Source organism: Narcine bancroftii, chromosome 4, assembly GCF_036971445.1.
Source record: "Narcine bancroftii isolate sNarBan1 chromosome 4, sNarBan1.hap1, whole genome shotgun sequence".
In the NCBI taxonomy this organism is placed as follows: Eukaryota; Metazoa; Chordata; class Chondrichthyes; order Torpediniformes; family Narcinidae; genus Narcine; species Narcine bancroftii.
The window spans coordinates 145,718,151-145,788,723 of record NC_091472.1 but is presented as its reverse complement, the minus strand read 5'-3'; positions in this window follow the sequence as shown (position 1 = coordinate 145,788,723).

Genomic DNA, 70,573 nt, shown 5'->3' with positions numbered 1-70,573 from the left:
AGGCGTGGAATCAGAGACACAGAAAGAGAGGCGTGGAATCAGAGGTGCGGAATCAGAGCCGGTGAATCTGAGCCGGGAAAACAGAAGCAGAGCAACAGAGGCGGTGAAACATTGGTGCGGAATCGGACGCGGGGAATCAGAGGTGGGGACTCAGAGGCAGGGAATCAGAGGCAGGGAATCAGAGGCAGGTTATCAGAGGCAGGGAATCAGAGGCGGGGAATCAGAGGCGGGGAATCAGAGGCGGGGAATCAGAGGCGGGGAATCAGAGGCGGGGAATCAGAGGCGGAGAATTAGAGGCAGGCAATCAGATGCAGGAAATCAGAGGCAGGGAATCAGAGGCAGGGAATCAGAGGCAGGGAATCTGAGGCAGGGAATCAGAGGTGGGGAATCAGAGGCGGGGAATCAGAGGCAGGGAATCAGATGAAGGGAATCTGATGCAGGGAATCTGAGGCAGGGAATCTGAGGCAGGGAATCTGTGGCAGGGAATCTTATGCGGGTTATCAGAAGGGGGAAATGAGATGTGGGAAACGAGATGCAGAGAAAGAGGCACGGAAATAGAGGCAGGAAAAGAGAGGCAGGGAATCAGAGGCGGGGAATCAGAGGTGGGGAATCAGAGGCGGGGAATCAGAGGCGGGGAATCAGAGAGGGGAATCAGAGGTGGGGAATCAGAGGCGGGGAATCAGAGGCAGGGAATCAGAGGCAGGATATCAGAGGCGGCGAATCTGAGGCGTGGAATCAGAGGTGGGGAAAGAGATGTGGGGAAACGTAGGCCAGGAAAGTTGCTCGGAAATGGAGGCGGTGAATCAGAGGCGGGGAATCAGAGGCGGGGAATCAGAGGCGGGGAATCAGAGGCGTGGAATCAGAGTTGGGGAAAGAGACGTGGGGAAACAGGCGGGTAAACAGAAGCGGGTAAACATAGCTGCATCAATAGATGCAGCGAAAGAGATGGGCGAAACATAGTGGTTGGAACTTGTGTGTTGAAAATTAGGTACACAGAACAGATCAAACAGAGTTGTTGAAATTGAGGGAGGGAAAGAGAGGCACGGAAAGAGTGGAGGGGAAAGAGTGCAGGCAAAATAGAGGCATAGAGACAGAGGTGGGATATCAGATGCGGGGAATCAGAGGCGGGGAATCAGAGGCAGGGAATCAGATGAGGGGAATCTAATGCAGGGAATCTGAGGCAGGGAATCTGTTGCAGGGAATCTGATGCGGGTTATCAGAAGGGGGAAATGAGATGTGGGAAACGAGATGCAGAGAAAGAGGCACGGAAATAGAGGAAGGGAAAGAGAGGCATGGAATCAGACGCGGGAAATCAGAGGCGGGGAATCAGAGGCGGGGAATCAGAGGCGGGGAATCAGAGGGGGGAATCAGAGGTGGGGAATCAGAGGCGGGGAATCAGAGGCGGGGAATCAGAGGCGGGCAATCAGATGCAGGGAATCTGAGGCAGGGAATCAGAGGCAGGGAATCAGAGGCAGGGAACCTGGGGCGGCGAATATGAGGTCTTGAATCAGAGGCGGGGAAACAGGCGGGTAAACAGAGGTGGGGAATCAGAGGCAGGGAATCAGCCGTGGGGAATCAGAGGCAGGGAATCAGATGAAGGGAATCTGATGCAGGGAATCTGAGGCAGGGTATCTGAGGCAGGGAATCTATGGCAGGGAATCTGATGCGGGTTATCAGAAGTGGGAAATGAGATGTGGGAAACGAGATGCAGAGAAAGAGGCACGGAAATAGAGGCAGGGAAAGAGAGGCAGGGTATCTGATGCGGGTAATCAGAGGCGTGGAATCGGAGGCGGGGAATCAGAGACACAGAAAGAGAGGCGTGGAATCAGAGGTGCGGAATCAGAGCCGGTGAATCTGAGCCGGGAAAACAGAAGCAGAGCAACAGAGGCGGTGAAACATTGGTGCGGAATCGGACGCGGGGAATCAGAGGTGGGGACTCAGAGGCAGGGAATCAGAGGCAGGGATTCAGAGGCAGGTTATCAGAGGCAGGGAATCAGAGGCGGGGAATCAGAGGCGGGGAATCAGAGGCGGGGAATCAGAGGCGGGGAATCAGAGGCGGGGAATCAGAGGCGGAGAATTAGAGGCAGGCAATCAGATGCAGGAAATCAGAGGCAGGGAATCAGAGGCAGGGAATCAGAGGCAGGGAATCTGAGGCAGGGAATCAGAGGTGGGGAATCAGAGGCGGGGAATCAGAGGCAGGGAATCAGATGAAGGGAATCTGATGCAGGGAATCTGAGGCAGGGAATCTGAGGCAGGGAATCTGTGGCAGGGAATCTTATGCGGGTTATCAGAAGGGGGAAATGAGATGTGGGAAACGAGATGCAGAGAAAGAGGCACGGAAATAGAGGCAGGAAAAGAGAGGCAGGGAATCAGAGGCGGGGAATCAGAGGTGGGGAATCAGAGGCGGGGAATCAGAGGCGGGGAATCAGAGAGGGGAATCAGAGGTGGGGAATCAGAGGCGGGGAATCAGAGGCAGGGAATCAGAGGCAGGATATCAGAGGCGGCGAATCTGAGGCGTGGAATCAGAGGTGGGGAAAGAGATGTGGGGAAACGTAGTCCAGGAAAGTTGCTCGGAAATGGAGGCGGTGAATCAGAGGCGGGGAATCAGAGGCGGGGAATCAGAGGCGGGGAATCAGAGGCGTGGAATCAGAGTTGGGGAAAGAGACGTGGGGAAACAGGCGGGTAAACAGAAGCGGGTAAACATAGCTGCATCAATAGATGCAGCGAAAGAGATGGGCGAAAAATAGTGGTTGGAACTTGTGTGTTGAAAATTAGGTACACAGAGCAGATCAAACAGAGTTGTTGAAATTGAGGGAGGGAAAGAGAGGCACGGAAAGAGTGGAGGGGAAAGAGTGCAGGCAAAATAGAGGCATAGAGACAGAGGTGGGGAATCAGATGCTGGGAATCAGAGGCGGGGAATCAGAGGCAGGGAATCAGATGAGGGGAATCTAATGCAGGGAAACTGAGGCAGGGAATCTGAGGCAGGGAATCGGAGGCAGGGAATCTGAGGCAGGGAATTAGTAAAAAGTAATCAGAGGTAGGGTATCAGAGGCGGAGAATCAGAGGTGGGGAATCAGAAGTGGGGAATAAGAGGTGGGGAATCTGAGGCGTGGAATCAGAGGCGGGGAATCAGAGGTGGGGAATCAGAAGTGGGGAATCAGAGGTGGGGAATCAGAGGCGGGGAATCAGAGGCGTGGAATCAGAGGCGGGCAATCAGAAGTGGGGAATCAGAGGCGGGGAATCAGAGGCAGGGAATCAGAGGCGGTGAATCAGATGCGGGGAATCAGAGGCGGGGAATCAGAGGCGGGGAATCGGAAGTGGGGTATCAGAGGTGGGGAATCAGAGGCGGGGAATCAGAGGCGGGGAATCAGAGGCGGGCAATCAGATGCAGGGAATCAGAGGCAGGGAATCAGAGGCAGGGAACCAGATGCAGGGAATCAAATGAAGGGAATCTGATGCGGGGAATCTGAGGCGGGGAATCTGAGGCAGGGAATCTGTGGTGGGGAATCAGAGGCGGGAAAACAGGCTGTTAAACAGAGGCGGGTAAACATAGGCGGGGAATCAGAGGCGTGGAATCAGAGGCGGGAAATCAGAGGCGGGGAAAGATATGTGGGGAAAAGTAGGCCAGGAAAGTTGAGCGGAAAGGGAGGCATTGAATCAGAGGTGGGGAATCAGAGGCGGGGAATCAGAGGCGGGGAATCAGAGGCGGGGAATCAGAGGCAGGGAATCAGAAGCGGGGAATCAGAGGTGGGGAATCAGAGGCGGGGATTCAGAGGCGGAGAATCAGAGGCGTGCAATCAGATGCAGGGAATCAGAGGCAGAGAATCAGAGGCAGGGAATCAGAGGCAGGGAATCTGAGGCAGGGAATCTGAGGTGGGGAATCAGAGGCGGGGAAACAGGTGGGTAAACAGAGGCGGGTAAACATAGGCGGGGAATCAGAGGCGCGGAATCAGAGGCGGGGAATCAGAGGCAGGGAATCAGAGTCGGGGAATCAGAGGCGGGGAATCAGATGAGGGGAATCAGAGGTGGGGAATCAGAGGCGGGGTATCAGAGGAGGGGAATCAGAGGCGGGGAATCAGAGGCGGGGAATTAGAGGCGGGGAATCAGAGGCATGCAATCAGAGGCGGGGAATCTGAGGCGGGGAATCAGAAGTGGGGAATCAGAGCTGGGGAATCAGAGGCTGGGAATCAGAATCAGCGAATCAGAGGCGGGGCAATCAGAGGTGGGGAATCAGAGGTGGGGAATCAGAGGCGGGGAATCAGAGGCGGTGAATCACAGGCGGGGAATCAGACGCGGGGAATCAGAGTCGGGGAATCAGAAGTGGGGAATCAGAGGTGGGAAATCAGAGGCGGGGAATCAGAGGCAGGTAATCAGAGGCGGGCAATCAGATGCAGGGAATCAGAGGCAGGGAATCAGAGGCAGGGAATCTGAGGCAGGGAATCTGAGCCAGGGAATCTGAGGTGGGCAATCAGAGGCGGGAAAACAGGCGGGTAAACAGAGGCGGGTAAACATAGACGGGGAATCAGAGGCGGGGAATCAGAGGCGGGGAATCAGAGGCGGGGAATCAGAGTCGGGGAATCAGAGGCGGGGAATCTGAGGCGGGGAATCAGATGCAGGGAATCAGAGGCGGGGAATCAGAGGCGGGGTATCAGAGGCGGGGAATCAGAGGCGCGGAATCAGAGGCGGGGAATCAGAGGCGTGGAATCAGAGACGGGGAATCAGAGGCGGGGAATCAGAAGTGGGGAATCAGAGGTGGGAAATCAGAGGCTGGGAATCAGAGGCGGTGAATCAGAGGCGGGGAATCAGAGGCAGGGTATCAGAGGCGGGCAATCAGATGCAGGGAATCAGAGGCAGGGAATCAGAGGCAGGGAATCAGAGGCAGGGAACCTGAGATGGCGAATATGAGGTGGTGAATCAGAGGCGGGGAAACAGTCGGGTAAACAGAGGCGGGGAATCAGAGGCAGGGAATCAGCCGCGGGGAATCAGAGGCAGGGAATCAGATGAAGGGAATCTGATGCAGGGAATCTGAGGCAGGGTATCTGAGGCAGGAAATCTGTGGCAGGGAATCTGATGCGGGTTATCAGAAGGTGGAAATGAGATGTGGGAAACGAGATGCAGAGAAAGAGGCACGGAAATAGAGGCAGGGAAAGAGAGGCAGGGTATCAGAGGCGGGTAATCAGAGGCGTGGAATCAGAGGCGGGGAATCAGAGACACAGAAAGAGAGGCGTGGGATCAGAGGTGCGGAATCAGAGCCGGTGAATCTGAGCCGGGAAATCAGAAGCAGAGCAACAGTGGTGGTGAATCATGGGTGCGGAATCGGACACGGGGAATCAGAGGTGGGGACTCAGAGGCCGGGAATCAGAGGCAGGGAATCAGAGGCAGGTTATCAGAGGCAGGGAATCAGATGTGTGGAATCAGAGGCGGGGAATCAGAGGCGGCGAATCAGAGGCGGGGAATCAGAGGCGGGGAATCAGAGGCGGAGAATCAGAGGCGGGCAATCAGATGCAGGAAATCAGAGGCAGGGAATCAGAGGCAGGGAATCAGAGGCAGGGAATCTGAGGCAGGGAATCAGAGGTGGGGAATCAGAGGCGGGGAATCAGAGACAGGGAATCAGATGAAGGGAATCTGATGCAGGGAATCTGAGGCAGGGAATCTGAGGCAGGGAATCTGTGGCAGGGAATGTGATGCGGGTTATCAGAAGGGGGAAATGAGATGTGGGAAACGAGATGCAGAGAAAGAGGCACGGAAATAGAGGCAGGGAAAGAGTAGCAGGGAATCAGAGGCGGGGAATCAGAGGGGGGAATCAGAGGTGGGGAATCAGAGGCAGGGAATCAGAGACAGGGAATCAGAGGCGGGAAATCAGAGGCGGCGAATCTGAGGCGTGGAATCAGAGGTGGGGAAAGATATGTGGGGAAACGTAGGCCAGGAAAGTTGCGCGGAAAGGGAGACGGTGAATCAGAGGCGGGGAATCAGAGGCGGGGAATCAGAGGCGTGGAATCAGAGGTGGGGAAAGAGATGTGGGGAAACAGGCGGGTAAACAGAAGCGCGTAAACATAGCTGCATAAATAGAGGCAGCGAAAGAGATGGGCGAAACATAGTGGTTGGAACTTGTGTGTTGAAAATTAGGTACACGGAACAGATCAAACAGAGTTGTTGAAATTGAGGGAGGGAAAGAGAGGCACAGAAAGAGTGGAGGGGAAAGAGTGCAGGCAAAATAGAGGCGTAGAGACAGAGGTGGGGAATCAGAGGTGGGGAATCAGAGGCGGGGAATCAGAGGCAGGGAATCAGATGAAGGGAATCTGATGCAGGGAATCTGAGGCAGGGAATCTGAGGCAGGGAATCGGAGGCAGGGAATCTGAGGCAGGGAATCAGTAAAAAGTTATCAGAGGCAGGGTATCAGAGGCGGAGAATCAGAGGTGGGGAATCAGAAGTGGGGAATCAGAGGTGGGGAATCAGAGGCGTGGAATCAGAGGCGGGGAATCAGAGGTGGGGAATCAGAAGTGGGGAATCAGAGGTGGGGAATCAGAGGCGGGGAATCAGAGGCATGGAATCAGAGGCGGGCAATCAGAAGTGGGGAATCAGAGGCGGGGAATCAGAGGCGGGGAATCAGAGGCGGTGAATCAGAGGCGGGGAATCAGAGGCGGGGAATCAGAGGCGGGGAATCAGAAGTGGGGAATCAGAGGTGGGGAATCAGAGGCGGGGAATCAGAGGCGGGGAATCAGAGGCGGGCAATCAGATGCAGGGAATCAGAGGCAGGGAATCAGACGCTGAGAATCAAATGAAGGGAATCTGATGCAGGGAATCTGAGGCAGGGAATCTGAGGCAGGGAATCTGTGGTGGGGAATCAGAGGCGGGAAAACAGGCGGGTAAACAGAGGCGCGTAAACATAGGCGGGGAATCAGAGGCGTGGAATCAGAGGCGGGAAATCAGAGGCGGGGAAAGATATGTGGGGAAAAGTAGGCCAGGAAAGTTGAGCGGGAAGGGAGGCAGTGAATCAGAGGTGGGGAATCATAGGCGGGGAATCAGGGGCGGGGAATCAGAGGCGGGGAATCAGAGGCGGGGAATCAGAAGTGGGTAATCAGAGGTGGGGAATCAGAGGCGGGAAATCAGAGGCGGAGAAACAGAGGCGGGGAATCTGAGGTGCGGAATCAGAGCCGGTGAATCTGAGCCGGGAAATCAGAAGCAGAGCAACAGAGGTGGTGAAACATGGGTGCGGAATCGGACACGGGGAATCAGAGGTGGGGACTCAGAGGCCGGGAATCAGAGGCAGGGAATCAGAGGCAGGTTATCAGAGGCAGGGAATCAGAGGTGGGGAATCAGAGGCGGGGAATCAGAGGCGGGGAATCAGAGGCGGGGAATCAGAGGCGGAGAATCAGAGGCGGGCAATCAGATGCAGGAAATCAGAGGCAGGGAATCAGAGGCAGGGAATCAGAGGCAGGGAATCTGAGGCAGGGAATCAGAGGTGGGGAATCAGAGGCGGGGAATCAGAGGCAGGGAATCAGATGAAGGGAATCTGATGCAGGGAATCTGAGGCAGGGAATCTGAGGCAGGGAATCTGTGGCAGGGAATCTGATGCGGGTTATCAGAAGGGGGAAATGAGATGTGGGAAACGAGATGCAGAGTAAGAGGCACGGAAATAGAGGCAGGGAAAGAGAGGCAGGGATTCAGAGGCGGGGAATCAGAGGTGGGGAATCAGAGGCGGGGAATCAGAGGCGGGGAATCAATGGGGGGAATCAGAGGTGGGGAATCAGAGGCGGGGAATCAGAGGCAGGGAATCAGAGGCAGGAAATCAGAGGCGGCGAATCTGAGGCGTGGAATCAGAGGTGGGGAAAGAGATGTGGGGAAACGTAGGCCAGGAAAGTTGCGCGGAAAGGGAGGCGGTGAATCAGAGGCGGGGAATCAGAGGCGGGGAATCAGAGGCGTGGAATCAGAGGTGGGGAAAGAGATGTGGGGAAACAGGCGGGTAAACAGAAGCGGGTAAACATAGCTGCATATATAGAGGCAGCGAAAGAGATGGGCGAAACATAGTGGTTGGAACTTGTGTGTTGAAAATTAGGTACACGGAACAGATCAAACAGAGTTGTTGAAATTGAGGGAGGGAAAGAGAGGCACAGAAAGAGTGGAGGGGAAAGAGTGCAGGCAAAATAGAGGCGTAGAGACAGAGGTGGGGAATCAGAGGTGGGGAATCAGAGGCGGGGAATCAGAGGCAGGGAATCAGATGAAGGGAATCTGATGCAGGGAATCTGAGGCAGGGAATCTGAGGCAGGGAATCGGAGGCAGGGAATCTGAGGCAGGGAATCAGTAAAAAGTTATCAGAGGCAGGGTATCAGAGGCGGAGAATCAGAGGTGGGGAATCAGAAGTGGGGAATCAGAGGTGGGGAATCAGAGGTGTGGAATCAGAGGCGGGGAATCAGAGGTGGGGAATCAGAAGTGGGGAATCAGAGGTGGGGAATCAGAGGCGGGGAATCAGAGGCATGGAATCAGAGGCGGGCAATCAGAAGTGGGGAATCAGAGGCGGGGAATCAGAGGCGGGGAATCAGAGGCGGTCAATCAGAGGCGGGGAATCAGAGGCGGGGAATCAGAGGCGGGGAATCAGAAGTGGGGAATCAGAGGTGGGGAATCAGAGGCGGGGAATCAGAGGCGGGGAATCAGAGGCGGGCAATCAGATGCAGGGAATCAGAGGCAGGGAATCAGACGCTGAGAATCAAATGAAGGGAATCTGATGCAGGGAATCTGAGGCAGGGAATCTGAGGCAGGGAATCTGTGGTGGGGAATCAGAGGCGGGAAAACAGGCGGGTAAACAGAGGCGGGTAAACATAGGCGGGGAATCAGAGGCGTGGAATCAGAGGCGGGAAATCAGAGGCGGGGAAAGAAATGTGGGGAAAAGTAGGCCAGGAAAGTTGAGCGGGAATGGAGGCAGTGAATCAGAGGTGGGGAATCATAGGCGGGGAATCAGGGGCGGGGAATCAGAGGCGGGGAATCAGAGGTGGGGAATCAGAAGTGGGTAATCAGAGGTGGGGAATCAGAGGCGGGAAATCAGAGGCGGAGAATCAGGGGCGGGGAATCTGAAGCAGGGAATCTGAGGTGGGGAATCAGAGGCGGGGAAACAGGTGGGTAAACAGAGGTGGGTAAACATAGGCGGGGAATCAGAGGCGCGGAATCAGAGGCGGGGAATCAGAGGCAGGGAATCAGAGGCGGGGAATCAGAGGCGGGGAATCAGATGCAGGGAATCAGAGGTGGGGAATCAGAGGCGGGCTATCAGAGGAGGGGAATCAGAGGCGGGGAATCAGAGGCGGGGAATCAGAGGCGGGGAATCAGAGGCGTGGAATCAGAGGCGGGGAATCAGTGGCGGGGAATCAGAAGTGGGGAATCAGAGGTGGGGAATCAGAGGCGGGGAATCAGAATCAGCGAATCAGAGGCGGGGCAATCAGAGTTGGGGAATCAGAGGCGGGGAATCAGAGGCGGGGATACAGAGGCGGTGAATCAGAGGCGGGGAATCAGACGCGGGGAATCAGAGGCGGGGAATCAGAAGTGGGGAATCAGAGGTGGGGAATCAGAGGCGGGGAATCAGAGGCAGGTAATCAGAGGCGGGCAATCAGATGCAGGGAATCAGAGGCAGGGAATCAGAGGCAGGGAATCTGAGGCAGGGAATCTGAGGCAGTGAATCTGAGGTGGGCAATCAGAGGCGGGAAAACAGGCGGGTAAACAGAGGCAGGTAAACATAGGCGGGGAATCAGAGGCGGGGAATCAGAGGCGGGGAATCAGAGGCAGGGAATCAGAGGCGGGGAATCAGAGTCGGGGAATCAGAGGCGGGGAATCTGAGGCGGGGAATCAGATGCAGGGAATCAGAGGCGGGGAATCAGAGGCGGGGTATCAGAGGCGGGGAATCAGAGGCGCGGAATCAGAGGCGGGGAATCAGAGGCGTGGAATCAGAGACGGGGAATCAGAGGCGGGGAATCAGAAGTGGGGAATCAGAGGTGGGAAATCAGAGGCGGGGAATCAGAGGAGGGGAATCAGAGGCGGGGAATCAGAGGCAGGGTATCAGAGGCGGGCAATCAAATGCAGGGAATCAGAGGCAGGGAATCAGAGGCAGGGAATCAGAGGCAGGGAACCTGAGGTGGCGAATATGAGGTGGTGAATCAGAGGCGTGGAAACAGGCGGGTAAACAGAGGCGGGGAATCTGATGCAGGGAATCAGCCGCAGGGAATCAGAGGCAGGGAATCAGATGAAGGGAATCTGATGCAGGGAATCTGAGGCAGGGTATCTGAGGCAGGGAATCTGTGGCAGGGAATCTGATGCGGGTTATCAGAAGGGGGAAATGAGATGTGGGAAACGAGATGCAGAGAAAGAGGCACGGATATAGAGGCAGGGAAAGAGAGGCAGGGTATCAGAGGCGGGTAATCAGAGGCGTGGAATCAGAGGCGGGGAATCAGAGACACAGAAATAGAGGCGTGGAATCAGAGGTGCGGAATCAGAGCCGGTGAATCTGAGCCGGGAAATCAGAAGCAGAGCAACAGAGGTGGTGAAACATGGGTGCGGAATCGGACACAGGGAATCAGAGGTGGGGACTCAGAGGCCGGGAATCAGAGGCAGGGAATCAGAGGCAGGTTATCAGAGGCAGGGAATCAGAGGTGGGGAATCAGAGGCGGGGAATCAGAGGCGGGGAATCAGAGGCGGGGAATCAGATGCGGAGAATCAGAGGTGGGCAATCAGATGCAGGAAATCAGAGGCAGGGAATCAGAGGCAGGGAATCAGAGGCAGGGAATCTGAGACAGGGAATCAGAGGTGGGGAATCAGAGGCGGGGAATCAGAGGCAGGGAATCAGATGAAGGGAATCTGATGCAGGGAATCTGAGGCAGGGAATCTGAGGCAGGGAATCTGTGGCAGGGAATCTGATGCGGGTTATCAGAAGGGGGAAATGAGATGTGGGAAACGAGATGCAGAGTAAGAGGCACGGAAATAGAGGCAGGGAAAGGGAGGCAGGGAATCAGAGGCGGGGAATCAGAGGTGGGGAATCAGAGGCGGGGAATCAGAGGCGGGGAATCAGTGGGGGGAATCAGAGGTGGGGAATCAGAGGCGGGGAATCATAGGCAGGGAATCAGAGGCAGGAAATCAGAGGCGGCGAATCTGAGGCGTGGAATCAGAGGTGGGGAAAGAGATGTGGGGAAACGTAGGCCAGGAAAGTTGCGCGGAAAGGGAGGCGGTGAATCAGAGGCGGGGAATCATAGGCGGGGAATCAGAGGCGGGGAATCAGAGGCGTGGAATCAGAGGTGGGGAAAGAGATGTGGGGAAACAGGCGGGTAAACAGAAGCGGGTAAACATAGCTGCATAAATAGTGGCAGCGAAAAAGATGGGCGAAACATAGTGGTTGGAACTTGTGTGTTGAAAATTAGGTACACAGAACAGATCAAACAGAGTTGTTGAAATTGAGGGAGGGAAAGAGAGGCACAGAAAGAGTGGAGGGGAAAGAGTGCAGGCAAAATAGAGGCGTAGAGACAGAGGTGGCGAATCAGTGGCGGGGAATCAGAGGCGGGGAATCAGAGGCAGGGAATCAGATGAAGGGAATCTGATGCAGGGAATCTGAGGCAGGGAATCTGAGGCAGGGAATCGGAGGCAGGGAATCTGATGCGGGTTATCAGAAGGGGGAAATGAGATGTTGGAAACGAGATGCAGAGAAAGAGGCACGGAAATAGAGGCAGGGAAAGAGAGGCAGGGTATCAGAGGCAGGTAATCAGAGGCGTGGAATCAGAGGCGGGGAATCAGAGACACAGAAAGAGAGGCGTGGAATCAGAGGTGCAGAATCAGAGCCGGTGAATCTGAGCCGCGAAATCTGAAGCAGAGCAACAGAGGCGGTGAAACATGGGTGCGGAATCGGACGCGGGGAATCAGAAGTGGGGACTCAGAGGCAGGGAATCAGAGGCTGGTTATCGGAGGCAGTGAATCAGAGGCGGGGAATCAGAGGCGAGGAATCAGAGGCGGTGAAACATGGGTGCGGAATCGGACGCGGGGAATCAGAAGTGGGGACTCAGAGGCAGGGAATCAGAGGCTGGTTATCAGAGGCAGAGAATCAGAGGCAGGGAATCTGAGGCAGGGACTCAGAGGTGGAGAATCAGAGGCGGGTAATCAGAGGCAGGGAATCAGATGAATGGAATCTGATGCAGGGAATCTGAGGCAGGGAATCAGACGTGGGAAATCAGAGGCGGGGAATCAGAAGTGGGGACTCAGAGGCAGGGAATCAGAGGCTGGTTATCAGAGGCAGAGAATCAGAGGCAGGGAATCTGAGGCAGGGACTCAGAGGTGGAGAATCAGAGGCGGTGAATCAGAGGCGGGGAATCAGACGTGGGAAATCAGAGGCGGGGAATCAGAAGTGGGGAATCAGAGGTGGGGAATCAGAGGCGGGGAATCAGAGGCAGGTAATCAGTGGCGGGCAATCAGATGCAGGGAATCAGAGGCAGGGAATCAGAGGCAGGGAATCTGAGGCAGGGAATCTGAGGTGGGCAATCAGAGGCGGGAAAACAGGCGGGTAAACAGAGGCGGGTAAACATAGGCGGGGTATCAGAGGTGGGGAATCAGATGCGCGGAATCAGAGGCGGGGAATCAGAGGCGTGGAATCAGAGACGGGGAATCAGAGGCGGGGAATCGGAAGTGGGGAATCAGAGGTGGGAAATCAGAGGCGGGGAATCAGAGGCGGGGAATCAGAGGCGGGGAATAAGAGGCAGGGTATCAGAGGCGGGCAATCAGATGCAGGGAATCAGAGGCAGGGAATCAGAGGCAGGGAATCAGAGGCTGGTTATCAGAGGCAGAGAATCAGAGGCAGGGAATCTGAGGCAGGGACTCAGAGGTGGAGAATCAGAGGCGGGTAATCAGAGGCAGGGAATCAGATGAATGGAATCTGATGCAGGGAATCTGAGGCAGGGAATCTGAGGCAGGGAATCTGTGGCAGGGAATCTGATGCGGGTTATCAGAAGGGGGAAATGAGATGTGGGAAACGAGATGCAGAGAAAGAGGCACGGAAATAGAGGCAGTGAAAAAGAGGCAGGGAATCAGAGGCGGGGAATCAGAGGCGGGGAATCAGAGGCGGGGAATCAGAGGCGGGGAATCAGAGGCGGGGAATCAGAGGCGGGGAATCAGAGGCAGGGAATCAGAGGGGGGCAATCAGAGGCGGCGAATCAGAGGCGTGAAATCAGAGGTGGGGAAAGAGATGTGGGGAAACAGGCGGGTAAACAGAAGCGGGTAAACATAGGAGCATAAATAGAGGCGGCGAAAGAGATGGGCGAAACATAGTGGTTGGAACTTGTATGTTGAAAATGAGGTACACAGAACAGATCAAACAGAGTTGTTGAAATTGAGGGAGGGAAAGAGAGGCACGGAAAGAGTGGAGGGGAAAGAGTGCAGGCAAAACAGAGGCGTAGAGACAGAGGTGGGGAATCAGAGGCGGGGAATCAGAGGCGGGGAATCAGAGGCAGGGAATCAGAGGCAAGGAAATATATGTGGGGAAACGTAGGCCAGGAAAGTTGAGCGGAAAGGGAGGCAGTGAATCAGAGGTGGGGAATCAGAGGCGGGGAATCAGAGGCGGGGAATCAGAGGCGGGGAATTAGAGGCGGGGAATCAGAAGCGGGGAATCAGAGGTGGGGAATCAGAGGCGGGGAATCAGAGGCGGAGAATCAGAGATGGGCAATCAGATGCAGGGAATCAGAGGCAGGGAATCAGAGCATGGAATCAGAGGCAGGGAATCTGAGGTAGGGAATCTGAGGTGGGGAATCAGAGGCGGGGAAACAGGCGGGTAAACAGAGGTGGGTAAACATAGGCGGGGAATCAGAGGCGGGGAATCAGAGGCGGGGAATCAGAGGCGGGGAATCAGAGGCGGGGAATCAGAGGCGGGGAATCAGAAGTGGGGAATCAGAGGTATGGAATCAGAGGCGGGGAATCAGAGGCGGGGAATCAGAGGCAGGGAATCAGAAGTGGGGAATCAGAGGTGGGGAATCAGAGGCGGGGAATCAGAGGCGGAGAATCAGAGGCGGGCAATCAGATGCAGGGAATCAGAGGCAGGGAATCAGAGGCAGGGAATCAGAGGCAGGGAATCTGAGGCAGGGAATGTGAGGTGGGGAATCAGAGGCGGGGAAACAGGTGGGTAAACAGAGGCGGGTAAACATAGGCGGGGAATCAGAGGCGCGGAATCAGAGGCGGGGAATCAGAGGCAGGGAATCAGAGGCGGGGAATCAGAGGCGGGGATTCAGATGCGGGGAATCAGAGGTGGGGAATCAGAGGCGGGGTATCAGAGGAGGGGAATCAGAGGCGGGGAATCAGAGGCGGGGATTTAGAGGTGGGGAATCAGAGGCGTGGAATCAGAGGCGGGGAATCAGAGGCGGGGAATCAGAAGTGGGGAATCAGAGGTGGGGAATCAGAGGCGGGGAATCAGAATCAGCGAATCAGATGCGGGGCAATCAGAGGTGGGGAATCAGAGGCGGGGAATCAGAGGCGGGGAATCAGAGGCGGTGAATCAGAGGCGGGGAATCAGACGTGGGAAATCAGAGGCGGGGAATCAGAAGTGGGGAATCAGAGGTGGGGAATCAGAGGCGGGGAATCAGAGGCAGGTAATCAGTGGCGGGCAATCAGATGCAGGGAATCAGAGGCAGGGAATCAGAGGCAGGGAATCTGAGGCAGGGAATCTGAGGTGGGCAATCAGAGGCGGGAAAACAGGCGGGTAAACAGAGGCGGGTAAACATAGGCGGGGTATCAGAGGTGGGGAATCAGATGCGCGGAATCAGAGGCGGGGAATCAGAGGCGTGGAATCAGAGACGGGGAATCAGAGGCGGGGAATCGGAAGTGGGGAATCAGAGGTGGGAAATCAGAGGCGGGGAATCAGAGGCGGGGAATCAGAGGCGGGGAATAAGAGGCAGGGTATCAGAGGCGGGCAATCAGATGCAGGGAATCAGAGGCAGGGAATCAGAGGCAGGGAACCTGAGGTGGCGAATATGAGGTGGTGAATCAGAGGCGGGGAAACAGGCGGGTAAACAGAGGCGGGGAATCAGATGCAGGGAATCAGCCACGGGGAATCAGAGGCAGGGAATCAGATGAAGGGAATCTGATGCAGGGAATCTGAGGCAGGGTATCTGAGGCAGGGAATCTGTGGCAGGGAATCTGATGCGGGTTATCAGAAGGGGGAAATGAGATGTGGGAAACGAGATGCAGAGAAAGAGGCACGGAAATAGAGGCAGGGAAAGAGAGGCAGGGTATCAGGGGCGTGTAATCAGAGGCGTGGAATCAGAGGCGGGGATTCAGAGACACAGAAAGAGAGGCGTGGAATCAGAGGTGCGGAATCAGAGCTGGTGAATCAGAAGCAGAGCAACAGAGGTGGTGAAACATGGGTGCGGAATCGGACACGGGGAATAAGAGGTGGGGACTCAGAGGCCAGGAATCAGAGGCAGGGAATCAGAGGCAGGTTATCAGAGGCAGGGAATCAGAGGTAGGGAATCAGAGGCGGGGAATCAGAGGCGGGGAATCAGAGGCGGGGAATCAGAGGTGGGGAATCTGAGGCGGAGAATCAGAGGTGGACAATCAGATGCAGGAAATCAGAGGCAGGGAATCAGAGGCAGGGAATCAGAGGCAGGGAATCTGAGGTGGGGAATCAGAGGCGGGGAATCAGAGGCAGGGAATCAGATGAAGGGAATCTGATGCAGGGAATCTGAGGCAGGGAATCTGAGGCAGGGAATCTGTGGCAGGGAAACTGATGCGGGTTATCAGAAGGGGGAAATGAGATGTGGGAAACGAGATGCAGAGAAAGAGGCACGGAAATATAGGCAGGGAAAGAGAGGCAGGGAATCAGAGGCGGGGAATCAGAGGTGGGGAATCAGAGGCGGGTAAACAGAGGCGGGGAATCAGAGGCAGGGAATCAGCCGCGGGGAATCAGAGGCAGGGAATCAGATGAAGGGAATCTGATGCAGGGAATCTGAGGCAGGGTATCTGAGGCAGGAAATCTGTGGCAGGGAATCTGATGCGGGTTATCAGAAGGGGGAAATGAGATGTGGGAAACGAGATGCAGAGAAAGAGGCACGGAAATAGAGGCAGGGAAAGAGAGGCAGGGTATCAGAGGCGGGTAATCAGAGGCGTGGAATCAGAGGCGGGGAATCAGAGACACAGAAAGAGAGGCGTGGATTCAGAGGTGCGGAATCAGAGCCGGTGAATCTGAGCCGGGAAATCAGAAGCAGAGCAACAGAGGTGGTGAATCATGGGTGCGGAATCGGACACGGGGAATCAGAGGTGGGGACTCAGAGGCCGGGAATCAGAGGCAGGGAATCAGAGGCAGGTTATCAGAGGCAGGAAATCAGAGGTGGGGAATCAGAGGCGGGGAATCAGAGGCGGTGAATCAGAGGCGGGGAATCAGAGGCGGGGAATCAGAGGCGGAGAATCAGAGGCGGGCAATCAGATGCAGGAAATCAGAGGCAGGGAATCAGAGGCAGGGAATCAGAGGCAGGGAATCTGAGGCAGAGAGTCAGAGGTGGGGAATCAGAGGCGGGGATTCAGAGGCAGGGAATCAGATGAAGGGAATCTGATGCAGGGAATCTGAGGCAGGGAATCTGAGGCAGGGAATCTGTGGCAGGGAATGTGATGCGGGTTATCAGAAGGGGGAAATGAGATGTGGGATACGAGATGCAGAGAAAGAGGCACGGAAATAGAGGCAGGGAAAGAGAGGCAGGGAATCAGAGGCGGTGAATCAGAGGTGGGGAATCAGAGGCTGGGAATCAGCGGCGGGGAATCAGAGGGGGGAATCAGAGGTGGGGAATCAGAGGCAGGGAATCAGAGGCAGGGAATCAGAGGCGGGAAATCAGAGGCGGCGAATCTGAGGCGTGGAATCAGAGGTGGGGAAAGAGATGTGGGGAAACGTAGGCCAGGAAAGTTGCGCGGAAAGGGAGGCGGTGAATCAGAGGCGGGGAATCAGAGGCGGGGAATCAGAGGCGGGGAATCAGAGGCGTGGAATCAGAGGTGGGGAAAGAGATGTGGGGAAACAGGCGGGTAAACAGAAGCGGGTAAACATAGCTGCATAAATAGAGGCAGCGAAAGAGATGGGCGAAACATAGTGGTTGGAACTTGTGTGTTGAAAATTAGGTACACAGAACAGATCAAACAGAGTTGTTGAAATTGAGGGAGGGAAAGAGAGGCACAGAAAGAGTGGAGGGGAAAGAGTGCAGGCAAAATAGAGGCGTAGAGACAGAGGTGGGGAATCAGACGCGGGGAATCAGAGGCGGGGAATCAGAGGCAGGGAATCAGATGAAGGGAATCTGATGCAGGGAATCTGAGGCAGGGAATCTGAGGCAGGAAATCGGAGGCAGGGAATCTGAGGCACGGAATCAGTAAAAAGTTATCAGAGGCAGGGTATCAGAGGCGGAGAATCAGAGGTGGGGAATCAGAAGTGGGGAATCAGAGGTGGGGAATCAGAGGCGTGGAATCAGAGGCGGGGAATCAGAGGTGGGGAATCAGAAGTGGGGAATCAGAGGTGGGGAATCAGAGGCGGGGAATCAGAGGCGTGGAATCAGAGGCGGGCAATCAGAAGTGGGGAATCAGAGGCGGGGAATCAGAGGCGGGGATCAGAGGTGGTGAATCAGAGGCGGGGAATCAGAGGCGGGGAATCAGAGGCGGGGAATCAGAAGTGGGGAATCAGAGGTGGGGAATCAGAGGCAGGGAATCAGAGGCGGGCAATCAGATGCAGGGAATCAGAGGCAGGGAATCAGACGCAGGGAATCAAATGAAGGGAATCTGATGCAGGGAATCTGAGGCAGGGAATCTGAGGCAGGGAATCTGTGGTGCGGAATCAGAGGCGGGAAAACAGGCGTGTAAACAGAGGCGGGTAAACATAGGCGGGGAATCAGAGGCGTGGAATCAGAGGCGGGAAATCAGAGGCGGGGAAAGATATGTGGGGAAAAGTAGGCCAGGAAAGTTGAGCGGAAAGGGAGGCAGTGAATCAGAGGTGGGGAATCAGAGGCGGGGAATCAGAGGCGTGGAATCAGAGGCGGGGAATCAGAGGCGGGGAATCAGAAGTGGGTAATCAGAGGTGGGGAATCAGAGGCGGGGAATCAGAGGCGGAGAATCAGAGGCGGGGAATCTGAGGCCGGGAATCTGAGGTGGGGAAACAGAGGCGGGGAAACAGGTGGGTAAACAGAGGTGGGTAAACATAGGCGGGGAATCAGAGGCGCGGAATCAGAGGCGGGGAATCAGAAGCAGGGAATCAGAGGCGGGGAATCAGAGGCGGGGAATCAGATGCGGGGAATCAGAAGTGGGGAATCAGAGGCGGGGTATCAGAGGAGGGGAATGAGAGGCGGGGAATGAGAGGCGGGGAATCAGAGGCGGGGAATTAGAGGCGTGGAATCAGAGGCGGGGAATCAGAGGCGGGGAATCAGAAGTGGGGAATCAGAGGTGGGGAATCAGAGGCGGGGAATCAGAATCAGCGAATCAGTGGCGGGGCAATCAGAGGTGGGGAATCAGAGGCGGGGAATCAGAGGCGGGGAAACAGAGGCGGTGAATCAGAGGCGGGGAATCAGACGCGGGGAATCAGAGGCGGGGAATCAGAAGTGGGGAATCAGAGGTGGGGAATCAGAGGCGGGGAATCAGAGGCAGGTAATCAGAGGCGGGCAATCAGATGCAGGGAATCAGAGGCAGGGAATCAGAGGCGGGCAATCAGATGCAGGGAATCAGAGGCAGGGAATCAGAGGCAGGGAATCAGAGGCAGGGAATCTGAGGCAGGGAATCTGTGTTGGGGAACCAGAGGCGGGAAAACAGGCGGGTAAACAGAGGCGGGAAAACATAGGTGGGGAATCAGAGGCGGGGAATCAGAGTCGGGGAATCAGAGGCGGAGAATCAGAGCCGGGAAATCAGAGGCGGGGAATCTGAGGCGGGGAATCAGATGCAGGGAATCAGATGCGGGGCATCAGAGGGGCGGTATCAGAGGCGGGGAATTAGAGGCGGGGAATCAGAGGCGGGGAATCAGAGGCATGGAATCAGAGGCGGGGAATCAGAGGCGGGGAATCAGAAGTGGGGAATCAGAGGTAGGGAATCAGAGGCGGGGAATCAGAGGCGGGGAATCAGAGGCAGGGAATCAGAAGTGGGGAATCAGACGTGGGGAATCAGAGGCGGGGAATCAGAGGCGGAGAATCAGAGGCGGGCAATCAGATGCAGGGAATCAGAGGCAGGGAATCAGAGGCAGGGAATCTGAGGCAGGGAATGTGAGGTGGGGAATCAGAGGCGGGGAAACAGGTGGGTAAACAGAGGCGGGTAAACATAGGCAGGGAATCTGTGGCAGGGAATGTGATGCGGGTTATCAGAAGGGGGAAATGAGATGTGGGATACGAGATGCAGAGAAAGAGGCACGGAAATAGAGGCAGGGAAAGAGAGGCAGGGAATCAGAGGCGGGGAATCAGAGGTGGGGAATCAGAGGCTGGGAATCAGCGGCGGGGAATCAGAGGGGGGAATCAGAGGTGGGGAATCAGAGGCAGGGAATCAGAGGCAGGGAATCAGAGGCGGGAAATCAGAGGCGGCGAATCTGAGGCGTGGAATCAGAGGTGGGGAAAGAGATGTGGGGAAACGTAGGCCAGGAAAGTTGCGCGGAAAGGGAGGCGGTGAATCAGAGGCGGGGAATCAGAGGCGGGGAATCAGAGGCGGGGAATCAGAGGCGTGGAATCAGAGGTGGGGAAAGAGATGTGGGGAAACAGGCGGGTAAACAGAAGCGGGTAAACATAGCTGCATAAATAGAGGCAGCGAAAGAGATGGGCGAAACATAGTGGTTGGAACTTGTGTGTTGAAAATTAGGTACACAGAACAGATCAAACAGAGTTGTTGAAATTGAGGGAGGGAAAGAGAGGCACAGAAAGAGTGGAGGGGAAAGAGTGCAGGCAAAATAGAGGCGTAGAGACAGAGGTGGGGAATCAGAGGCGGGGAATCAGAGGCGGGGAATCAGAGGCAGGGAATCAGATGAAGGGAATCTGATGCAGGGAATCTGAGGCAGGGAATCTGAGGCAGGAAATCGGAGGCAGGGAATCTGAGGCACGGAATCAGTAAAAAGTTATCAGAGGCAGGGTATCAGAGGCGGAGAATCAGAGGTGGGGAATCAGAAGTGGGGAATCAGAGGTGGGGAATCAGAGGCGTGGAATCAGAGGCGGGGAATCAGAGGTGGGGAATCAGAAGTGGGGAATCAGAGGTGGGGAATCAGAGGCGGGGAATCAGAGGCGTGGAATCAGAGGCGGGCAATCAGAAGTGGGGAATCAGAGGCGGGGAATCAGAGGCGGGGATCAGAGGTGATGAATCAGAGGCGGGGAATCAGAGGCGGGGAATCAGAGGCGGGGAATCAGAAGTGGGGAATCAGAGGTGGGGAATCAGAGGCAGGGAATCAGAGGCGGGCAATCAGATGCAGGGAATCAGAGGCAGGGAATCAGACGCAGGGAATCAAATGAAGGGAATCTGATGCAGGGAATCTGAGGCAGGGAATCTGAGGCAGGGAATCTGTGGTGCGGAATCAGAGGCGGGAAAACAGGCGTGTAAACAGAGGCGGGTAAACATAGGCGGGGAATCAGAGGCGTGGAATCAGAGGCGGGAAATCAGAGGCGGGGAAAGATATGTGGGGAAAAGTAGGCCAGGAAAGTTGAGCGGAAAGGGAGGCAGTGAATCAGAGGTGGGGAATCAGAGGCGGGGAATCAGAGGCGGGGAATCAGAGGCGGGGAATCAGAGGCGGGGAATCAGAAGTGGGTAATCAGAGGTGGGGAATCAGAGGCGGGGAATCAGAGGCGGAGAATCAGAGGCGGGGAATCTGAGGCCGGGAATCTGAGGTGGGGAAACAGAGGCGGGGAAACAGGTGGGTAAACAGAGGTGGGTAAACATAGGCGGGGAATCAGAGGCGCGGAATCAGAGGCGGGGAATCAGAAGCAGGGAATCAGAGGCGGGGAATCAGAGGCGGGGAATCAGATGCGGGGAATCAGAAGTGGGGAATCAGAGGCGGGGTATCAGAGGAGGGGAATGAGAGGCGGGGAATGAGAGGCGGGGAATCAGAGGCGGGGAATTAGAGGCGTGGAATCAGAGGCGGGGAATCAGAGGCGGGGAATCAGAAGTGGGGAATCAGAGGTGGGGAATCAGAGGCGGGGAATCAGAATCAGCGAATCAGAGGCGGGGCAATCAGAGGTGGGGAATCAGAGGCGGGGAATCAGAGGCGGGGAAACAGAGGCGGTGAATCAGAGGCGGGGAATCAGACGCGGGGAATCAGAGGCGGGGAATCAGAAGTGGGGAATCAGAGGTGGGGAATCAGAGGCGGGGAATCAGAGGCAGGTAATCAGAGGCGGGCAATCAGATGCAGGGAATCAGAGGCAGGGAATCAGAGGCGGGCAATCAGATGCAGGGAATCAGAGGCAGGGAATCAGAGGCAGGGAATCAGAGGCAGGGAATCTGAGGCAGGGAATCTGTGTTGGGGAACCAGAGGCGGGAAAACAGGCGGGTAAACAGAGGCGGGTAAACATAGGTGGGGAATCAGAGGCGGGGAATCAGAGTCGGGGAATCAGAGGCGGAGAATCAGAGCCGGGAAATCAGAGGCGGGGAATCTGAGGCGGGGAATCAGATGCAGGGAATCAGATGCGGGGCATCAGAGGCGCGGTATCAGAGGCGGGGAATTAGAGGCGGGGAATCAGAGGCGGGGAATCAGAGGCATGGAATCAGAGGCGGGGAATCAGAGGCGGGGAATCAGAAGTGGGGAATCAGAGGTAGGGAATCAGAGGCGGGGAATCAGAGGCGGGGAATCAGAGGCAGGGAATCAGAAGTGGGGAATCAGACGTGGGGAATCAGAGGCGGGGAATCAGAGGCGGAGAATCAGAGGCGGGCAATCAGATGCAGGGAATCAGAGGCAGGGAATCAGAGGCAGGGAATCTGAGGCAGGGAATGTGAGGTGGGGAATCAGAGGCGGGGAAACAGGTGGGTAAACAGAGGCGGGTAAACATAGGCGGGGAATCAGTGGCGCGGAATCAGAGGCGGGGAATCAGAGGCAGGGAATCAGAGGCGGGGAATCAGAGGCGGGGAATCAGATGCGGGGAATCAGAGGTGGGGAATCAGAGGCGGGGTATCAGAGGAGGGGAATCAGAGGCGGGGAATCAGAGGCGGGGAATCAGAGGCGGGGAATCAGAGGCGTGCAATCAGAGGTGTGGAATCAGAGGCGGGGAATCAGAAGTGGGGAATCAGAGGTGGGGAATCAGAGGCGGGGAATCAGAATAAGGGAATCAGAGGCGGGCAATCATAGGTGGGGAATCAGAGGAGGGGAATCAGAGGCGGGGAATCAGAGGCGGTGATTTCGAGGCGGGGAATCAGACGCGGGAATCAGAGGCGGGGAATCAGAAGTGGGGAATCAGAGGTGGGGAATCTGAGGCGGGGAATCAGAGGCAGGTAATCAGAGGCGGGCAATCAGATGCAGGGAATCAGAGGCAGGGAATCAGAGGCAGGGAATCTGAGGCTGGGAATCTGAGGCAGGGAATCTGAGGTGGGCAATCAGAGGTGGGAAAACAGGCGGGTAAACAGAGGCGGGTAAACATAGGCGGGGAATCAGAGGCGCGGAATCAGAGGCGGGGAATCAGAGGCGGGGAATCAGAGTCGGGGAATCAGAGGCGGGGAATCTGAGGCAGGGAATCAGATGCAGGGAATCAGAGGCAGGGAATCAGAGGCAGGGAACCTGAGATGGCGAATATGAGGTGGTGAATCAGAGGCGGGGAAACAGTCGGGTAAACAGAGGCGGGGAATCAGAGGCAGGGAATCAGCCGCGGGGAATCAGAGGCAGGGAATCAGATGAAGGGAATCTGATGCAGGGAATCTGAGGCAGGGTATCTGAGGCAGGAAATCTGTGGCAGGGAATCTGATGCGGGTTATCAGAAGGGGGAAATGAGATGTGGGAAACGAGATGCAGAGAAAGAGGCACGGAAATAGAGGCAGGGAAAGAGAGGCAGGGTATCAGAGCCGGGTAATCAGAGGCGTGGAATCAGAGGCGGGGAATCAGAGACACAGAAAGAGAGGCGTGGATTCAGAGGTGCGGAATCAGAGCCGGTGAATCTGAGCCGGGAAATCAGAAGCAGAGCAACAGAGGTGGTGAATCATGGGTGCGGAATCGGACACGGGGAATCAGAGGTGGGGACTCAGAGGCCGGGAATCAGAGGCAGGGAATCAGAGGCAGGTTATCAGAGGCAGGGAATCAGAGGTGGGGAATCAGAGGCGGGGAATCAGAGGCGGTGAATCAGAGGCGGGGAATCAGAGGCGGGGAATCAGAGGCGGAGAATCAGAGGCGGGCAATCAGATGCAGGAAATCAGAGGCAGGGAATCAGAGGCAGGGAATCAGAGGCAGGGAATCTGAGGCAGAGAGTCAGAGGTGGGGAATCAGAGGTGGGGAATCAGAGGCGGGGATTCAGAGGCAGGGAATCAGATGAAGGGAATCTGATGCAGGGAATCTGAGGCAGGGAATCTGAGGCAGGGAATCTGTGGCAGGGAATGTGATGCGGGTTATCAGAAGGGGGAAATGAGATGTGGGAAACGAGATGCAGAGAAAGAGGCACGGAAATAGAGGCAGGGAAAGAGAGGCAGGGAATCAGAGGCGGGGAATCAGAGGTGGGGAATCAGAGGCTGGGAATCAGCGGCGGGGAATCAGAGGGGGGAATCAGAGGTGGGGAATCAGAGGCAGGGAATCAGAGGCAGGGAATCAGAGGCGGGAAATCAGAGGCGGCGAATCTGAGGCGTGGAATCAGAGGTGGGGAAAGAGATGTGGGGAAACGTAGGCCAGGAAAGTTGCGCGGAAAGGGAGGCGGTGAATCAGAGGCGGGGAAACAGAGGCGGGGAATCAGAGGCGGGGAATCAGAGGCGTGGAATCAGAGGTGGGGAAAGAGATGTGGGGAAACAGGCGGGTAAACAGAAGCGGGTAAACATAGCTGCATAAATAGAGGCAGCGAAAGAGATGGGCGAAACATAGTGGTTGGAACTTGTGTGTTGAAAATTAGGTACACAGAACAGATCAAACAGAGTTGTTGAAATTGAGGGAGGGAAAGAGAGGCACAGAAAGAGTGGAGGGGAAAGAGTGCAGGCAAAATAGAGGCGTAGAGACAGAGGTGGGGAATCAGAGGCGGGGAATCAGAGGCGGGGAATCAGAGGCAGGGAATCAGATGAAGGGAATCTGATGCAGGGAATCTGAGGCAGGGAATCTGAGGCAGGAAATCGGAGGCAGGGAATCTGAGGCACGGAATCAGTAAAAAGTTATCAGAGGCAGGGTATCAGAGGAGGAGAATCAGAGGTGGGGAATCAGAAGTGGGGAATCAGAGGTGGGGAATCAGAGGCGTGGAATCAGAGGCGGGGAATCAGAGGTGGGGAATCAGAAGTGGGGAATCAGAGGTGGGGAATCAGAGGCGGGGAATCAGAGGCGTGGAATCAGAGGCGGGCAATCAGAAGTGGGGAATCAGAGGCGGGGAATCAGAGGCGGGGATCAGAGGCGGTGAATCAGAGGCGGGGAATCAGAGGCGGGGAATCAGAGGCGGGGAATCAGAAGTGGGGAATCAGAGGTGGGGAATCAGAGGCAGGGAATCAGAGGCGGGCAATCAGATGCAGGGAATCAGAGGCAGGGAATCAGACGCAGGGAATCAAATTAAGGGAATCTGATGCAGGGAATCTGAGGCAGGGAATCTGAGGCAGGGAATCTGTGGAGCGGAATCAGAGGCGGGAAAACAGGCGTGTAAACAGAGGCGGGTAAACATAGGCGGGGAATCAGAGGCGTGGAATCAGAGGCGGGAAATCAGAGGCGGGGAAAGATATTTGGGGAAAAGTAGGCCAGGAAAGTTGAGCGGAAAGGGAGGCAGTGAATCAGAGGTGGGGAATCAGAGGCGGGGAATCAGAGGCGGGGAATCAGAGGCGGGGAATCAGAGGCGGGGAATCAGAAGTGGGTAATCAGAGGTGGGGAATCAGAGGCGGGGAATCAGAGGCGGAGAATCAGAGGCGGGGAATCTGAGGCAGGGAATCTGTGGTGGGGAAACAGAGGCGGGGAAACAGGTGGGTAAACAGAGGTGGGTAAACATAGGCGGGGAATCAGAGGCGCGGAATCAGAGGCGGGGAATCAGAAGCAGGGAATCAGAGGCGGGGAATCAGAGGCGGGGAATCAGATGCGGGGAATCAGAAGTGGGGAATCAGAGGCGGGGTATCAGAGGAGGGGAATGAGAGGCGGGGAATGAGAGGCGGGGAATCAGAGGCGGGGAATTAGAGGCGTGGAATCAGAAGTGGGGAATCAGAGGTGGGGAATCAGAGGCGGGGAATCAGAATCAGCGAATCAGAGGCGGGGCAATCAGAGGTGGGGAATCAGAGGCGGGGAATCAGAGGCGGGGAAACAGAGGCGGAGAATCAGAGGCGGGGAATCAGACGCGGGGAATCAGAGGCGGGGAATCAGAAGTGGGGAATCAGAGGTGGGGAATCAGAGGCGGGGAATCAGAGGCAGGTAATCAGAGGCGGGCAATCAGATGCAGGGAATCAGAGGCAGGGAATCAGAGGCGGGCAATCAGATGCAGGGAATCAGAGGCAGGGAATCAGAGGCAGGGAATCAGAGGCAGGGAATCTGAGGCAGGGAATCTGTGTTGGGGAACCAGAGGCGGGAAAACAGGCGGGTAAACAGAGGCGGGTAAACATAGGTGGGGAATCAGAGGCGGGGAATCAGAGTCGGGGAATCAGAGGCGGAGAATCAGAGCCGGGAAATCAGAGGCGGGGAATCTGAGGCGGGGAATCAGATGCAGGGAATCAGATGCGGGGCATCAGAGGCGCGGTATCAGAGGTGGGGATTTAGAGGCGGGGAATCAAGGGCGGGGAATCAGAGGCATGGAATCAGAGGCGGGGAATCAGAGGCGGGGAATCAGAAGTGGGGAATCAGAGGTAGGGAATCAGAGGCGGGGAATCAGAGGCGGGGAATCAGAGGCAGGGAATCAGAAGTGGGGAATCAGACGTGGGGAATCAGAGGCGGGGAATCAGAGGCGGAGAATCAGAGGCGGGCAATCAGATGCAGGGAATCAGAGGCAGGGAATCAGAGGCAGGGAATCTGAGGCAGGGAATGTGAGGTGGGGAATCAGAGGCGGGGAAACAGGTGGGTAAACAGAGGCGGGTAAACATAGGCGGGGAATCAGAGGCGCGGAATCAGAGGCGGGGAATCAGAGGCAGGGAATCAGAGGCGGGGAATCAGAGGCGGGGAATCAGATGCGGGGAATCAGAGGTGGGGAATCAGAGGCGGGGTATCAGAGGAGGGGAATCAGAGGCGGGGAATCAGAGGCGGGGAATCAGAGGCGGGGAATCAGAGGCGTGCAATCAGAGGTGTGGAATCAGAGGCGGGGAATCAGAAGTGGGGAATCAGAGGTGGGGAATCAGAGGCGGGGAATCAGAATAAGGGAATCAGAGGCGGGCAATCATAGGTGGGGAATCAGAGGTGGGGAATCAGAGGCTGGGAATCAGCGGCGGGGAATCAGAGGGGGGAATCAGAGGTGGGGAATCAGAGGCAGGGAATCAGAGGCAGGGAATCAGAGGCGGTAAATCAGAGGCGGCGAATCTGAGGCGTGGAATCAGAGGTGGGGAAAGAGATGTGGGGAAACGTAGGCCAGGAAAGTTGCGCGGAAAGGGAGGCGGTGAATCAGAGGCGGGGAATCAGAGGCGGGGAATCAGAGGCGGGGAATCAGAGGCGTGGAATCAGAGGTGGGGAAAGAGATGTGGGGAAACAGGCGGGTAAACAGAAGCGGGTAAACATAGCTGCATAAATAGAGGCAGCGAAAGAGATGGGCGAAACATAGTGGTTGGAACTTGTGTGTTGAAAATTAGGTACACAGAACAGATCAAACAGAGTTGTTGAAATTGAGGGAGGGAAAGAGAGGCACAGAAAGAGTGGAGGGGAAAGAGTGCAGGCAAAATAGAGGCGTAGAGACAGAGGTGGGGAATCAGAGGCGGGGAATCAGAGGCGGGGAATCAGAGGCAGGGAATCAGATGAAGGGAATCTGATGCAAGGAATCTGAGGCAGGGAATCTGAGGCAGGAAATCGGAGGCAGGGAATCTGAGGCACGGAATCAGTAGAAAGTTATCAGAGGCAGGGTATCAGAGGCGGAGAATCAGAGGTGGGGAATCAGAAGTGGGGAATCAGAGGTGGGGAATCAGAGGCGTGGAATCAGAGGTGGGGAATCAGAGGTGGGGAATCAGAAGTGGGGAATCAGAGGTGGGGAATCAGAGGCGGGGAATCAGAGGCGTGGAATCAGAGGCGGGCAATCAGAAGTGGGGAATCAGAGGCGGGGAATCAGAGGCGTGCAATCAGAGGTGTGGAATCAGAGGCGGGGAATCAGAAGTGGGGAATCAGAGGTGGGGAATCAGAGGCGGGGAATCAGAATAAGGGAATCAGAGGCGGGCAATCATAGGTGGGGAATCAGAGGAGGGGAATCAGAGGCGGGGAATCAGAGGCGGTGATTTCGAGGCGGGGAATCAGACGCGGGAATCAGAGGCGGGGAATCAGAAGTGGGGAATCAGAGGTGGGGAATCTGAGGCGGGGAATCAGAGGCAGGTAATCAGAGGCGGGCAATCAGATGCAGGGAATCAGAGGCAGGGAATCAGAGGCAGGGAATCTTAGGCTGGGAATCTGAGGCAGGGAATCTGAGGTGGGCAATCAGAGGTGGGAAAACAGGCGGGTAAACAGAGGCGGGTAAACATAGGCGGGGAATCAGAGGCGCGGAATCAGAGGCGGGGAATCAGAGGCGGGGAATCAGAGTCGGGGAATCAGAGGCGGGGAATCTGAGGCAGGGAATCAGATGCAGGGAATCAGAGGCAGGGAATCAGAGGCAGGGAACCTGAGATGGCGAATATGAGGTGGTGAATCAGAGGCGGGGAAACAGTCGGGTAAACAGAGGCGGGGAATCAGAGGCAGGGAATCAGCCGCGGGGAATCAGAGGCAGGGAATCAGATGAAGGGAATCTGATGCAGGGAATCTGAGGCAGGGTATCTGAGGCAGGAAATCTGTGTCAGGGAATCTGATGCGGGTTATCAGAAGGGGGAAATGAGATGTGGGAAACGAGATGCAGAGAAAGAGGCACGGAAATAGAGGCAGGGAAAGAGAGGCAGGGTATCAGAGGCGGGTAATCAGAGGCGTGGAATCAGAGGCGGGGAATCAGAGACACAGAAAGAGAGGCGTGGATTCAGAGGTGCGGAATCAGAGCCGGTGAATCTGAGCCGGGAAATCAGAAGCAGAGCAACAGAGGTGGTGAATCATGGGTGCGGAATCGGACACGGGGAATCAGAGGTGGGGACTCAGAGGCCGGGAATCAGAGGCAGGGAATCAGAGGCAGGTAATCAGAGGCAGGGAATCAGAGGTGGGGAATCAGAGGCGGGGAATCAGAGGCGGTGAATCAGAGGCGGGGAATCAGAGGCGGGGAATCAGAGGCGGAGAATCAGAGGCGGGCAATCAGATGCAGGAAATCAGAGGCAGGGAATCAGAGGCAGGGAATCAGAGGCAGGGAATCTGAGGCAGAGAGTCAGAGGTGGGGAATCAGAGGTGGGGAATCAGAGGCGGGGATTCAGAGGCAGGGAATCAGATGAAGGGAATCTGATGCAGTGAATCTGAGGCAGGGAATCTGAGGCAGGGAATCTGTGGCAGGGAATGTGATGCGGGTTATCAGAAGGGGGAAATGAGATGTGGGAAACGAGATGCAGAGAAAGAGGCACGGAAATAGAGGCAGGGAAAGAGAGGCAGGGAATCAGAGGCGGGGAATCAGAGGTGGGGAATCAGAGGCTGGGAATCAGCGGCGGGGAATCAGAGGGGGGAATCAGAGGTGGGGAATCAGAGGCAGGGAATCAGAGGCAGGGAATCAGAGGCGGGAAATCAGAGGCGGCGAATCTGAGGCGTGGAATCAGTGGTGGGGAAAGAGATGTGGGGAAACGTAGGCCAGGAAAGTTGCGCGGAAAGGGAGGCGGTGAATCAGAGGTGGGGAATCAGAGGCGGGGAATCAGAGGCGGGGAATCAGAGGCGTGGAATCAGAGGTGGGGAAAGAGATGTGGGGAAACAGGCGGGTAAACAGAAGCGGGTAAACATAGCTGCATAAATAGAGGCAGCGAAAGAGATGGGCGAAACATAGTGGTTGGAACTTGTGTGTTGAAAATTAGGTACACAGAACAGATCAAACAGAGTTGTTGAAATTGAGGGAGGGAAAGAGAGGCACAGAAAGAGTGGAGGGGAAAGAGTGCAGGCAAAATAGAGGCGTAGAGACAGAGGTGGGGAATCAGAGGCGGGGAATCAGAGGCAGGGAATCAGAGGCAGGGAATCAGATGAAGGGAATCTGATGCAGGGAATCTGAGGCAGGGAATCAGAGGCGGAGAATCAGAGGCGGGGAATCTGAGGCCGGGAATCTGAGGTGGGGAAACAGAGGCGGGGAAACAGGTGGGTAAACAGAGGTGGGTAAACATAGGCGGGGAATCAGAGGCGCGGAATCAGAGGCGGGGAATCAGAAGCAGGGAATCAGAGGCGGGGAATCAGAGGCGGGGAATCAGATGCGGGGAATCAGAAGTGGGGAATCAGAGGCGGGGTATCAGAGGAGGGGAATGAGAGGCGGGGAATGAGAGGCGGGGAATCAGAGGCGGGGAATTAGAGGCGTGGAATCAGAGGCGGGGAATCAGAGGCGGGGAATCAGAAGTGGGGAATCAGAGGTGGGGAATCAGAGGCGGGGAATCAGAATCAGCGAATCAGAGGCGGGGCAATCAGAGGTGGGGAATCAGAGGCGGGGAATCAGAGGCGGGGAAACAGAGGCGGTGAATCAGAGGCGGGGAATCAGACGCGGGGAATCAGAGGCGGGGAATCAGAAGTGGGGAATCAGAGGTGGGGAATCAGAGGCGGGGAATCAGAGGCAGGTAATCAGAGGCGGGCAATCAGATGCAGGGAATCAGAGGCAGGGAATCAGAGGCGGGCAATCAGATGCAGGGAATCAGAGGCAGGGAATCAGAGGCAGGGAATCAGAGGCAGGGAATCTGAGGCAGGGAATCTGTGTTGGGGAACCAGAGGCGGGAAAACAGGCGGGTAAACAGAGGCGGGTAAACATAGGTGGGGAATCAGAGGCGGGGAATCAGAGTCGGGGAATCAGAGGCGGAGAATCAGAGCCGGGAAATCAGAGGCGGGGAATCTGAGGCGGGGAATCAGATGCAGGGAATCAGATGCGGGGCATCAGAGGCGCGGTATCAGAGGCGGGGAATTAGAGGCGGGGAATCAGAGGCGGGGAATCAGAGGCATGGAATCAGAGGCGGGGAATCAGAGGCGGGGAATCAGAAGTGGGGAATCAGAGGTAGGGAATCAGAGGCGGGGAATCAGAGGCGGGGAATCAGAGGCAGGGAATCAGAAGTGGGGAATCAGACGTGGGGAATCAGAGGCGGGGAATCAGAGGCGGAGAATCAGAGGCGGGCAATCAGATGCAGGGAATCAGAGGCAGGGAATCAGAGGCAGGGAATCTGAGGCAGGGAATGTGAGGTGGGGAATCAGAGGCGGGGAAACAGGTGGGTAAACAGAGGCGGGTAAACATAGGCAGGGAATCTGTGGCAGGGAATGTGATGCGGGTTATCAGAAGGGGGAAATGAGATGTGGGATACGAGATGCAGAGAAAGAGGCACGGAAATAGAGGCAGGGAAAGAGAGGCAGGGAATCAGAGGCGGGGAATCAGAGGTGGGGAATCAGAGGCTGGGAATCAGCGGCGGGGAATCAGAGGGGGGAATCAGAGGTGGGGAATCAGAGGCAGGGAATCAGAGGCAGGGAATCAGAGGCGGGAAATCAGAGGCGGCGAATCTGAGGCGTGGAATCAGAGGTGGGGAAAGAGATGTGGGGAAACGTAGGCCAGGAAAGTTGCGCGGAAAGGGAGGCGGTGAATCAGAGGCGGGGAATCAGAGGCGGGGAATCAGAGGCGGGGAATCAGAGGCGTGGAATCAGAGGTGGGGAAAGAGATGTGGGGAAACAGGCGGGTAAACAGAAGCGGGTAAACATAGCTGCATAAATAGAGGCAGCGAAAGAGATGGGCGAAACATAGTGGTTGGAACTTGTGTGTTGAAAATTAGGTACACAGAACAGATCAAACAGAGTTGTTGAAATTGAGGGAGGGAAAGAGAGGCACAGAAAGAGTGGAGGGGAAAGAGTGCAGGCAAAATAGAGGCGTAGAGACAGAGGTGGGGAATCAGAGGCGGGGAATCAGAGGCGGGGAATCAGAGGCAGGGAATCAGATGAAGGGAATCTGATGCAGGGAATCTGAGGCAGGGAATCTGAGGCAGGAAATCGGAGGCAGGGAATCTGAGGCACGGAATCAGTAAAAAGTTATCAGAGGCAGGGTATCAGAGGCGGAGAATCAGAGGTGGGGAATCAGAAGTGGGGAATCAGAGGTGGGGAATCAGAGGCGTGGAATCAGAGGCGGGGAATCAGAGGTGGGGAATCAGAAGTGGGGAATCAGAGGTGGGGAATCAGAGGCGGGGAATCAGAGGCGTGGAATCAGAGGCGGGCAATCAGAAGTGGGGAATCAGAGGCGGGGAATCAGAGGCGGGGATCAGAGGTGATGTATCAGAGGCGGGGAATCAGAGGCGGGGAATCAGAGGCGGGGAATCAGAAGTGGGGAATCAGAGGTGGGGAATCAGAGGCAGGGAATCAGAGGCGGGCAATCAGATGCAGGGAATCAGAGGCAGGGAATCAGACGCAGGGAATCAAATGAAGGGAATCTGATGCAGGGAATCTGAGGCAGGGAATCTGAGGCAGGGAATCTGTGGTGCGGAATCAGAGGCGGGAAAACAGGCGTGTAAACAGAGGCGGGTAAACATAGGCGGGGAATCAGAGGCGTGGAATCAGAGGCGGGAAATCAGAGGCGGGGAAAGATATGTGGGGAAAAGTAGGCCAGGAAAGTTGAGCGGAAAGGGAGGCAGTGAATCAGAGGTGGGGAATCAGAGGCGGGGAATCAGAGGCGGGGAATCAGAGGCGGGGAATCAGAGGCGGGGAATCAGAAGTGGGTAATCAGAGGTGGGGAATCAGAGGCGGGGAATCAGAGGCGGAGAATCAGAGGCGGGGAATCTGAGGCCGGGAATCTGAGGTGGGGAAACAGAGGCGGGGAAACAGGTGGGTAAACAGAGGTGGGTAAACATAGGCGGGGAATCAGAGGCGCGGAATCAGAGGCGGGGAATCAGAAGCAGGGAATCAGAGGCGGGGAATCAGAGGCGGGGAATCAGATGCGGGGAATCAGAAGTGGGGAATCAGAGGCGGGGTATCAGAGGAGGGGAATGAGAGGCGGGGAATGAGAGGCGGGGAATCAGAGGCGGGGAATTAGAGGCGTGGAATCAGAGGCGGGGAATCAGAGGCGGGGAATCAGAAGTGGGGAATCAGAGGTGGGGAATCAGAGGCGGGGAATCAGAATCAGCGAATCAGAGGCGGGGCAATCAGAGGTGGGGAATCAGAGGCGGGGAATCAGAGGCGGGGAAACAGAGGCGGTGAATCAGAGGCGGGGAATCAGACGCGGGGAATCAGAGGCGGGGAATCAGAAGTGGGGAATCAGAGGTGGGGAATCAGAGGCGGGGAATCAGAGGCAGGTAATCAGAGGCGGGCAATCAGATGCAGGGAATCAGAGGCAGGGAATCAGAGGCGGGCAATCAGATGCAGGGAATCAGAGGCAGGGAATCAGAGGCAGGGAATCAGAGGCAGGGAATCTGAGGCAGGGAATCTGTGTTGGGCAACCAGAGGCGGGAAAACAGGCGGGTAAACAGAGGCGGGTAAACATAGGTGGGGAATCAGAGGCGGGGAATCAGAGTCGGGGAATCAGAGGCGGAGAATCAGAGCCGGGAAATCAGAGGCGGGGAATCTGAGGCGGGGAATCAGATGCAGGGAATCAGATGCGGGGCATCAGAGGCGCGGTATCAGAGGCGGGGAATTAGAGGCGGGGAATCAGAGGCGGGGAATCAGAGGCATGGAATCAGAGGCGGGGAATCAGAGGCGGGGAATCAGAAGTGGGGAATCAGAGGTAGGGAATCAGAGGCGGGGAATCAGAGGCGGGGAATCAGAGGCAGGGAATCAGAAGTGGGGAATCAGACGTGGGGAATCAGAGGCGGGGAATCAGAGGCGGAGAATCAGAGGCGGGCAATCAGATGCAGGGAATCAGAGGCAGGGAATCAGAGGCAGGGAATCTGAGGCAGGGAATGTGAGGTGGGGAATCAGAGGCGGGGAAACAGGTGGGTAAACAGAGGCGGGTAAACATAGGCGGGGAATCAGTGGCGCGGAATCAGAGGCGGGGAATCAGAGGCAGGGAATCAGAGGCGGGGAATCAGAGGCGGGGAATCAGATGCGGGGAATCAGAGGTGGGGAATCAGAGGCGGGGTATCAGAGGAGGGGAATCAGAGGCGGGGAATCAGAGGCGGGGAATCAGAGGCGGGGAATCAGAGGCGTGCAATCAGAGGTGTGGAATCAGAGGCGGGGAATCAGAAGTGGGGAATCAGAGGTGGGGAATCAGAGGCGGGGAATCAGAATAAGGGAATCAGAGGCGGGCAATCATAGGTGGGGAATCAGAGGAGGGGAATCAGAGGCGGGGAATCAGAGGCGGTGATTTCGAGGCGGGGAATCAGACGCGGGAATCAGAGGCGGGGAATCAGAAGTGGGGAATCAGAGGTGGGGAATCTGAGGCGGGGAATCAGAGGCAGGTAATCAGAGGCGGGCAATCAGATGCAGGGAATCAGAGGCAGGGAATCAGAGGCAGGGAATCTGAGGCTGGGAATCTGAGGCAGGGAATCTGAGGTGGGCAATCAGAGGTGGGAAAACAGGCGGGTAAACAGAGGCGGGTAAACATAGGCGGGGAATCAGAGGCGCGGAATCAGAGGCGGGGAATCAGAGGCGGGGAATCAGAGTCGGGGAATCAGAGGCGGGGAATCTGAGGCAGGGAATCAGATGCAGGGAATCAGAGGCAGGGAATCAGAGGCAGGGAACCTGAGATGGCGAATATGAGGTGGTGAATCAGAGGCGGGGAAACAGTCGGGTAAACAGAGGCGGGGAATCAGAGGCAGGGAATCAGCCGCGGGGAATCAGAGGCAGGGAATCAGATGAAGGGAATCTGATGCAGGGAATCTGAGGCAGGGTATCTGAGGCAGGAAATCTGTGGCAGGGAATCTGATGCGGGTTATCAGAAGGGGGAAATGAGATGTGGGAAACGAGATGCAGAGAAAGAGGCACGGAAATAGAGGCAGGGAAAGAGAGGCAGGGTATCAGAGGCGGGTAATCAGAGGCGTGGAATCAGAGGCGGGGAATCAGAGACACAGAAAGAGAGGCGTGGATTCAGAGGTGCGGAATCAGAGCCGGTGAATCTGAGCCGGGAAATCAGAAGCAGAGCAACAGAGGTGGTGAATCATGGGTGCGGAATCGGACACGGGGAATCAGAGGTGGGGACTCAGAGGCCGGGAATCAGAGGCAGGGAATCAGAGGCAGGTTATCAGAGGCAGGGAATCAGAGGTGGGGAATCAGAGGCGGGGAATCAGAGGCGGTGAATCAGAGGCGGGGAATCAGAGGCGGGGAATCAGAGGCGGAGAATCAGAGGCGGGCAATCAGATGCAGGAAATCAGAGGCAGGGAATCAGAGGCAGGGAATCAGAGGCAGGGAATCTGAGGCAGAGAGTCAGAGGTGGGGAATCAGAGGTGGGGAATCAGAGGCGGGGATTCAGAGGCAGGGAATCAGATGAAGGGAATCTGATGCAGGGAATCTGAGGCAGGGAATCTGAGGCAGGGAATCTGTGGCAGGGAATGTGATGCGGGTTATCAGAAGGGGGAAATGAGATGTGGGAAACGAGATGCAGAGAAAGAGGCACGGAAATAGAGGCAGGGAAAGAGAGGCAGGGAATCAGAGGCGGGGAATCAGAGGTGGGGAATCAGAGGCTGGGAATCAGCGGCGGGGAATCAGAGGGGGGAATCAGAGGTGGGGAATCAGAGGCAGGGAATCAGAGGCAGGGAATCAGAGGCGGGAAATCAGAGGCGGCGAATCTGAGGCGTGGAATCAGAGGTGGGGAAAGAGATGTGGGGAAACGTAGGCCAGGAAAGTTGCGCGGAAAGGGAGGCGGTGAATCAGAGGCGGGGAAACAGAGGCGGGGAATCAGAGGCGGGGAATCAGAGGCGTGGAATCAGAGGTGGGGAAAGAGATGTGGGGAAACAGGCGGGTAAACAGAAGCGGGTAAACATAGCTGCATAAATAGAGGCAGCGAAAGAGATGGGCGAAACATAGTGGTTGGAACTTGTGTGTTGAAAATTAGGTACACAGAACAGATCAAACAGAGTTGTTGAAATTGAGGGAGGGAAAGAGAGGCACAGAAAGAGTGGAGGGGAAAGAGTGCAGGCAAAATAGAGGCGTAGAGACAGAGGTGGGGAATCAGAGGCGGGGAATCAGAGGCGGGGAATCAGAGGCAGGGAATCAGATGAAGGGAATCTGATGCAGGGAATCTGAGGCAGGGAATCTGAGGCAGGAAATCGGAGGCAGGGAATCTGAGGCACGGAATCAGTAAAAAGTTATCAGAGGCAGGGTATCAGAGGCGGAGAATCAGAGGTGGGGAATCAGAAGTGGGGAATCAGAGGTGGGGAATCAGAGGCGTGGAATCAGAGGCGGGGAATCAGAGGTGGGGAATCAGAAGTGGGGAATCAGAGGTGGGGAATCAGAGGCGGGGAATCAGAGGCGTGGAATCAGAGGCGGGCAATCAGAAGTGGGGAATCAGAGGCGGGGAATCAGAGGCGGGGATCAGAGGCGGTGAATCAGAGGCGGGGAATCAGAGGCGGGGAATCAGAGGCGGGGAATCAGAAGTGGGGAATCAGAGGTGGGGAATCAGAGGCAGGGAATCAGAGGCGGGCAATCAGATGCAGGGAATCAGAGGCAGGGAATCAGACGCAGGGAATCAAATTAAGGGAATCTGATGCAGGGAATCTGAGGCAGGGAATCTGAGGCAGGGAATCTGTGGAGCGGAATCAGAGGCGGGAAAACAGGCGTGTAAACAGAGGCGGGTAAACATAGGCGGGGAATCAGAGGCGTGGAATCAGAGGCGGGAAATCAGAGGCGGGGAAAGATATGTGGGGAAAAGTAGGCCAGGAAAGTTGAGCGGAAAGGGAGGCAGTGAATCAGAGGTGGGGAATCAGAGGCGGGGAATCAGAGGCGGGGAATCAGAGGCGGGGAATCAGAGGCGGGGAATCAGAAGTGGGTAATCAGAGGTGGGGAATCAGAGGCGGGGAATCAGAGGCGGAGAATCAGAGGCGGGGAATCTGAGGCAGGGAATCTGTGGTGGGGAAACAGAGGCGGGGAAACAGGTGGGTAAACAGAGGTGGGTAAACATAGGCGGGGAATCAGAGGCGCGGAATCAGAGGCGGGGAATCAGAAGCAGGGAATCAGAGGCGGGGAATCAGAGGCGGGGAATCAGATGCGGGGAATCAGAAGTGGGGAATCAGAGGCGGGGTATCAGAGGAGGGGAATGAGAGGCGGGGAATGAGAGGCGGGGAATCAGAGGCGGGGAATTAGAGGCGTGGAATCAGAAGTGGGGAATCAGAGGTGGGGAATCAGAGGCGGGGAATCAGAATCAGCGAATCAGAGGCGGGGCAATCAGAGGTGGGGAATCAGAGGCGGGGAATCAGAGGCGGGGAAACAGAGGCGGAGAATCAGAGGCGGGGAATCAGACGCGGGGAATCAGAGGCGGGGAATCAGAAGTGGGGAATCAGAGGTGGGGAATCAGAGGCGGGGAATCAGAGGCAGGTAATCAGAGGCGGGCAATCAGATGCAGGGAATCAGAGGCAGGGAATCAGAGGCGGGCAATCAGATGCAGGGAATCAGAGGCAGGGAATCAGAGGCAGGGAATCAGAGGCAGGGAATCTGAGGCAGGGAATCTGTGTTGGGGAACCAGAGGCGGGAAAACAGGCGGGTAAACAGAGGCGGGTAAACATAGGTGGGGAATCAGAGGCGGGGAATCAGAGTCGGGGAATCAGAGGCGGAGAATCAGAGCCGGGAAATCAGAGGCGGGGAATCTGAGGCGGGGAATCAGATGCAGGGAATCAGATGCGGGGCATCAGAGGCGCGGTATCAGAGGTGGGGATTTAGAGGCGGGGAATCAGAGGCGGGGAATCAGAGGCATGGAATCAGAGGCGGGGAATCAGAGGCGGGGAATCAGAAGTGGGGAATCAGAGGTAGGGAATCAGAGGCGGGGAATCAGAGGCGGGGAATCAGAGGCAGGGAATCAGAAGTGGGGAATCAGACGTGGGGAATCAGAGGCGGGGAATCAGAGGCGGAGAATCAGAGGCGGGCAATCAGATGCAGGGAATCAGAGGCAGGGAATCAGAGGCAGGGAATCTGAGGCAGGGAATGTGAGGTGGGGAATCAGAGGCGGGGAAACAGGTGGGTAAACAGAGGCGGGTAAACATAGGCGGGGAATCAGAGGCGCGGAATCAGAGGCGGGGAATCAGAGGCAGGGAATCAGAGGCGGGGAATCAGAGGCGGGGAATCAGATGCGGGGAATCAGAGGTGGGGAATCAGAGGCGGGGTATCAGAGGAGGGGAATCAGAGGCGGGGAATCAGAGGCGGGGAATCAGAGGCGGGGAATCAGAGGCGTGCAATCAGAGGTGTGGAATCAGAGGCGGGGAATCAGCAGTGGGGAATCAGAGGTGGGGAATCAGAGGCGGGGAATCAGAATAAGGGAATCAGAGGCGGGCAATCATAGGTGGGGAATCAGAGGTGGGGAATCAGAGGCTGGGAATCAGCGGCGGGGAATCAGAGGGGGGAATCAGAGGTGGGGAATCAGAGGCAGGGAATCAGAGGCAGGGAATCAGAGGCGGGAAATCAGAGGCGGCGAATCTGAGGCGTGGAATCAGAGGTGGGGAAAGAGATGTGGGGAAACGTAGGCCAGGAAAGTTGCGCGGAAAGGGAGGCGGTGAATCAGAGGCGGGGAATCAGAGGCGGGGAATCAGAGGCGGGGAATCAGAGGCGTGGAATCAGAGGTGGGGAAAGAGATGTGGGGAAACAGGCGGGTAAACAGAAGCGGGTAAACATAGCTGCATAAATAGAGGCAGCGAAAGAGATGGGCGAAACATAGTGGTTGGAACTTGTGTGTTGAAAATTAGGTACACAGAACAGATCAAACAGAGTTGTTGAAATTGAGGGAGGGAAAGAGAGGCACAGAAAGAGTGGAGGGGAAAGAGTGCAGGCAAAATAGAGGCGTAGAGACAGAGGTGGGGAATCAGAGGCGGGGAATCAGAGGCGGGGAATCAGAGGCAGGGAATCAGATGAAGGGAATCTGATGCAGGGAATCTGAGGCAGGGAATCTGAGGCAGGAAATCGGAGGCAGGGAATCTGAGGCACGGAATCAGTAGAAAGTTATCAGAGGCAGGGTATCAGAGGCGGAGAATCAGAGGTGGGGAATCAGAAGTGGGGAATCAGAGGTGGGGAATCAGAGGCGTGGAATCAGAGGTGGGGAATCAGAGGTGGGGAATCAGAAGTGGGGAATCAGAGGTGGGGAATCAGAGGCGGGGAATCAGAGGCGTGGAATCAGAGGCGGGCAATCAGAAGTGGGGAATCAGAGGCGGGGAATCAGAGGCGTGCAATCAGAGGTGTGGAATCAGAGGCGGGGAATCAGAAGTGGGGAATCAGAGGTGGGGAATCAGAGGCGGGGAATCAGAATAAGGGAATCAGAGGCGGGCAATCATAGGTGGGGAATCAGAGGAGGGGAATCAGAGGCGGGGAATCAGAGGCGGTGATTTCGAGGCGGGGAATCAGACGCGGGAATCAGAGGCGGGGAATCAGAAGTGGGGAATCAGAGGTGGGGAATCTGAGGCGGGGAATCAGAGGCAGGTAATCAGAGGCGGGCAATCAGATGCAGGGAATCAGAGGCAGGGAATCAGAGGCAGGGAATCTTAGGCTGGGAATCTGAGGCAGGGAATCTGAGGTGGGCAATCAGAGGTGGGAAAACAGGCGGGTAAACAGAGGCGGGTAAACATAGGCGGGGAATCAGAGGCGCGGAATCAGAGGCGGGGAATCAGAGGCGGGGAATCAGAGTCGGGGAATCAGAGGCGGGGAATCTGAGGCAGGGAATCAGATGCAGGGAATCAGAGGCAGGGAATCAGAGGCAGGGAACCTGAGATGGCGAATATGAGGTGGTGAATCAGAGGCGGGGAAACAGTCGGGTAAACAGAGGCGGGGAATCAGAGGCAGGGAATCAGCCGCGGGGAATCAGAGGCAGGGAATCAGATGAAGGGAATCTGATGCAGGGAATCTGAGGCAGGGTATCTGAGGCAGGAAATCTGTGGCAGGGAATCTGATGCGGGTTATCAGAAGGGGGAAATGAGATGTGGGAAACGAGATGCAGAGAAAGAGGCACGGAAATAGAGGCAGGGAAAGAGAGGCAGGGTATCAGAGGCGGGTAATCAGAGGCGTGGAATCAGAGGCGGGGAATCAGAGACACAGAAAGAGAGGCGTGGATTCAGAGGTGCGGAATCAGAGCCGGTGAATCTGAGCCGGGAAATCAGAAGCAGAGCAACAGAGGTGGTGAATCATGGGTGCGGAATCGGACACGGGGAATCAGAGGTGGGGACTCAGAGGCCGGGAATCAGAGGCAGGGAATCAGAGGCAGGTAATCAGAGGCAGGGAATCAGAGGTGGGGAATCAGAGGCGGGGAATCAGAGGCGGTGAATCAGAGGCGGGGAATCAGAGGCGGGGAATCAGAGGCGGAGAATCAGAGGCGGGCAATCAGATGCAGGAAATCAGAGGCAGGGAATCAGAGGCAGGGAATCAGAGGCAGGGAATCTGAGGCAGAGAGTCAGAGGTGGGGAATCAGAGGTGGGGAATCAGAGGCGGGGATTCAGAGGCAGGGAATCAGATGAAGGGAATCTGATGCAGTGAATCTGAGGCAGGGAATCTGAGGCAGGGAATCTGTGGCAGTGAATGTGATGCGGGTTATCAGAAGGGGGAAATGAGATGTGGGAAACGAGATGCAGAGAAAGAGGCACGGAAATAGAGGCAGGGAAAGAGAGGCAGGGAATCAGAGGCGGGGAATCAGAGGTGGGGAATCAGAGGCTGGGAATCAGCGGCGGGGAATCAGAGGGGGGAATCAGAGGTGGGGAATCAGAGGCAGGGAATCAGAGGCAGGGAATCAGAGGTGGGAAATCAGAGGCGGCGAATCTGAGGCGTGGAATCAGTGGTGGGGAAAGAGATGTGGGGAAACGTAGGCCAGGAAAGTTGCGCGGAAAGGGAGGCGGTGAATCAGAGGTGGGGAATCAGAGGCAGGGAATCAGAGGCAGGGAATCAGATGAAGGGAATCTGATGCAGGGAATCTGAGGCAGGGAATCTGAGGCAGGAAATCGGAGGCAGGGAATCTGAGGCACGGAATCAGTAAAAAGTTATCAGAGGCAGGGTATCAGAGGAGGAGAATCAGAGGTGGGGAATCAGAAGTGGGGAATCAGAGGTGGGGAATCAGAGGCGTGGAATCAGAGGCGGGGAATCAGAGGTGGGGAATCAGAAGTGGGGAATCAGAGGTGGGGAATCAGAGGCGGGGAATCAGAGGCGTGGAATCAGAGGCGGGCAATCAGAAGTGGGGAATCAGAGGCGGGGAATCAGAGGCGGGGATCAGAGGCGGTGAATCAGAGGTGGGGAATCAGAGGCGGGGAATCAGAGGCGGGGAATCAGAAGTGGGGAATCAGAGGTGGGGAATCAGAGGCAGGGAATCAGAGGCGGGCAATCAGATGCAGGGAATCAGAGGCAGGGAATCAGACGCAGGGAATCAAATGAAGGGAATCTGATGCAGGGAATCTGAGGCAGGGAATCTGAGGCAGGGAATCTGTGGTGCGGAATCAGAGGCGGGAAAACAGGCGTGTAAACAGAGGCGGGTAAACATAGGCGGGGAATCAGAGGCGTGGAATCAGAGGCGGGAAATCAGAGGCGGGGAAAGATATGTGGGGAAAAGTAGGCCAGGAAAGTTGAGCGGAAAGGGAGGCAGTGAATCAGAGGTGGGGAATCAGAGGCGGGGAATCAGAGGCGGGGAATCAGAGGCGGGGAATCAGAGGCGGGGAATCAGAAGTGGGTAATCAGAGGTGGGGAATCAGAGGCGGGGAATCAGAGGCGGAGAATCAGAGGCGGGGAATCTGAGGCAGGGAATCTGAGGTGGGGAAACAGAGGCGGGGAAACAGGTGGGTAAACAGAGGTGGGTAAACATAGGCGGGGAATCAGAGGCGCGGAATCAGAGGCGGGGAATCAGAAGCAGGGAATCAGAGGCGGGGAATCAGAGGCGGGGAATCAGATGCGGGGAATCAGAAGTGGGGAATCAGAGGCGGGGTATCAGAGGAGGGGAATGAGAGGCGGGGAATGAGAGGCGGGGAATGAGAGGCGGGGAATTAGAGGCGTGGAATCAGAAGTGGGGAATCAGAGGTGGGGAATCAGAGGCGGGGAATCAGAATCAGCGAATCAGAGGCGGGGCAATCAGAGGTGGGGAATCAGAGGCAGGGAATCAGAGGCGGGGAAACAGAGGCGGAGAATCAGAGGCGGGGAATCAGACGCGGGGAATCAGAGGCAGGGAATCAGAAGTGGGGAATCAGAGGTGGGGAATCAGAGGCGGGGAATCAGAGGCAGGTAATCAGAGGCGGGCAATCAGATGCAGGGAATCAGAGGCAGGGAATCAGAGGCGGGCAATCAGATGCAGGGAATCAGAGGCAGGGAATCAGAGGCAGGGAATCAGAGGCAGGGAATCTGAGGCAGGGAATCTGTGTTGGGGAACCAGAGGCGGGAAAACAGGCGGGTAAACAGAGGCGGGTAAACATAGGTGGGGAATCAGAGGCGGGGAATCAGAGTCGGGGAATCAGAGGCGGAGAATCAGAGCCGGGAAATCAGAGGCGGGGAATCTGAGGCGGGGAATCAGATGCAGGGAATCAGATGCGGGGCATCAGAGGCGCGGTATCAGAGGCGGGGAATTAGAGGCGGGGAATCAGAGGCGGGGAATCAGAGGCATGGAATCAGAGGCGGGGAATCAGAGGCGGGGAATCAGAAGTGGGGAATCAGAGGTAGGGAATCAGAGGCGGGGAATCAGAGGCGGGGAATCAGAGGCAGGGAATCAGACGTGGGGAATCAGAGGCGGGGAATCAGAGGCGGAGAATCAGAGGCGGGCAATCAGATGCAGGGAATCAGAGGCAGGGAATCAGAGGCAGGGAATCTGAGGCAGGGAATGTGAGGTGGGGAATCAGAGGCGGGGAAACAGGTGGGTAAACAGAGGCGGGTAAACATAGGCGGGGAATCAGAGGCGCGGAATCAGAGGCGGGGAATCAGAGGCAGGGAATCAGAGGCGGGGAATCAGAGGCGGGGAATCAGATGCGGGGAATCAGAGGTGGGGAACCAGAGGCGGGGTATCAGAGGAGGGGAATCAGAGGCGGGGAATCAGAGGCGGGGAATCAGAGGCGGGGAATCAGAGGCGTGCAATCAGAGGTGTGGAATCAGAGGCGGGGAATCAGAAGTGGGGAATCAGAGGTGGGGAATCAGAGGCGGGGAATCAGAATAAGGGAATCAGAGGCGGGCAATCATAGGTGGGGAATCAGAGGTGGGGATTCAGAGGCTGGGAATCAGCGGCGGGGAATCAGAGGGGGGAATCAGAGGTGGGGAATCAGAGGCAGGGAATCAGAGGCAGGGAATCAGAGGCGGGAAATCAGAGGCGGCGAATCTGAGGCGTGGAATCAGAGGTGGGGAAAGAGATGTGGGGAAACGTAGGCCAGGAAGGTTGCGCGGAAAGGGAGGCGGTGAATCAGAGGCGGGGAATCAGAGGCGGGGAATCAGAGGCGGGGAATCAGAGGCGTGGAATCAGAGGTGGGGAAAGAGATGTGGGGAAACAGGCGGGTAAACAGAAGCGGGTAAACATAGCTGCATAAATAGAGGCAGCGAAAGAGATGGGCGAAACATAGTGGTTGGAACTTGTGTGTTGAAAATTAGGTACACAGAACAGATCAAACAGAGTTGTTGAAATTGAGGGAGGGAAAGAGAGGCACAGAAAGAGTGGAGGGGAAAGAGTGCAGGCAAAATAGAGGCGTAGAGACAGAGGTGGGGAATCAGAGCCGGGGAATCAGAGGCGGGGAATCAGAGGCAGGGAATCAGATGAAGGGAATCTGATGCAGGGAATCTGAGGCAGGGAATCTGAGGCAGGAAATCGGAGGCAGGGAATCTGAGGCACGGAATCAGTAAAAAGTTATCAGAGGCAGGGTATCAGAGGCGGAGAATCAGAGGTGGGGAATCAGAAGTGGGGTATCAGAGGTGGGGAATCAGAGGCGTGGAATCAGAGGCGGGGAATCAGAGGTGGGGAATCAGAGGCGGGGAATCAGAGGCGTGGAATCAGAGGCGGGCAATCAGAAGTGGGGAATCAGAGGCGGGGAATCAGAGGCGGGGATCAGAGGCGGTGAATCAGAGGCGGGGAATCAGAGGCGGGGAATCAGAGGCGGGGAATCAGAAGTGGGGAATCAGAGGTGGGGAATCAGAGGCAGGGAATCAGAGGCGGGCAATCAGATGCAGGGAATCAGAGGCAGGGAATCAGACGCAGGGAATCAAATGAAGGGAATCTGATGCAGGGAATCTGAGGCAGGGAATCTGAGGCAGGGAATCTGTGGTGCGGAATCAGAGGCGGGAAAACAGGCGTGTAAACAGAGGCGGGTAAACATAGGCGGGGAATCAGAGGCGTGGAATCAGAGGCGGGAAATCAGAGGCGGGGAAAGATATGTGGGGAAAAGTAGGCCAGGAAAGTTGAGCGGAAAGGGAGGCAGTGAATCAGAGGTGGGGAATCAGAGGCGGGGAATCAGAGGCGGGGAATCAGAGGCGGGGAATCAGAGGCGGGGAATCAGAAGTGGGTAATCAGAGGTGGGGAATCAGAGGCGGGGAATCAGAGGCGGAGAATCAGAGGCGGGGAATCTGAGGCAGGGAATCTGAGGTGGGGAAACAGAGGCGGGGAAACAGGTGGGTAAACAGAGGTGGGTAAACATAGGCGGGGAATCAGAGGCGCGGAATCAGAGGCGGGGAATCAGAAGCAGGGAATCAGAGGCGGGGAATCAGAGGCGGGGAATCAGATGCGGGGAATCAGAAGTGGGGAATCAGAGGCGGGGTATCAGAGGAGGGGAATGAGAGGCGGGGAATGAGAGGCGGGGAATGAGAGGCGGGGAATTAGAGGCGTGGAATCAGAAGTGGGGAATCAGAGGTGGGGAATCAGAGGCGGGGAATCAGAATCAGCGAATCAGAGGCGGGGCAATCAGAGGTGGGGAATCAGAGGCGGGGAATCAGAGGCGGGGAAACAGAGGCGGTGAATCAGCGGCGGGGAATCCGACGCGGGGAATCAGAGGCGGGGAATCAGAAGTGGGGAATCAGAGGTGGGGAATCAGAGGCGGGGAATCAGAGGCAGGTAATCAGAGGCGGGCAATCAGATGCAGGGAATCAGAGGCAGGGAATCAGAGGCGGGCTATCAGATGCAGGGAATCAGAGGCAGGGAATCAGAGGCGGGGAATCAGAGTCGGGGAATCAGAGGCGGAGAATCAGAGCCGGGAAATCAGAGGCGGGGAATCTGAGGCGGGGAATCAGATGCAGGGAATCAGATGCGGGGCATCAGAGGCGCGGTATCAGAGGCGGGGAATTAGAGGCGGGGAATCAGAGGCGGGGAATCAGAGGCATGGAATCAGAGGCGGGGAATCAGAGGTGGGGAATCAGAAGTGGGGAATCAGAGGTAGGGAATCAGAGGTGGGGAATCAGAGGCGGGGAATCAGAGGCAGGGAATCAGAAGTGGGGAATCAGACGTGGGGAATCAGAGGCGGGGAATCAGAGGCGGAGAATCAGAGGCGGGCAATCAGATGCAGGGAATCAGAGGCAGGGAATCAGAGGCAGTGAATCTGAGGCAGGGAATGTGAGGTGGGGAATCAGAGGCGGGGAAACAGGTGGGTAAACAGAGGCGGGTAAACATAGGCGGGGAATCAGAGGCGCGGAATCAGAGGCGGGGAATCAGAGGCAGGGAATCAGAGGCGGGGAATCAGAGGCGGGGAATCAGATGCGGGGAATCAGAGTGGGGAATCAGAGGCGGGGTATCAGAGGAGGGGAATCAGAGGCGGGGAATCAGAGGCGGGGAATCAGAGGCGGGGAATCAGAGGCGTGCAATCAGAGGTGTGGAATCAGAGGCGGGGAATCAGAAGTGGGGAATCAGAGGTGGGGAATCAGAGGCGGGGAATCAGAATAAGGGAATCGGAGGCGGGCAATCATAGGTGGGGAATCAGAGGAGGGGAATCAGAGGCGGGGAATCAGAGGCGGTGATTTCGAGGCGGGGAATCAGATGCGGGAATCAGAGGCGGGGAATCAGAAGTGGGGAATCAGAGGTGGGGAATCTGAGGCGGGGAATCAGAGGCAGGTAATCAGAGGCGGGCAATCAGATGCAGGGAATCAGAGGCAGGGAATCAGAGGCAGGGAATCTGAGGCTGGGAATCTGAGGCAGGGAATCTGAGGTGGGCAATCAGAGGTGGGAAAACAGGCGGGTAAACAGAGGCGGGTAAACATAGGCGGGGAATCAGAGGCGCGGAATCAGAGGCGGGGAATCAGAGGCGGGGAATCAGAGTCGGGGAATCAGAGGCGGGGAATCTGAGGCAGGGAATCAGATGCAGGGAATCAGAGGCAGGGAATCAGAGGCAGGGAACCTGAGATGGCGAATATGAGGTGGTGAATCAGAGGCGGGGAAACAGTCGGGTAAACAGAGGCGGGGAATCAGAGGCAGGGAATCAGCCGCGGGGAATCAGAGGCAGGGAATCAGATGAAGGGAATCTGATGCAGGGAATCTGAGGCAGGGTATCTGAGGCAGGAAATCTGTGGCAGGGAATCTGATGCGGGTTATCAGAAGGGGGAAATGAGATGTGGGAAACGAGATGCAGAGAAAGAGGCACGGAAATAGAGGCAGGGAAAGAGAGGCAGGGTATCAGAGGCGGGTAATCAGAGGCGTGGAATCAGAGGCGGGGAATCAGAGACACAGAAAGAGAGGCGTGGATTCAGAGGTGCGGAATCAGAGCCGGTGAATCTGAGCCGGGAAATCAGAAGCAGAGCAACAGAGGTGGTGAATCATGGGTGCGGAATCGGACACGGGGAATCAGAGGTGGGGACTCAGAGGCCGGGAATCAGAGGCAGGGAATCAGAGGCAGGTTATCAGAGGCAGGGAATCAGAGGTGGGGAATCAGAGGCGGGGAATCAGAGGCGGTGAATCAGAGGCGGGGAATCAGAGGCGGGGAATCAGAGGCGGAGAATCAGAGGCGGGCAATCAGATGCAGGAAATCAGAGGCAGGGAATCAGAGGCAGGGAATCAGAGGCAGGGAATCTGAGGCAGAGAGTCAGAGGTGGGGAATCAGAGGTGGGGAATCAGAGGCGGGGATTCAGAGGCAGGGAATCAGATGAAGGGAATCTGATGCAGGGAATCTGAGGCAGGGAATCTGAGGCAGGGAATCTGTGGCAGGGAATGTGATGCGGGTTATCAGAAGGGGGAAATGAGATGTGGGAAACGAGATGCAGAGAAAGAGGCACGGAAATAGAGGCAGGGAAAGAGAGGCAGGGAATCAGAGGCGGGGAATCAGAGGTGGGGAATCAGAGGCTGGGAATCAGCGGCGGGGAATCAGAGGGGGGAATCAGAGGTGGGGAATCAGAGGCAGGGAATCAGAGGCAGGGAATCAGAGGCGGGAAATCAGAGGCGGCGAATCTGAGGCGTGGAATCAGAGGTGGGGAAAGAGATGTGGGGAAACGTAGGCCAGGAAAGTTGCGCGGAAAGGGAGGCGGTGAATCAGAGGCGGGGAATCAGAGGCGGGGAATCAGAGGCGGGGAATCAGAGGCGTGGAATCAGAGGTGGGGAAAGAGATGTGGGGAAACAGGCGGGTAAACAGAAGCGGGTAAACATAGCTGCATAAATAGAGGCAGCGAAAGAGATGGGCGAAACATAGTGGTTGGAACTTGTGTGTTGAAAATTAGGTACACAGAACAGATCAAACAGAGTTGTTGAAATTGAGGGAGGGAAAGAGAGGCACAGAAAGAGTGGAGGGGAAAGAGTGCAGGCAAAATAGAGGCGTAGAGACAGAGGTGGGGAATCAGAGGCGGGGAATCAGAGGCGGGGAATCAGAGGCAGGGAATCAGATGAAGGGAATCTGATGCAGGGAATCTGAGGCAGGGAATCTGAGGCAGGAAATCGGAGGCAGGGAATCTGAGGCACGGAATCAGTAAAAAGTTATCAGAGGCAGGGTATCAGAGGCGGAGAATCAGAGGTGGGGAATCAGAAGTGGGGAATCAGAGGTGGGGAATCAGAGGCGTGGAATCAGAGGCGTGGAATCAGAGGTGGGGAATCAGAAGTGGGGAATCAGAGGTGGGGAATCAGAGGCGGGGAATCAGAGGCGTGGAATCAGAGGCGGGCAATCAGAAGTGGGGAATCAGAGGCGGGGAATCAGAGGCGGGGATCAGAGGCGGTGAATCAGAGGCGGGGAATCAGAGGCGGGGAATCAGAGGCGGGGAATCAGAAGTGGGGAATCAGAGGTGGGGAATCAGAGGCAGGGAATCAGAGGCGGGCAATCAGATGCAGGGAATCAGAGGCAGGGAATCAGACGCAGGGAATCAAATGAAGGGAATCTGATGCAGGGAATCTGAGGCAGGGAATCTGAGGCAGGGAATCTGTGGTGCGGAATCAGAGGCGGGAAAACAGGCGTGTAAACAGAGGCGGGTAAACATAGGCGGGGAATCAGAGGCGTGGAATCAGAGGCGGGAAATCAGAGGCGGGGAAAGATATGTGGGGAAAAGTAGGCCAGGAAAGTTGAGCGGAAAGGGAGGCAGTGAATCAGAGGTGGGGAATCAGAGGCGGGGAATCAGAGGCGGGGAATCAGAGGCGGGGAATCAGAGGCGGGGAATCAGAAGTGGGTAATCAGAGGTGGGGAATCAGAGGCGGGGAATCAGAGGCGGAGAATCAGAGGCGGGGAATCTGAGGCAGGGAATCTGAGGTGGGGAAACAGAGGCGGGGAAACAGGTGGGTAAACAGAGGTGGGTAAACATAGGCGGGGAATCAGAGGCGCGGAATCAGAGGCGGGGAATCAGAAGCAGGGAATCAGAGGCGGGGAATCAGAGGCGGGGAATCAGATGTGGGGAATCAGAAGTGGGGAATCAGAGGCGGGGTATCAGAGGAGGGGAATGAGAGGCGGGGAATGAGAGGCGGGGAATCCGAGGCGGGGAATTAGAGGCGTGGAATCAGAGGCGGGGAATCAGAGGCGGGGAATCAGAAGTGGGGAATCAGAGGTGGGGAATCAGAGGCGGGGAATCAGAATCAGCGAATCAGAGGCGGGGCAATCAGAGGTGGGGAATCAGAGGCGGGGAATCAGAGGCGGGGAAACAGAGGCGGTGAATCAGAGGCGGGGAATCAGACGCGGGGAATCAGAGGCGGGGAATCAGAAGTGGGGAATCAGAGGTGGGGAATCAGAGGCGGGGAATCAGAGGCAGGTAATCAGAGGCGGGCAATCAGATGCAGGGAATCAGAGGCAGGGAATCAGAGGCGGGCAATCAGATGCAGGGAATCAGAGGCAGGGAATCAGAGGCAGGGAATCAGAGGCAGGGAATCTGAGGCAGGGAATCTGTGTTGGGGAACCAGAGGCGGGAAAACAGGCGGGTAAACAGAGGCGGGTAAACATAGGTGGGGAATCAGAGGCGGGGAATCAGAGTCGGGGAATCAGAGGCGGAGAATCAGAGCCGGGAAATCAGAGGCGGGGAATCTGAGGCGGGGAATCAGATGCAGGGAATCAGATGCGGGGCATCAGAGGCGCGGTATCAGAGGCGGGGAATTAGAGGCGGGGAATCAGAGGCGGGGAATCAGAGGCATGGAATCAGAGGCGGGGAATCAGAGGCGGGGAATCAGAAGTGGGGAATCAGAGGTAGGGAATCAGAGGCGGGGAATCAGAGGCGGGGAAACAGAGGCAGGGAATCAGAAGTGGGGAATCAGACGTGGGGAATCAGAGGCGGGGAATCAGAGGCGGAGAATCAGAGGCGGGCAATCAGATGCAGGGAATCAGAGGCAGGGAATCAGAGGCAGGGAATCTGAGGCAGGGAATGTGAGGTGGGGAATCAGAGGCGGGGAAACAGGTGGGTAAACAGAGGCGGGTAAACATAGGCGGGGAATCAGAGGCGCGGAATCAGAGGCGGGGAATCAGAGGCAGGGAATCAGAGGCGGGGAATCAGAGGCGGGGAATCAGATGCGGGGAATCAGAGGTGGGGATTCAGAGGCGGGGTATCAGAGGAGGGGAATCAGAGGCGGGGAATCAGAGGCGGGGAATCAGAGGCGGGGAATCAGAGGCGTGCAATCAGAGGTGTGGAATCAGAGGCGGGGAATCAGAAGTGGGGAATCAGAGGTGGGGAATCAGAGGCGGGGAATCAGAATAAGGGAATCAGAGGCGGGCAATCATAGGTGGGGAATCAGAGGAGGGGAATCAGAGGCGGGGAATCAGAGGCGGTGATTTCGAGGCGGGGAATCAGACGCGGGAATCAGAGGCGGGGAATCAGAAGTGGGGAATCAGAGGTGGGGAATCTGAGGCGGGGAATCAGAGGCAGGTAATCAGAGGCGGGCAATCAGATGCAGGGAATCAGAGGCAGGGAATCAGAGGCAGGGAATCTGAGGCTGGGAATCTGAGGCAGGGAATCTGAGGTGGGCAATCAGAGGTGGGAAAACAGGCGGGTAAACAGAGGCGGGTAAACATAGGCGGGGAATCAGAGGCGCGGAATCAGAGGCGGGGAATCAGAGGCGGGGAATCAGAGTCGGGGAATCAGAGGCGGGGAATCTGAGGCAGGGAATCAGATGCAGGGAATCAGAGGCAGGGAATCAGAGGCAGGGAACCTGAGATGGCGAATATGAGGTGGTGAATCAGAGGCGGGGAAACAGTCGGGTAAACAGAGGCGGGGAATCAGAGGCAGGGAATCAGCCGCGGGGAATCAGAGGCAGGGAATCAGATGAAGGGAATCTGATGCAGGGAATCTGAGGCAGGGTATCTGAGGCAGGAAATCTGTGGCAGGGAATCTGATGCGGGTTATCAGAAGGTGGAAATGAGATGTGGGAAACGAGATGCAGAGAAAGAGGCACGGAAATAGAGGCAGGGAAAGAGAGGCAGGGTATCAGAGGCGGGTAATCAGAGGCGTGGAATCAGAGGCGGGGAATCAGAGACACAGAAAGAGAGGCGTGGAATCAGAGGTGCGGAATCAGAGCCGGTGAATCTGAGCCGGGAAATCAGAAGCAGAGCAACAGAGGTGGTGAATCATGGGTGCGGAATCGGACACGGGGAATCAGAGGTGGGGACTCAGAGGCCGGGAATCAGAGGCAGGGAATCAGAGGCAGGTTATCAGAGGCAGGGAATCAGAGGTGTGGAATCAGAGGCGGGGAATCAGAGGCGGCGAATCAGAGGCGGGGAATCAGAGGCGGGGAATCAGAGGCGGAGAATCAGAGGCGGGCAATCAGATGCAGGAAATCAGAGGCAGGGAATCAGAGGCAGGGAATCAGAGGCAGGGAATCTGAGGCAGGGAATCAGAGGTGGGGAATCAGAGGCGGGGAATCAGAGACAGGGAATCAGATGAAGGGAATCTGATGCAGGGAATCTGAGGCAGGGAATCTGAGGCAGGGAATATGTGGCAGGGAATGTGATGCGGGTTATCAGAAGGGGGAAATGAGATGTGGGAAACGAGATGCAGAGAAAGAGGCACGGAAATAGAGGCAGGGAAAGAGTATCAGGGAATCAGAGGCGGGGAATCAGAGGGGGGAATCAGAGGTGGGGAATCAGAGGCAGGGAATCAGAGACAGGGAATCAGAGGCGGGAAATCAGAGGCGGCGAATCTGAGGCGTGGAATCAGAGGTGGGGAAAGAGATGTGGGGAAACGTAGGCCAGGAAAGTTGCGCGGAAAGGGAGACGGTGAATCAGAGGCGGGGAATCAGAGGCGGGGAATCAGAGGCGTGGAATCAGAGGTGGGGAAAGAGATGTGGGGAAACAGGCGGGTAAACAGAAGTGCGTAAACATAGCTGCATAAATAGAGGCAGCGAAAGAGATGGGCGAAACATAGTGGTTGGAACTTGTGTGTTGAAAATTAGGTACACGGAACAGATCAAACAGAGTTGTTGAAATTGAGGGAGGGAAAGAGAGGCACAGAAAGAGTGGAGGGGAAAGAGTGCAGGAAAAATAGAGGCGTAGAGACAGAGGTGGGGAATCAGAGGTGGGGAATCAGAGGCGGGGAATCAGAGGCAGGGATTCAGATGAAGGGAATCTGATGCAGGGAATCTGAGGCAGGGAATCTGAGGCAGGGAATCGGAGGCAGGGAATCTGAGGCAGGGAATCAGTAAAAAGTTATCAGAGGCAGGGTATCAGAGGCGGAGAATCAGAGGTGGGGAATCAGAAGTGGGGAATCAGAGGTGGGGAATCAGAGGCGTGGAATCAGAGGCGGGGAATCAGAGGTGGGGAATCAGAAGTGGGGAATCAGAGGTGGGGAATCAGAGGCGGGGAATCAGAGGCATGGAATCAGAGGCGGGCAATCAGAAGTGGGGAATCAGAGGCGGGGAATCAGAGGCGGGGAATCAGAGGCGGTGAATCAGAGGCGGGGAATCAGAGGCGGGGAATCAGAGGCGGGGAATCAGAAGTGGGGAATCAGAGGCGGGGAATCAGAGGCGGGGAATCAGAGGCGGGGAATCAGAGGCGGGCAATCAGAGGCAGGGAATCAGAGGCAGGGAATCAGACGCTGAGAATCAAATGAAGGGAATCTGATGCAGGGAATCTGAGGCAGGGAATCTGAGGCAGGGAATCTGTGGTGGGGAATCAGAGGCGGGAAAACAGGCGGGTAAACAGAGGCGGGTAAACATAGGCGGGGAATCAGAGGCGTGGAATCAGAGGCGGGAAATCAGAGGCGGGGAAAGATATGTGGGGAAAAGTAGGCCAGGAAAGTTGAGCGGGAAGGGAGGCAGTGAATCAGAGGTGGGGAATCATAGGCGGGGAATCAGGGGCGGGGAATCAGAGGCGGGGAATCAGAGGCGGGGAATCAGAAGTGGGTAATCAGAGGTGGGGAATCTGAGGCGGGAAATCAGAGGCGGAGAATCAGAGGCGGGGAATCTGAGGCAGGGAATCTGAGGTGGGGAATCAGAGGCGGGGAAACAGGTGGGTAAACAGAGGTGGGTAAACATAGGCGGGGAATCAGAGGCGCGGAATCAGAGGCGGGGAATCAGAGGCAGGGAATCAGAGGCGGGGAATCAGAGGCGGGGAATCAGATGCAGGGAATCAGAGGTGGGGAATCAGAGGCGGGGTATCAGAGGAGGGGAATCAGAGGCGGGGAATCAGAGGCGGGGAATCAGAGGCGGGGAATCAGAGGCGTGGAATCAGAGGCGGGGAATCAGAGGCGGGGAATCAGAAGTGGGGAATCAGAGGTGGGGAATCAGAGGCGGGGAATCAGAATCAGCGAATCAGAGGCGGGGCAATCAGAGGTGGGGAATCAGAGGCGGGGAATCAGAGGCGGGGAAACAGAGGCGGTGAATCAGAGGTGGAGAATCAGACGCGGGGAATCAGAGGCGGGGAATCAGAAGTGCGGAATCAGAGGTGGGGAATCAGAGGCGGGGAATCAGAGGCAGGTAATCAGAGGCGGGCAATCAGATGCAGGGAATCAGAGGCAGGGAATCAGAGGCAGGGAATCTGAGGCAGGGAATCTGAGGCAGGGAATCTGAGGTGGGCAATCAGAGGAGGGAAAACAGGCGGGTAAACAGAGGCGGGTAAACATAGGCGGGGAATCAGAGGCGGGGAATCAGAGGCGGGGAATCAGAGGCGGGGAATCAGAGGCGGGGAATCAGAGTCGGGGAATCAGAGGCGGGGAATCTGAGGCGGGGAATCAGATGCAGGGAATCAGAGGCGGGGAATCAGAGGCGGGGTATCAGAGGCGGGGAATCAGAGGCGCGGAATCAGAGGCGGGGAATCAGAGGCGTGGAATCAGAGACGGGGAATCAGAGGCGGGGAATCAGAAGTGGGGAATCAGAGGTGAGAAATCAGAGGTGGGGAATCAGAGGAGGGGAATCAGAGGCGGGGAATCAGAGGCAGGGTATCAGAGGCGGGCAATCAAATGCAGGGAATCAGAGGCAGGGAATCAGAGGCAGGGAATCAGAGGCAGGGAACCTGAGGTGGCGAATATGAGGTGGTGAATCAGAGGCGGGGAAACAGGCGGGTAAACAGAGGCGGGGAATCTGATGCAGGGAATCAGCCGCAGGGAATCAGAGGCAGGGAATCAGATGAAGGGAATCTGATGCAGGGAATCTGAGACAGGGTATCTGAGGCAGGGAATCTGTGGCAGGGAATCTGATGCGGGTTATCAGAAGGGGGAAATGAGATGTGGGAAACGAGATGCAGAGAAAGAGGCACGGATATAGAGGCAGGGAAAGAGAGGCAGGGTATCAGAGGCGGGTAATCAGAGGCGTGGAATCAGAGGCGGGGAATCAGAGACACAGAAATAGAGGCGTGGAATCAGAGGTGCGGAATCAGAGCCGGTGAATCTGAGCCGGGAAATCAGAAGCAGAGCAACAGAGGTGGTGAAACATGGGTGCGGAATCGCACACGGGGAATCAGAGGTGGGGACTCAGACGCCGGGAATCAGAGGCAGGGAATCAGAGGCAGGTTATCAGAGGCAGGGAATCAGAGGTGGGGAATCAGAGGCGGGGAATCAGAGGCGGGGAATCAGAGGCGGGGAATCAGAGGCGGAGAATCAGAGGCGGGCAATCAGATGCAGGAAATCAGAGGCAGGGAATCAGAGGCAGGGAATCAGAGGCAGGGAATCTGAGGCAGGGAATCAGAGGTGGGGAATCAGAGGCGGGGAATCAGAGGCAGGGAATCAGATGAAGGGAATCTGATGCAGGGAATCTGAGGCAGGGAATCTGAGGCAGGGATTCTGTGGCAGGGAATCTGATGCGGGTTATCAGAAGGGGGAAATGAGATGTGGGAAACGAGATGCAGAGTAAGAGGCACGGAAATAGAGGCAGGGAAAGAGAGGCAGGGAATCAGAGGCGGGGAATCAGAGGTGGGGAATCAGAGGCGGGGAATCAGAGGCGGGGAATCAGTGGGGGGAATCAGAGGTGGGGAATCAGAGGCGGGGAATCAGAGGCAGGGAATCAGAGGCAGGAAATCAGAGGCGGCGAATCTGAGGCGTGGAATCAGAGGTGGGGAAAGAGATGTGGGGAAACGTAGGCCAGGAAAGTTGCGCGGAAAGGGAGGCGGTGAATCAGAGGCGGGGAATCATAGGCGGGGAATCAGAGGCGGGGAATCAGAGGCGTGGAATCAGAGGTGGGGAAAGAGATGTGGGGAAACAGGTGGGTAAACAGAAGCGGGTAAACATAGCTGCATAAATAGTGGCAGCGAAAAAGATGGGCGAAACATAGTGGTTGGAACTTGTGTGTTGAAAATTAGGTACACAGAACAGATCAAACAGAGTTGTTGAAATTGAGGGAGGGAAAGAGAGGCACAGAAAGAGTGAGGGGAAAGAGTGCAGGCAAAATAGAGGCGTAGAGACAGAGGTGGCGAATCAGTGGCGGGGAATCAGAGGCGGGGAATCAGAGGCAGGGAATCAGAGGCGGGGAAAGATATGTGGGGAAACGTAGGCCAGGAAAGTTGAGCGGAAAGGGAGGCAGTGAAACAGAGGTGGGGAATCAGAGGCGGGGAATCAGAGGCGGGGAATCAGAGGCGGGGAATTAGAGGCGGGGAATCAGAAGCGGGGAATCAGAGGTGGGGAATCAGAGGCGGGGAATCAGAGGCGGAGAATCAGAGATGGGCAATCAGATGCAGGGAATCAGAGGCAGGGAATCAGAGCAGGGAATCAGAGGCAGGGAATCTGAGGTAGGGAATCTGAGGTGGGGAATCAGAAGTGGGGAATCAGAGGTAGGGAATCAGAGGCGGGGAATCAGAGGCGGGGAATCAGAGGCAGGGAATCAGAAGTGGGGAATCAGAGGTGGGGAATCAGAGGCGGGGAATCAGAGGCGGAGAATCAGAGGCGGGCAATCAGATGCAGGGAATCAGAGGCAGGGAATCAGAGGCAGGGAATCAGAGGCAGGGAATCTGAGGCAGGGAATGTGAGGTGGGGAATCAGAGGCGGGGAAACAGGTGGGTAAACAGAGGCGGGTAAACATAGGCGGGGAATCAGAGGCGCGGAATCAGAGGCGGGGAATCAGAGGCAGGGAATCAGAGGCGGGGAATCAGAGGCGGGGATTCAGATGCGGGGAATCAGAGGTGTGGAATCAGAGTCGGGGTATCAGAGGAGGGGAATCAGAGGCGGGGAATCAGAGGCGGGGATTTAGAGGTGGGGAATCAGAGGCGTGGAATCAGAGGCGGGGAATCAGAGGCGGGGAATCAGAAGTGGGGAATCAGAGGTGGGGAATCAGAGGCGGGGAATCAGAATCAGCGAATCAGATGCGGGGCAATCATAGGTGGAGAATCAGAGGCGGGGAATCAGAGGCGGGGAATCAGAGGCGGTGAATCAGAGGCGGGGAATCAGACGCGGGAAATCAGAGGCGGGGAATCAGAAGTGGGGAATCAGAGGTGGGGAATCAGAGGCGGGGAATCAGAGGCAGGTAATCAGTGGCGGGCAATCAGATGCAGGGAATCAGAGGCAGGGAATCAGAGGCAGGGAATCTGAGGCAGGGAATCTGAGGTGGGGAATCAGAGGCTGGGAATCAGAAGTGGGGAATCAGAGGTGGGGAATCAGAGGCGGGGAATCAGAATCAGCGATTCAGATGCGGGGCAATCAGAGGTGGGGAATCAGAGGCGGGGAATCAGAGGCGGGGAATCAGAGGCGGTGAATCAGAGGCGGGGAATCAGAGGTGGGGAATCAGAGGCGGGGAATCAGAGGCGGAGAATCAGAGATGGGCAATCAGATGCAGGGAATCAGAGGCAGGGAATCAGAGCAGGGAATCAGAGGCAGGGAATCTGAGGTAGGGAATCTGAGGTGGGGAATCAGAAGTGGGGAATCAGAGGTAGGGAATCAGAGGCGGGGAATCAGAGGCGGGGAATCAGAGGCAGGGAATCAGAGGCGGGGAATCAGAAGCGGGGAATCAGAGGTGGGGAATCAGAGGCGGGGAATCAGAGGCGGAGAATCAGAGATGGGCAATCAGATGCAGGGAATCAGAGGCAGGGAATCAGAGCAGGGAATCAGAGGCAGGGAATCTGAGGTAGGGAATCTGAGGTGGGGAATCAGAAGTGGGGAATCAGAGGTAGGGAATCAGAGGCGGGGAATCAGAGGCGGGGAATCAGAGGCAGGGAATCAGAAGTGGGGAATCAGAGGTGGGGAATCAGAGGCGGGGAATCAGAAGTGGGGAATCAGAGGTGGGGAATCAGAGGCGGGGAATCAGAGGCAGGTAATCAGTGGCGGGGAATCAGAAGCGGGGAATCAGAGGTGGGGAATCAGAGGCGGGGAATCAGAGGCAGGGAATCTGAGGTAGGGAATCAGAGGCGGGGAATCAGAGGCGGGGAATCAGAGGCGGTGAATCAGAGGCGGGGAATCAGACGCGGGAAATCAGAGGCGGGGAATCAGAAGTGGGGAATCAGAGGTGGGGAATCAGAGGCGGGGAATCAGAGGCAGGTAATCAGTGGCGGGCAATCAGATGCAGGGAATCAGATGCAGGAAATCAGAGGCAGGGAATCAGAGGCAGGGAATCAGAGGCAGGGAATCTGAGGCAGGGAATCAGAGGTGGGGAATCAGAGGCGGGGAATCAGAGGCAGGGAATCAGATGAAGGGAATCTGATGCAGGGAATCTGAGGCAGGGAATCTGAGGCAGGGATTCTGTGGCAGGGAATCTGATGCGGGTTATCAGAAGGGGGAAATGAGATGTGGGAAACGAGATGCAGAGTAATAGGCACGGAAATAGAGGCAGGGAAAGAGAGGCAGGGAATCAGAGGCGGGGAATCAGAGGTGGGGAATCAGAGGCGGGGAATCAGAGGCGGGGAATCAGTGGGGGGAATCAGAGGTGGCGAATCAGAGGCGGGGAATCAGAGGCAGGGAATCAGAGGCAGGAAATCAGATGCGGCGAATCTGAGGCGTGGAATCAGAGGTGGGGAAAGAGATGTGGGGAAACGTAGGCCAGGAAAGTTGCGCGGAAAGGGAGGCGGTGAATCAGAGGCGGGGAATCATAGGCGGGGAATCAGAGGCGGGGAATCAGAGGCGTGGAATCAGAGGTGGGGAAAGAGATGTGGGGAAACAGGCGGGTAAACAGAAGCGGGTAAACATAGCTGCATAAATAGTGGCAGCGAAAAAGATGGGCGAAACATAGTGGTTGGAACTTGTGTGTTGAAAATTAGGTACACAGAACAGATCAAACAGAGTTCTTGAAATTGAGGGAGGGAAAGAGAGGCACAGAAAGAGTGAGGGGAAAGAGTGCAGGCAAAATAGAGGCGTAGAGACAGAGGTGGCGAATCAGTGGCGGGGAATCAGAGGCGGGGAATCAGAGGCAGGGAATCAGAGGCGGGGAAAGATATGTGGGGAAACGTAGGCCAGGAAAGTTGAGCGGAAAGGGAGGCAGTGAATCAGAGGTGGGGAATCAGAGGCGGGGAATCAGAGGCGGGGAATCAGAGGCGGGGAATTAGAGGCGGGGAATCAGAAGCGGGGAATCAGAGGTGGGGAATCAGAGGCGGGGAATCAGAGGCGGAGAATCAGAGATGGGCAATCAGATGCAGGGAATCAGAGGCAGGGAATCAGAGCAGGGAATCAGAGGCAGGGAATCTGAGGTAGGGAATCTGAGGTGGGGAATCAGAGGCGGGGAAACAGGCGGGTAAACAGAGGTGGGTAAACATAGGCGGGGAATCAGAGGCGGGGAATCAGAGGCGGGGAATCAGAGGCGGGGAATCAGAGGCGGGGAATCAGAGGCGGGGAATCAGAAGTGGGGAATCAGAGGTAGGGAATCAGAGGCGGGGAATCAGAGGCGGGGAATCAGAGGCAGGGAATCAGAAGTGGGGAATCAGAGGTGGGGAATCAGAGGCGGGGAATCAGAGGCGGAGAATCAGAGGCGGGCAATCAGATGCAGGGAATCAGAGGCAGGGAATCAGAGGCAGGGAATCAGAGGCAGGGAATCTGAGGCAGGGAATGTGAGGTGGGGAATCAGAGGCGGGGAAACAGGTGGGTAAACAGAGGCGGGTAAACATAGGCGGGGAATCAGAGGCGCGGAATCAGAGGCGGGGAATCAGAGGCAGGGAATCAGAGGCGGGGAATCAGAGGCGGGGATTCAGATGCGGGGAATCAGAGGTGGGGAATCAGAGGCGGGGTATCAGAGGAGGGGAATCAGAGGCGGGGAATCAGAGGCGGGGATTTAGAGGTGGGGAATCAGAGGCGTGGAATCAGAGGCGGGAATCAGAGGCGGTGAATCAGAAGTGGGGAGTCAGAGGTGGGGAATCAGAGGCGGGGAATCAGAATCAGCGAATCAGATGCGGGGCAATCAGAGGTGGGGAATCAGAGGCGGGGAATCAGAGGCGGGGAATCAGAGGCGGTGAATCAGAGGTGGGGAATCAGAGGCGGGGAATCAGAGGCAGGTAATCAGTGGCGGGCAATCAGATGCAGGGAATCAGAGGCAGGGAATCAGAGGCAGGGAATCTGAGGCAGGGAATCTGAGGTGGGCAATCAGAGGCGGGAAAACAGGCGGGTAAACAGAGGCGCGTAAACATAGGTGGGGTATCAGAGGTGGGGAATCAGATGCGCGGAATCAGAGGCGGGGAATCAGAGGCGTGGAATCAGAGACGGGGAATCAGAGGCGGGGAATCAGAAGTGGGGAATCAGAGGTGGGAAATCAGAGGTGGGGAATCAGAGGCGGGGAATCAGAGGCGGGGAATAAGAGGCAGGGTATCAGAGGCGGGCAATCAGATGCAGGGAATCAGAGGCAGGGAATCAGAGGCAGGGAACCTGAGGTGGCGAATATGAGGTGGTGAATCAGAGGCGGGGAAACAGGCGGGTAAACAGAGGCGGGGAATCAGATGCAGGGAATCAGCCACGGGGAATCAGAGGCAGGGAATCAGATGAAGGGAATCTGATGCAGGGAATCTGAGGCAGGGTATCTGAGGCAGGGAATCTGTGGCAGGGAATCTGATGCGGGTTATCAGAAGGGGGAAATGAGATGTGGGAAACGAGATGCAGAGAAAGAGGCACGGAAATAGAGGCAGGGAAAGAGAGGCAGGGTATCAGGGGCGTGTAATCAGATGCGTGGAATCAGAGGCGGGGATTCAGAGACACAGAAAGAGAGGCGTGGAATCAGAGGTGCGGAATCAGAGCTGGTGAATCAGAAGCAGAGCAACAGAGGTGGTGAAACATGAGTGCGGAATCGGACACGGGGAATCAGAGGTGGGGACTCAGAGGCCGGGAATCAGAGGCAGGGAATCAGAGGCAGGTTATCAGAGGCAGGGAATCAGATGTGGGGAATCAGAGGCGGGGAATCAGAGGCGGGGAATCAGAGGCGGGGAATCAGAGGTGGGGAATCTGAGGCGGAGAATCAGAAGCGGACAATCAGATGCAGGAAATCAGAGGCAGGGAATCAGAGGCAGGGAATCAGAGGCAGGGAATCAGAGGTGGGGAATCAGAGGCGGGGAATCAGAGGCGGGGAATCAGAGGCGGGGAATCAGAGGCGGAGAATCCGCGCCTCTGATTCCCCGCCTATGTTTACCCGCCTCTGTTTACCCACCTGTTTCCCCGCCTCTGATTCCCCACCTCACATTCCCTGCCTCAGATTCCCTGCCTCTGATTCCCTGCCTCTGATTCCCTGCATCTGATTGCCCGCCTCTGATTCTCCGCCTCTGATTCCCCGCCTCTGATTCCCCACGTCTGATTCCCCACTTCTGATTCCCTGCCTCTGATTCCCCGCCTCTGATTCCCCGCCTCTGATTCCCTACCTCTGATTCCCCACTTCTGATTCCCCGCCTCTGATTCCCCGCCTCTGATTCCATGCCTCTGATTCCCCGCCTCTGATTCCCCGCCTCTAATTCCCCGCCTCTGATACCGCGCCTCTGATGCCCCGCATCTGATTCCCTGCATCTGATTCCCCGCCTCAGATTCCCCGCCTCTGATTTCCCGGCTCTGATTCTCCGCCTCTGATTCCCCGACTCTGATTCCACGCCTCTGATTCCCCACCTATGTTTACCCGCCTCTGTTTACCCGCCTGTTTTCCCGCCTCTGGTTCCCCAACACAGATTCCCTGCCTCAGATTCCCTGCCTCTGATTCCCCGCCTCTGATTCCCCACCTCTGATTCCCCACTTCTGATTCCCCGCCTCTGATTCCCCGCGTCTGATTCCCCGCCTCTGATTCACCGCCTCTGTTTCCCCGCCTCTGATTCCCCGCCTCTGATTCCCCACCTCTGATTGCCCCGCCTCTGATTCGCTGATTCTGATTCCCCGCCTCTGATTCCCCACCTCTGATTCCCCACTTCTGATTCCCTGCCTCTGATTCCCCGCCTCTGATTCCACGCCTCTGATTCCCCGCCTCTGATTCCCCGCCTCTCATTCCCCGCCTCTCATTCCCCTCCTCTGATACCCCGCCTCTGATTCCCCACTTCTGATTCCCCGCATCTGATTCCCCGCCTCTGATTCCCCGCCTCTGATTCCCTGCTTCTGATTCCCCGCCTCTGATTCCGCGCCTCTGATTCCCCGCCTATGTTTACCCACCTCTGTTTACCCACCTGTTTCCCCGCCTCTGTTTCCCCACCTCAGATTCCCTGCCTCAGATTCCCCGCCTCTGATTCTCTGCCTCTGATTCCCCGCCTCTGATTCCCCACCTCTGATTACCCACTTCTGATTCCCCGCCTCTGATTCCCCGCCTCTGATTCCCCGCCTCTGATTCCCCGCCTCTGATTCCCCACCTCTGATTCACTGCCTCCCTTTCCGCTCAACTTTCCTGGCCTACTTTTCCCCACATATCTTTCCCCGCCTCTGATTTCCCGCCTCTGATTCCACGCCTCTGATTCCCCGCCTATGTTTACCCGCCTCTGTTTACACGCCTGTTTTCCCGCCTCTGATTCCGCACCACAGATTCCCTGCCTCAGATTCCCTGCCTCAGATTCCCTGCATCAGATTCCCTTCATTTGATTCCCTGCGTCTGATTCCCTGCCTCTGATTCCCTGCATCTGATTGCCCGCCTCTGATTCCCCGCCTCTGATTCCCCGCCTCTGATTCCCCGCCTCTGATTCCCCGCCTCTGATTCACCGCCCCTGATCCCCGCCTCTGATTCCCCGCCTCTGATTCCCCGCCTCTGATTGCCCGCCTCTGATTCCACGCCTCTGATTCCCCGCCTCTGATTCCCCGCCTCTGATTCCCCGCCTCTGATTCACCGACCCTGATCCCCGCCTCTGATTCCCCGCCTCTGATTCCCCACTTCTGATTGCCCGCCTCTGATTCCACGCCTCTGATTCCCCGCCTCTGATTCCCCACTTCTGATTCCCCGCCTCTGATTCCCCGCCTCTGATTCCCCGCCTCTGATTCACCGCCCCTGATCCCCGCCTCTGATTCCCCGCCTCTGATTCCCCACTTCTGATTGCCCGCCTCTGATTCCACGCCTCTGATTCCCCGCCTCTGATTCCCCACCTCTGATTCTCCACTTCTGATTCCCCACCTCTGATTCCCCGCCTCTGATTCCACGCCTCTGATTCCCCACCTCTGATTCCCCACTTCTGATTCCCCACCTCTGATTCTCCGCCTCTGATACCCTGCCTCTGATAACTTTTTACTGATTCCGTGCCTCAGATTCCCTGCCTCCGATTTCCTGCCTCAGATTCCCTGCCTCAGATTCCCTGCATCAGATTCCCTTCATCTGATTCCCTGCCTCTGATTCCCCGCCTCTGATTCCCCGCCTCTGATTCCCCACCTCTGTCTCTACGCCTCTATTTTGCCTGCACTCTTTCCCCTCCACTCTTTCTGTGCCTCTCTTTCCCTCCCTCAATTTCAACAACTCTGTTTGATCTGTTCTGTGTACCTAATTTTCAACACACAAGTTCCAACCACTATGTTTCGCCCATCTCTTTCGCTGCCTCTATTTATGCAGCTATGTTTACCCGCTTCTGTTTACCCGCCTGTTTCCCCACATCTCTTTCCCCACCTCTGATTCCACGCCTCTGATTCCCCGCCTCTGATTCCCCGCCTCTGATTCCCCGTCTCTGATTCACCGCCTCCCTTTCCGCGCAACTTTCCTGGCCTACGTTTCCCCACATCTCTTTCCCCACCTCTGATTCCACGCCTCAGATTCGCCGCCTCTGATTTCCCGCCTCTGATTCCCAACTATGATTCCCCGCCTCTGATTCCCCAGCTCTGATTCCCTGCCTCTGATTCCCCGCGTTCTATTCCCTGCCTCTGATTCCCCGCCTGTGATTCCCCATCACTGATTCACCACCTCTGATTCCCCACCTCTGATTCCCCATATCTAATTCCCCGCCTCTGTTTTCCCGCCTCTGATTCCCCGCCTCTGTTTCCCCATATCTGATTCCCCGCCTCTGAATCCCCAACTCTGATTCCCTGCCTCAGATTCCCCAGCTCTGATTCCCCGCCTTTGATTCCCCCCGTCTGATTCCCAGCCTCTGAATCCCCGTGTCTGATTTCCTGCCTCTGATTCCCCGCCTCTGATTCCCCATCTCTGATTCACCGCCTCTGATTCCCCACCTCTGATTCCCCATCTCTGATTCCGCACATCCAATTCCCTTCCTCTGATTCCCCAACTCTGATTCCCCACCTCTGATACCCCAGCTCTGATTCCCCGCCTCAGATTCTCCGCGTCTGATTCCCTGCCTCTGATTCCCCGCCTCTGATTCCCTGCCTCTGATTCCCAATATCTGATTCCCCGCCTCTGATTCCCCAACTCTGATTCCCCGCTTCTGATTCCCCAGCTCTGAATCCCCGCCTCTGATTCCCCGCGTCTGATTCCCTGCCTCTGATTCCCCGCCTCTAATTCCCCATCTGTGATTCACAACCTCTGATGCCCCACCTCTGATTCCCCATATCTGATTCCCCGCCTCTGTTTCCCCGCCTCTGATTCCCCGCCTCTGATTCCCCATATCTGATTCCCCGCCTCTGATTGCCCTCCTCTGATTCCCCGCGTCTGATTCCCCACCTCTGATTCCCCATATCTGATTACCCGCCTCTGTTTCCCCGCCTCTGATTCCCCGCCTCTGTTTCACCATATCTGATTCCCCGACTCTGATTCCCCAACTCTGATTCCCCTCCTCTAATTCGCCAGCTATGATTCCCCGCCTCTGATTCCCTGCGTCTGATTCCCTGCCTCTGATTCCCAGCCTCTGATTCCCCTTCTCTGATTCACCACCTCTGAATCCCCACCTCTGATTCCCCATCTCTGATTCCGCACATCCGATTCCCTGCCTCTGATTCCCCGCCTCTGATTCCCCGCCTCTGATTCGCAACCTCTAATTCCCCACCTCTGATTCCCCATATCTGATTCCCCGCCTCTGTTTCCCTGCCTCTGATTCCCGGCCTCTGTTTCCCCATATCTGATTCCCCTCCTCTGATTCCCCAACTCTGATTCCCCGCCTCTGATTCCCCAGCTCTGATTCCCCGCCTCTGATTCCCCATCTCTGATTCACCGCCTCTGATTCCCCACCTCTGATTCCCCATCTCTGATTCCGCACATCCAATTCCCTGCCTCTGATTCCCCAACTCTGATTCCCCACCTCTGATACCCCAGCTCTGATTCCCCGCCTCAGATTCCCCGCGTCTGATTCCCTGCCTCTGATTCCCCGCCTCTGATTCCCTGCCTCTGATTCCCAATATCTGATTCCCCGCCTCTGATTCCCCAACTCTGATTCCCCGCTTCTGATTCCCCAGCTCTGAATCCCCGCCTCTGATTCCCCGCGTCTGATTCCCTGCCTCTGATTCCCCGCCTCTAATTCCCCATCTGTGATTCACAACCTCTGATGCCCCACCTCTGATTCCCCATATCTGATTCCCCGCCTCTGTTTCCCCGCCTCTGATTCCCCGCCTCTGATTCCCCATATCTGATTCCCCGCCTCTGATTGCCCTCCTCTGATTCCCCGCGTCTGATTCCCCACCTCTGATTCCCCATATCTGATTACCCGCCTCTGTTTCCCCGCCTCTGATTCCCCGCCTCTGTTTCACCATATCTGATTCCCCGACTCTGATTCCCCAACTCTGATTCCCCTCCTCTAATTCGCCAGCTATGATTCCCCGCCTCTGATTCCCTGCGTCTGATTCCCTGCCTCTGATTCCCAGCCTCTGATTCCCCTTCTCTGATTCACCACCTCTGAATCCCCACCTCTGATTCCCCATCTCTGATTCCGCACATCCGATTCCCTGCCTCTGATTCCCCGCCTCTGATTCCCCGCCTCTGATTCGCAACCTCTAATACCCCACCTCTGATTCCCCATATCTGATTCCCCGCCTCTGTTTCCCTGCCTCTGATTCCCGGCCTCTGTTTCCCCATATCTGATTCCCCTCCTCTGATTCCCCAACTCTGATTCCCAGCCTCTGATTCCCCAGCTCTGATTCCCCGCCTTTTATTCCCGGCCTCTGATTCCCTGCCACTGATTCCCTGCCCCTGATTCCCCACCTCTGATTCCCCATATCTGATTCCCCGCCTCTGTTTCCCCAGCTCTGATTCCCTGCCTCTGATTCCCCGCCTCTGATTCCCCATCTCTGTTTCACCGCCTTTGATTCGCCACCTCTGATTCCCCATATCTGATTCCCCGCCTCTGTTTCCCCGCCTCTAATTCCCTGCCTCTGATTCCCAACCTCCTATTCCACACATCTGATTCCCCATATCTGATTCCCCGCCTCTATTTCCCCATATCTGATGCCCCGCCTCTGATTCCCCAACTCTGATTCCCCGCCTCTGATTCCCCAGCTCTGATTCCCCGCCTCTGATTCCCGGCATCCGATTCCATGCCTCTGATTCCCCGCCTCTGATTCCCCATCTCTGATTCCCCGCCTCTGATTCCCCGTGTCTGATTCCCAGCCTCTGATTCCCCGCCTCAGATTCCCCGCCTCTGATTCCCTGCCACTGATTCCCTGCCCCTGATTCCCCACCTCTGATTCCCCATATCTGATTCCCCGCCTCTGTTTCCCCGCCTCTGATTCCCCGCCTCTGATTCCCCATATCTGATTTTCTGCCTCTGATTCCCCAACTCTGATTCCTCGCCTCTGATTCCCCAGCTCTGAATCCCCGCTTCTGATTCCCCGCGTCTGATTCCCTCCCTCTGATTCCCCGCCTTGATTCCCCATCTCTGATTCACAACCTCTGATTCCCCACCTCTGATTCCCCATATCTGATTCCCCGCCTCTGATTCCCCGCCTCTGATTCCCCGCCTCTGATTCCCCATATCTGATTCCCCGGCTCTGATTGCCCACCTCTGATTCCCCGCCTCTGATTCGCCAGCTCTGATTCCCCGCCTCTGAATCCCCGCATCTGATTCCCTTCCTCTGATTCCCCGCCTCTGATTCCCCATCTCTGATTCACCGCCTTTGATTCGCCACCTCTGATTCCCCATATCTGATTCCCCACCTCTGTTTCCCCGCCTCTGCTTCTCCATATCTCATTCCCCGCCTCTGAATCCCCATCTCTGATTCCCAGACTCTGATTCCCCACCTCTGATTCCCGGCCTCTTATTCCCAGCATCTGATTCCCCATATCTGATTCCCCGCCTCTGTTTCCCTGCCTCTGATTCCGGCCTCTGTTTCCCCATATCTGATTCCCCTCCTCTGATTCCCCAACTCTGATTCCCCGCCTCTGATTCCCCAGCTCTGATTCCCCACCTTTTATTCCCGGCCTCTGATTCCCTGCCACTGATTCCCCGCCCCGGATTCCCCACCTCTGATTCCCCATATCTGATTCCCCGCCTCTGTTTCCCCAGCTCTGATTCCCCACCTCTGATTCCCCAGCTCTGATTCCCTGCCACTGATTCCCCGCCCCTGATTCCCCACCTCTGATTCCCCATATCTGATTCCCCGCCTCTGTTTCCCCAGCTCTGATTCCCTGCCTCTGATTCTCTGCCCTGATTCCCCATCTCTGTTTCACCGCATTTGATTCGCCACCTCTGATTCCCCATATCTGATTCCCCGCCTCTGTTTCCCCGCCTCTTATTCCCTGCCTCTGATTCCCAACCTCTGATTCCACACCTCTGATTCCCCATATCTGATTCCCCGCTTCTATTTCCCCATATCTGATTCCCCGCCTCTGATTCCCCAACTCTGATTCCCCGCCTCTGATTCCCCAGCTCTGATTCCCCGCCTCTGATTCCCGGCGTCCGATTCCCTGCCTCTGATTCCCCGCCTCTGATTCCCCATCTCTGATTCACCACCTTTGATTCCCCACCTCTGATTCCCCATATCTAATTCCCCGCCTCTGTTTTCCCGCCTCTGATTCCCCGCCTCTGTTTCCCCATATCTGATTCCCCGCCTCTGAATCCCCAACTCTGATTCCCTGCCTCAGATTCCCCAGCTCTGATTCCCCGCCTTTGATTCCCCCCGTCTGATTCCCAGCCTCTGAATCCCCGTGTCTGATTTCCTGCCTCTGATTCCCCGCCTCTGATTCCCCATCTCTGATTCACCGCCTCTGATTCCCCACCTCTGATTCCCCATCTCTGATTCCGCACATCCAATTCCCTGCCTCTGATTCCCCAACTCTGATTCCCCACCTCTGATTCCCCAGCTCTGATTCCCTGCCTCAGATTCCCCGCGTCTGATTCCCTGCCTCTGATTCCCCGCCTCTGATTCCCTGCCTCTGATTCCCCATATCTGATTCCCCGCCTCTGATTCCCCAACTCTGATTCCCCGCTTCTGATTCCCCAGATCTGAATCCCCGACTCTGATTCCCCGAGTCTGATTCCCTGCCTCTGATTCCCCGCCTCTAATTCCCCATCTGTGATTCACAACCTCTGATGCCCCACCTCTGATTCCCCATATCTGATTCCCCGCCTCTGTTTCCCCGCCTCTGATTCCCCGCCGCTGATTCCCCATATCTGATTCCCCGCCTCTGATTGCCCACCTCTGATTCCCCGCGTCTGATTCACTGCCTCTGATTCCCCGCCTCTGATTCCCCATATCTGATTCCCCGCCTCTGTTTCCCCAGCTCTGATTCCCCACCTCTGATTCCCCAGCTCTGATTCCCTGCCACTGATTCCCCGCCCCTGATTCCCCACCTCTGATTCCCCATATCTGATTCCCCGCCTCTGTTTCCCCAGCTCTGATTCCCTGCCTCTGATTCCCTGCCCTGATTCCCCATCTCTGTTTCACCGCATTTGATTCGCCACCTCTGATTCCCCATATCTGATTCCCCGCCTCTGTTTCCCCGCCTCTTATTCCCTGCCTCTGATTCCCAACCTCTGATTCCACACCTCTGATTCCCCATATCTGATTCCCCGCTTCTATTTCCCCATATCTGATTCCCCGCCTCTGATTCCCCAACTCTGATTCCCCGCCTCTGATTCCCCAGCTCTGATTCCCCGCCTCTGATTCCCGGCGTCCGATTCCCTGCCTCTGATTCCCCGCCTCTGATTCCCCATCTCTGATTCACCACCTCTGATTCCCCACCTCTGATTCCCCATATCTAATTCCCCGCCTCTGTTTTCCCACCTCTGATTCCCCGCCTCTGTTTCCCCATATCTGATTCCCCGCCTCTGAATCCCCAACTCTGATTCCCTGCCTCAGATTCACCACCTCTGATTCCCCGCCTCTGATTCCCGGCGTCCGATTCCCTGCCTCTGATTCCCCGCCTCTGATTCCCCATCTCTGATTCACCACCTCTGATTCCCCACCTCTGATTCCCCATATCTAATTCCCCGCCTCTGTTTCCCCATATCTGATTCCCCGCCTCTGATTCCCCAACTCTGATTCCCCGCCTTTGATTCCCCCCGTCTGATTCCCAGCCTCTGAATCCCCGTGTCTGATTTCCTGCCTCTGATTCCCCGCCTCTGATTCCCCATCTCTGATTCACCGCCTCTGATTCCCCACCTCTGATTCCCCATCTCTGATTCCGCACATCCAATTCCCTGCCTCTGATTCCCCAACTCTGATTCCCCACCTCTGATTCCCCAGCTCTGATTCCCCGCCTCAGATTCCCCGCGTCTGATTCCCTGCCTCTGATTCCCCGCCTCTGATTCCCTGCCTCTGATTCCCCATATCTGATTCCCCGCCTCTGATTCCCCAACTCTGATTCCCCGCTTCTGATTCCCCAGCTCTGAATCCCCGACTCTGATTCCCCGAGTCTGATTCCCTGCCTCTGATTCCCCATATCTGATTCCCCGCCTCTGATTGCCCACCTCTGATTCCCCGCGTCTGATTCACTGCCTCTGATTCCCCGCCTCTGATTCCCCATATCTGATTCACCACCTCTCATTCCCGGCCTCTGATTCCCCATCTCTGATTCCGCACATCCGATTCCCTGCCTATGATTCCCCACCTCTGATTCCCGCCTCTGATTCCCCATATCTGATTCCCTGCCTCTGTTTCCCCGCCTCTGATTCCCCACCTCTGTTTCCCCATATCTGATTCCCCGCCTCTGATTCCCCAACTCTAATACCCTGCCTCTGATTCCCCAGCTCTGATTCCCCGCCTCTGATTCCCCGCATCAGATTCCCTGCCTCTGATTCCCCGCCTCTGATTCCAGGCCTCTGATTCCCAGCATCTGATTCCGGCCTCTGATTCCCGGCCTCTGATTCCCTGCTTCAGATTCTGATTCCCTGCCTCTGATTCCCCATCTCTGATTCCGCACATCTGATTCCCTGCCTCTGATTCCCCACCTCTGATTCCCCATATCTGATTCCCCGCCTCTGTTTCCCCGCCTCTGATTCCCCGCCTCTGTTTCCCCATATCTGATTCCCCGCCTCTGATTCCCCAACTCTGATTCCCCTCCACTAATTCGCCAGCTATGATTCCCCGCCTCTGATTCCCTGCGTCTGATTCCCTTCCTCTGATTCCCAGCCTCTGATTCCCCTTTTCTGATTCACTACCTCTGAATCCCCACCTCTGATTCCCCATCTCTGATTCCGCACATCCGATTCCCTGCCTCTGATTCCCCGCCTCTGATTCCCCGCCTCTGATTCGCAACCTCAAATTCCCCACCTCTGATTCCCCATATCTGATTCCCCGCCTCTGTTTCCCTGCCTCTGATTCCCGGCCTCTGTTTCCCCATATCTGATTCCCCTCCTCTGATTCCCCAACTCTGATTCCCCACCTCTTATTCCCCAGCTCTGATTCCCCGCCTTTTATTCCCGGCCTCTGATTCCCTGCCACTGATTCCCCGCCCCTGATTCCCCACCTCTGATTCCCCATATCTGATTCCCCGCCTCTGTTTCCCCAGCTCTGATTCCCCACCTCTGATTCCCCAGCTCTGATTCCCTGCCACTGATTCCCCGCCCCTGATTCCCCACCTCTGATTCCCCATATCTGATTCCCCGCCTCTGTTTCCCCAGCTCTGATACCCTGCCTCTGATTCCCTGCCCTGATTCCCCATCTCTGTTTCACCGCCTTTGATTCGCCACCTCTGATTCCCCATATCTGATTCTCCGCCTCTGATTCCCCGCCTCTGATTCCCTGCCTCTGATTCCCAACCTCTGATTCCACACCTCTGATTCCCCATATCTGATTCCCCGCATCTATTTCCCCATATCTGATTCCCCGCCTCTGATTCCCCAACTCTGATTCCCCGCCTCTGATTCCCCAGCTCTGATTCCCCGCCTCTGATTCCCGGCGTCCGATTCCCTGCCTCTGATTCCCCGCCTCTGATTCACCATCTCTGATTCCCCGCCTCTGATTCCCCGTGTCTGATTCCCTGCCTCTGATTCCCCGGCTCAGATTCCCCGCCTCTGATTCCCTGCCACTGATTCCCTGCCCCTGATTCCCCACCTCTGATTCCCCATATCTGATTCCCCGCCTCTGTTTCCCCGCCTCTGATTCCCCGCCTCTGATTCCCTGCCTCTGATTCCCCAACTCTGATTCCCCGCCTCTGATTCCCCAGCTCTGAATCCCCGCCTCTGATTCCCCGCGTCTGATTCCCTCCCTCTGATTCCCCGCCTTGATTCCCCATCTCTGATTCACAACCTCTGATTCCCCACCTCTGATTCCCCATATCTGATTCCCCGCCTCTGTTTCCCCGCCTCTGATTCCCCATATCTGATTCCCCGGCTCTGATTGCCCACCTCTGATTCCCCGCCTCTGATTCGCCAGCTCTGATTCCCCGCCTCTGAATCCCCGCATCTGATTCCCTGCCTCTGATTCCCCGCCTCTGATTCCCCATCTCTGATTCACCGCCTTTGATTCGCCACCTCTTATTCCCCATATCTGATTCCCCACCTCTGTTTCCCCGCCTCTGATTCCCCGCCTCTGATTCTCCATATCTCATTCCCTGCCTCTGAATCCCCATCTCTGATTCCCAGACTCTGATTCCCCACCTCTGATTCCCGGCCTCTTATTCCCAGCATCTGATTCCCTGCCTCTGATTCCCCATCTCTGATTCCGCACATCTGATTCCCTGCCTCTGATTCCCCACCTCTGATTCCCCATATCTGATTCCCCGCCTCTGTTTCCCCGCCTCTGATTCCCCGCCTCTGT